The sequence below is a fragment of the Candoia aspera genome, chromosome 13, assembly GCF_035149785.1.
Source record: "Candoia aspera isolate rCanAsp1 chromosome 13, rCanAsp1.hap2, whole genome shotgun sequence".
NCBI classification, from domain to species: domain Eukaryota; kingdom Metazoa; phylum Chordata; class Lepidosauria; order Squamata; family Boidae; genus Candoia; species Candoia aspera.
The window spans coordinates 5624318-5695209 of NC_086165.1; the positions used below are offsets into that span (position 1 = coordinate 5624318).

At 46.6% G+C, this 70892-nt stretch overlaps 2 protein-coding genes across 2 annotated transcripts in view; both read left to right on the top strand.

The window, feature by feature from the left end:
- The first annotated feature begins 3181 nt into the window (after positions 1-3181).
- Positions 3182-50564, top strand: CSK (C-terminal Src kinase). The gene is made up of 13 exons (XM_063313910.1): positions 3182-3569; positions 32002-32079; positions 34584-34697; positions 36914-37026; positions 37741-37960; positions 41713-41806; positions 41903-41968; positions 43967-44066; positions 44597-44687; positions 46019-46092; positions 47321-47516; positions 47992-48078; positions 48982-50564. The coding sequence occupies exons 2-13, from the start codon at positions 32065-32067 to the stop codon at positions 49162-49164; spliced, it is 1353 nt and encodes a 450-aa protein (XP_063169980.1). The 5' UTR covers positions 3182-3569; positions 32002-32064; the 3' UTR covers positions 49165-50564.
- A 15918-nt stretch (positions 50565-66482) lies between these two features.
- CPLX3 (complexin 3) overlaps positions 66483-70892 on the top strand; it is a 9509-nt gene continuing 5099 nt past the window's right edge. The window contains exon 1 of the mRNA XM_063314044.1: positions 66483-67071. Coding sequence (XP_063170114.1) covers positions 66911-67071 — 161 coding nt within the window. The 5' untranslated portion in view covers positions 66483-66910. The remainder of the gene's footprint in view (positions 67072-70892) is intronic.

A 70892-nucleotide genomic window follows, 5' to 3' on the forward strand; every position in this document is an offset into this window, starting at 1 on the left:
GTACAGTATCTACTCAGAAGCAAGCCTGGCTCAGCTCAACGAGATTTACCTGTTTTTATTTATTATTAGGTCTATATCCCATCTTTGTTGCACAATTCAGGTGCAACATATAATGTTCCTTTTTTCTATTTTCCCAGAACGACCACCCTATGAAGTGGGCTGGGCCAAGAGTGAGCCACTGGCCCCAGATCACAAGTTCTGGCAGGAAGAACTCAATCCAGCATCTTCTCCCCTACCCCATGCTAGCTCTTGGTGAAAGTATTTATAGCAAATGCCCACAGATATCCCCAGCCGTATTTGTGCCCCCCCACGCCGGGCTCCCCGAGTCCTCCAGAATGTGCTGCTGAGAATTGATGGCAAAATAGTTGCTTTTCAACAGCGGATTTCCCCCCCACTCCCCTTCAACTGCAAAATAGGTGCAACTGTTCTAAGTAAACTTTGCAAGCCTCCTCCCCAAATACGTTCCCTGGAGAAAAAATGATGCACCCCCCACCCCACCTGATAAGCAACCTACTTCTCTCCCATCAGCAAGCGGAAGAAAAAGAGGCTTTGCTGCTTAAAAGGCTCTTGCATTAAATGACTGAGCTAAGTGAACTGAGTTTTCCAAAATGGCCAAGCATCTCGATAAAAATAAGCAGGTTTGCAGCAGTGAGAAATGAAATCTTAGCTTTGGGCTTGTGGAAATGCAGCAGTGAGAAAATCAGAGCTCTGTTGCATTGGTCACTGTTGGGCAAGGCTGTTAATAAAGGTAGCCTTTTCTATTAATACATCTAGAACAAAAAAATCCTGCAGCTAAAAATATTAATAGGAAGGAAATGGCCTTGCAATAGCTCAACGGCAGGCAGGTGCTGAGGGCTTGACTCAACAGCTAGCCAGAGAGAGAGATGGACAGGACAGGCCTGGGGGAACTCCATGGCAGCTCCCAAGGCAGAATGAACAGGCTGGCTTCAGTGTTTTCCTTTTGAGGAAATGAAAATTATAGGAAGAGAAAAGTCTGGTAGACTGCTTCTGCAGTAGGAGCTTGATTCAGGAGTGCCTTCTGGGTAAATTCCATAAAGTCTTCCTCCTTGTTTGCACTCAGATATTCCAGAGGGAGGCTACTTCTGGATGTAATTTGACTTCAAACCTAGCCGAACTGGCACTCAACCATCATGGAATGCTGTAGAGCAGCATTTCCCAACCTGAGTAACTTTAAAGCTGGACTTCAACTCCCTGAATTACCCGCCAGCATGTGTGGACTTCAACTCCCAGAATTCCCCAGCCAGTGTGGCCATTGCTAAGAATTCTAGGAGTTGATGATCACAGGTTGGGAAGCACTGTTCAGAGTGTGTTTCTCAACCTCAGCAACTTGAAGATGTGTGGACTTCAACTCCCAGAATTCTTAGCAATGGCCATGCTGGCTGGGGAATCCTGGGAGTTGAAGTCCACGCATCTTAAAAGTTGCTGAGGTTGGGAAACACAGCTCTAACCAAAGTTAAAATAATTCAGTGCAGAGAAAAAACCAAAGGCCCATGTAACACATTCACAAAACAGGTAGGGTATATACTGGATTTCCCTAACATCCAGTCCTAATCCCTAGGGAGAAAGCCAGATCTTCAAGGCCAAGAGGGTCAGGCCTGTCCAAATCTCAGAGGGGAGGCTGTTCCATAGGGCAGGCCCCATGGAGAGGATGGACAGAAAGAATGCTGTGTATGCCACATTTAGCCCTTTTAAAAAAAGGAGAGATGTGAATCAAATAAATAATAAAAATACAAATTAATGAGATTATTGGTACTATTACCTGTTCTTTTTTTTTTTAACTTAGTGGGCTGCTGTTTGCTCCCCCACCCCACCCGAGTTCTCCTTTGATATAGGTGCCAAAGCTGGCTTTTATTGATCCTGGATAGAAACTAGCAAGTTCCAGATAGAAATGCAACTTATTTGGCTTTTGTTCCGTTTGTGCCCCATTGCTAAAATGGGCTCTTTAGCCCCAAACAAAGGAGGATCCAACTTCCTGCTTGCTCTCCGTTCCTTTCAAAGTTGGTCCAAGGCCGTCTAGAGGTAGTTCGGCCCCTCAAGAGTTTTTCTTGCATGAAATGGGGCAGGAAGACAGAAAAGGCGTTCAAGAAGTCCCTATCTTGATTGTATCTTTTTCTAAAATGAGTCAACACACCTGCTGCAGCGCAAGAAAAGCCACTTGCCTAAAAAGGAAGTACTCAGCCTTGCTGTTTTGAGGTGACTTTAGATCAGTGTAAATCAGACTTGGCAACTTTAAGATGGGTGGACTTCCACTCCCAGAATTCCCCAGCCAGCAAGGCTGGCTGGGGAATTCTGGGAGTGGAAGTCCACCCATCTTAAAGTTGCCAAGTCTGAATAATGCTGCTTTAGGTGAACCCATTCCAAATTCACGCTCCCTAGAGTGGTTCTACTAGGATCCCCATAATCCCCAGCCACCTCCTGTTAATTAAGAGACGGCATCTACTTGCTTACTAGATCCCAGAAGGTTTTGATGCGAAATTACTTTGTCCAATTTGCAGGGCCCAATAGGTAGCCGATGCGGAAAAGCGCTCCATAAAGATTGCGCTACAGTTAGCAGATTTCCCCACCGCGCCCAGCAATCCCCCTCCAGCCCACGCTGGCTGGGACTGCTGGGCGTTGTAGTCCACCTCCATCCGCTCCGCTCCTTTGCAGGGAAGGTCCTTTTTGTCCGTGCCCCCCCCACCCCCCACCTTCGAACTAGCTTCCAGAAGTACCTCTGCCCTGGCGAACTCTTGCAACCCGCCGCCCCACTCGCGTTTCCGGATTGTGCCCGGCAGCCCCACCTTCCTCACCCCGCCCGCGTGCGCATATTACGGTACGCCCCGTACACGGATCGCCCCTCCGCCGTGAGAACGGGGCCCAGCGCGGGCGGCTGCTCGCGCAATCCACGGGCTCCCCGGAAGGTGGCGCGATCGCTTCGCCCAGCTCGCCGCCGCCGCCGCCGCTGGGAGGGGAACGGGGAAAAGGCGGTGGAAGGTAAGCGAGGAAGAAAGATCAGGCCGAGGTTCGGCGGCGCAGGCGCCGTGGGGCTGCGGGCGGGCGGGCGGCTGAGTGCTTCGTTTCCCCGCAGCCAGCAGAAGGCCCGGCGAGCTGCCGAGCGGCGGGGCTGGGTCGCGAGAGAGACGGGAGGACAAGAGAGGCCGCCGCCGCCGCCTCGGGCCACCTCGGCTCGCGGCCCCCCCCGCCCGAAAGGCGCCTGGAACGCGGGCGGCGCCAGCGTTCCAAGGGAAAGCCGGCAACGTTCGAAATTGGAACCTCCGCGGCGGCCGCGGCGGCTACATTGTTTCCTTTCCTCCGCCCCCCCCGCCTCCCCCTGCCCCGCCTCGGGTCCCGCGCCCGCCCGTTGGCCCCCTGCTCGCTCGCCTCCCTGATCCCACCCCTTTCGGACCTCCTCGGCCCTCGGAGCCTCGATCGTCGGCCCTGCGGCTCCGGGACCCGGGGGTCGCCCCCCCGCTGCATGGAGTAACCCCCGCAGCCCGCCCGGATCCGGACAATCCGGCGACTCCCTCCCCGCTGCCCACGTCCCCGGGTCGGAAAGCGGAGGCAGAGCGGTGAGTAACGGAGACTCCACGTCCCTTTCTGCCGTCCCCCCCCGCCCCCATCGAGCGCACTTTAGGGCGAATTTCCCCCTTTCCTCCGAAGTTGGGGGAGAAAGCGTAGCTCGGAGGGGCGCCCCTTTCTCCTCCCCCCCCCACCCCGCCGCCTTTTCTCCGAAGTGGAAGCTCTGGGGAGAATCCCTTTAAGCGGCTAGTCCCTGGGGAGTAACCGTGGAGAGGGAGGGATACATTTCGTCTATCAGTCGGGCAGGCCTGTCAAAAGACCTTCCAATGCCCAGCTTATACCCCCCCCGCCCCGTCCCAGTCCCCGCCCCCGTCTCGGAGGTCGCGTAGGTTCAGAGGGAGCCCGGCCGGCCGCATCTTCGGCGCGACCAGGAAACAGGGCGCTCCGCCGTTCATTTACATCTTCGGGGAATCCGCTGGTGCCCGGGAGAGGCCTGTCACTTCCCTTCTGAGCGCGTCCTTCCGCCTGCATGTGTGGATCCGAGGGACGGGGAGATCCGGCGGGTGCGAAAGAAAGAGATGTGGCAGGGGAGGATGGCGAAGCCCCCGGCTTGGTTTGTGATCTTTGCTGCTCCCCTCTTCCCCCTGTGAAGCCCTGTTGGCGGGGTTTAAAAGTGGAAACCTGCTGGTAGCTGAGGATGGGACAGGAGGAGAGACCCTCCAGGGGGCAGAGAATTGGCCCCCAAAAGGCCTGACGGAGATCGTTCCAGGGCACGGGACCCTTGCCTTGTGCATGGGCAGCTGTGATAAAGCAGGGGTGCCTTAGGAGGTCCCCCTCCCCTTCTTTCCCAGAAGAAGTGAAACTTCAGTTAAGCTGCTCCAGAGGATGGCAGGTACCGGGGGAAGGCACCCTGCAGTCTGCTGGTTCTCCTGGGTTGAGGCTTGGGGCAAAGTTCTCAGATGCTGCCCTTTCGGGGTTTAACGCCCCTTTGCATTCAGTGGGCAAGCTTGCTTGCTTTCGTAGAGAGAGCCCCCCCCCCCCCCGGCATTTGCCCTCCCCAGTTCCTTTTTTGAGCTGGAGCAAGTTTGGAGGAGAGGTGGAATAACTGGGCTGGATGGTGGTGCAAGTCAAGGCCGTGGGGACGGCATGCCAGCAGGCCCTTTGGCCTCTGTGTGAATGGGGAGCTCCGCTCTCCCTGTCCCCAGTGTGGGCGGACAGCCGCACCACTGTGCTCCTCAGCTGGGCAGGATTTCTTTGGATTCACAGGGCAGGAAGACGACAAAGCTATTGATGGCCGCTGGTTGCGATCTTTCCTTTCTCCTCTGGCCACAATCCGTGAGTCATATTGCAGGCGACCAGACGGGGGTCTGTGGGCTCATTCAGCGCCTTGGCACCCAGGCCGTCCAGATGGATGGCAAACGCAAGGACAGAGTGAGGCTTCTTGGGGGAGCTGATGGATCGTGAGAACTAATCTGAAAATAGCCAAAGATGGAGCGTCAAAGCTGGTCGAAATGTCTGGGGGCAGCTAGTTAAACCAGTTGCGGTAAATCGGGAATCTGGTGGCGCCTTTTCCAACAAACGCATTTTATTGGAAGGCGGAAGCTTTCGTGAGAAGCTCACCCTTAATAAAATGTGTTCGTCGGAAAAGGCGCCACCAGATTTCTTTTGATTTTTTGCTACTGGAGACGAACACGGCTCCCTCCCACAGTGTCTACAGCCGGGCTAAGTATTCAGTGTAAAGCATCCCCCTGAATCAGGATGCTTAGCCTTTCCTATTGCTGAAAACCCGAGGAGAACATGCTTCTTGTGTCAGGCATCACGTCCTTTTTTCTTTTTGCAGGAAATCAAAAAGGGCATGTTGGAATTAATATACAATATAGAAGGAAAATAGATTGTCCTTGCCAGTTCATTGTGGAATTTGTCCCCAGAGATCTATTGACTTTGGACTGGTGAATTTGTAGCCCTCCAATTCTTGTGAACTACAACTCCCAGCATCCCTCACTGTTGCATAGGCGGGTTTAGAGAGCTGGATGGGCATTTAGAAATGAAAGTAGTTAGCAGGGGAGGCTTGGATTGTCTGGGAGACAGACCCTTCTGTGACATCACAGCAGCTAAGCAAATAGCTGGCTGGGGAATGCTGGGAGTTGAAGTCCATGCATCTGAAAGCTGCCAAGGTTGGGAAATGCTGGACTAGACTACCATCACAATGAGATGGCTGTATTTTTGACACTGAATGTTGTTTTATACTGGTTGATGGACCCCAGTAAAGTTACCATGACATCCACAGACATCCACAGTATTTTAAGTCATATTTTTCTACCACTCAGAAAAGACTTTTAAGAAGGAAGAACAGATCTTTCCGAGCCCTAAAAGGAAATGACAAATAAGAGGTTTGAGATGCTTTATGTCTCTAACAGCCTATTGTAGAGAAGCAGCCAGGCTTAGTTTATTTATTTATTAAATTTATGTGGCCACCCATCTCACATATGTGATTGTCTTCGAATGGTATTTGTGGCCTGTTGATATAAGGCAAACTCTTGTCCCCAACATCAGGCCACCAGAAATTTATTGGAGTAAAAATATCCCAAGCCTGCAAAAACTCAGAGTTTCTCGGGAAAGTACAAGGAGAGAGAATTTCAGATTTGAGTGTCAGGGATCCTTGTGCCCTGAGTTCTGTGCATCATTTGTGTAAGAGTAAGATCCATCCAATGCTTTTCTGGATCTTAATTTGCAGTGGAAAAGGCATATTGGCTATTCGGAGATCTCTGGGATTTTTGGTGAAAGCCTGTGATGGATCCACAGACCTGACACTTGCAGAGCGCAAAAGCAAATTGCCTTGCTTATCTAGTGGAGGGAAGATGGTTTTCTTAGACCACAGAGTCTAGATTTCTTAGGATGCTGAACAGAGTGCTTTGCATTCTTTTTTTCCTCTTCTCTGTCACTCCTTATTTTGTGCCCAGGCTAAAGCCTAACGCGGTGCGTTAATTCATTGCTTTGTAAACCCTACCGTTTGTGGCATGTCACAATGGGTTAGGGCCGGGTTTCCCAACCAGGGTTCCGTGGCATCCTAGGGTTCTGTGTGAGGTCACTAGGGGTTCCCTGGGAGATTACGATTTATTTAAAAAATTGTTTCAAATTCGGGCAACTTCACCTTAAAGAGGTAAGTTTCACTCTTTATTTTCAGTTCAAGAACACTATGAATGCATCCATACAGGCCTACCCATGAAACAAATACAATCATTGTGTAACTTGTGGCCTGTATTTGAGCCTGAACGTGCAGGGGTTCCCCGAGGCCTGAAAAAATATTTCAAGGGTTCCTCCAGGGTCAGAAGCTTGAGAAAGGCTGGCTTAGGGTGACGCAAAATCCAGGCAGAGGATCAGTCTTATGGCCCATTTAGCAGAGGGCCATCTCCATCTGTGGAGTCTTTGGGATGTTAGAGATTCAGCCTGTGAGGCATTCTGCTCTGCTATGAGCAGGGGCCATTGGCTGAGCATCACTTTGTGTTCCTTCGAAGAAAAGTGGGATATAAATTTAATCACATCATTAAGGAATAAGCACAAATGGCCCTGGGTCTACCTTGCAGAATCTCTCTCTCACTCTTAGATGCACACATCTGCTGCTGTTTCCTTTTTTTTTTTTTAATGAGGCTTGCTTCCTGTTTCACACAAGCATTAGCAGGATGGCTTTTGAGATCTTCAAACCGTGGCTTTTTAGACTGTGTTCATTTGGCTGGGCTGGCCTCTCTGAATAATTTATCTCGGTGGTTCTCAGGCTCAGTGGCTGTAAGTGGGGTGGACTTCAACTCCCAGAATTCCCCAGCCGGGTGGAAGAGAAACACTGATTTATATGAAGGAGGAAAAAAGGAAGGTTGTACGCTGAAAGGAAATCGGCAGAAATGTGATTCTCTCTCTCTCTTTCCCTCCCTCTGTTAAAGCCCTGCAGTTCCCCAACGTGTTTCTTTTTTTTTTTTTTTAAGAATAAATCAAAATTGGTAATAGCCATCAGGAGCAGCTTCCCCTGGTTGGGCACTCTCTAACTGTGATGGACCCCAGTGCTCACAATTAGCCATGTTGGTTGGGAATTGGGTAAGTTGCTTGCTAAGGCAGTGTTTCTCAAACTGGGAACTTTAAGATGTGTGGACTTCAACTCCCAGAATTCCCCAGCCAGCTAAAGTTCCCAAGGTTGATAAACACTGATCTAAGGTATCTGTAGATTCTAAGGTGAAAAATGCTGAGCTAATGATATCTGGCAAGTAGAGAGCCAATTTGGTGTGGTGGTTAAGGCACCGGGCTAGAAACTGGGAGGCCGTGAATTCTAGTCCCGCCTTGGGCACGAAGCCAGCTGGGTGACCTTGGGCCAGTCCTTCTCTCTCAGCCCTAGGAAGCAGACAATGGCCAACCACTTCTGCAAAACTTTGCCAAGAAAACTGCAGGGACTTGTCCAGGCAGTCACCGGGAGTCGACACTGACTTGAAGGCACCCCACCCCCACAAAAAACAGGCATTAAGAGATGTTGGCAAAGACCTAGATAGGGGGATCTGATCAAGCAAGGATAGGACTAGCGGGGGCAGCCCTGCCAACCAAGGTCATGGCACTGTTGCTCCGGGAAAGCTTTTGGAAGAAAGACGGGGAGGTCCAGGTCGAGTGCTCAAGGCTGGTGCAGCATCCTTCACCTTCATTCTTCAACATGCAAGTTAGATAAATTATGATGGTTATTTAAGATGGATTCCCAGCGCAGCAGCACAAGTTTTCATCACTTGGCCTCGCCAAGCAGCATTAAGAGTCTCAAAGCAGGCCATCTCCGGTTTCTGCATGGGGGGTTGGCCGCTGAATGGCAAGCGTTTCTTTCCTTCTACCCCACAGAACCCTCTCTGCTAGCTAGTCGGTTTAAACGAGGTTTCCCTGTCCTTCCGAACCCCCTGGCTGAATTTGGTTGTCCGCGGCATATCCCTTTAAAGAGCCTTCTTCCTTTCGGATGACGGATTTCCTTGTCTAACGCCAGAGGAGATCTTGGCTGTGCTTTGCGATGCTCCAGATGAAAGCTGGGCCTTGCCTGCATCCCCTGAATGCCTTTTGCAAGGTCGTGATTTTTTTGCCTAGCTAAGAGTTCCTTTGGGCATAACGCTGACCTCCCCCTTTGGGATTTATCGCATCCTGGCCTATCCCTCAGGATAAAGCTCGGATATATAATTTTTCTCCCCGGTGGCCAGCTGCTACAATTGCCCGTGATGTCATCCAAGCCCAATCAAATTCATTGCAAGCAGTGGATTCCAGCAGGCGCTCTGCAGCTCGGCACCCAGCCGGCCCAGCCTTTTCTGTGAAAGCAGCACATTTTGCAGCTTCACACTTGTGGTGTTTGTTTTGCACTGTTGGTGGGAAGCTTTTGTTTGCATCCTGCTGAGATACTGGCGCAGGGCAGGTCTTTGTTCTCGTGTTTGCATGGCAAGCAGCCCGATGAAGCAGCAGTGGCCCCTTCCCAAGTTAGCTAGCTCCACCTTGGTTTAGCTGGCGTGGCTAGCGCAATCATGGCGCAACAGTGCCATCAGACAGGATCTTAGAGGAGTGTGGCATTATGATCCAAAGTGAGCAAGGGAGCTTTGGATCCAAACGTTGCTCCTGTAGCGATCCTTTGTTGGTTGACACTGGCTTCACATGTTGTACTCACCCTTCACATACAGATAGTCCTCGCTTAATGTCCACAATTGGGACCAGAATTTTGGTTGCTAAGCAAAGCGGTCATTAAGCGAATCCAACCTGATTTTACAGCTTTTTTTGTGGCAGCTGTTAAGCAAATCAGCTTGGGCATTAAGTGAACACATGGTCATCAAGGGAATCATGCAGCTCCCCATTGATTTTGCTTGCCAGAAGTCGGCCGGGAAGGTCGAAAATGGCGATCATGTGACCACAGGACGCTGCAATGGTCATAAATGCGAACCGGTTGCCAAGCGCCCAAATTGTGATCATGTGACCATGGGGATGCTGTGACAGTCGTAAGCGTGAGGACCAGCTGTAAGTCGGTTTTTCCCAGCACCGTCGTAAGTCCGAATTGTCACTAAATGAATGGTTGTTAAGCGAGGACTACCTGTAGTTCTTTTTGGTTCAGGTCACAGTGTGTGAATCCAGCCACTGCAGTTCGTCATCTAGGGTCTGCGGTGTAGTGTGAACCCAGCCAGTGAGGCTTGTTTAACCACTGTTGGTTAAACAGTGGCTTAGCAAGAGGCATGAAGTCTGCCCTTGTCTTTGCGATGACCCAATATTTTTGTTCAAAAAGGATAAATCTATTTCATGCTGGATAGAGTCTCTGAATCATTCTGGGAATCAGATGCCGGGCTCCGTAAGCCTTTCGTCTCACCCGGCTGAGCTCCTCTGATGTTCTTATTTGGAGAATGTGAATTATAACATGGGAAGCTTAATTTAAACCAGTTTCCCAAGTGGTAGCTGTTTTGGTCTTTTATAGCAAAAAACAACAAGGAATTTTGTGAGCTCTTAAGAGACTAACGGATTGATGATTTCATTTATTTCTTAAAGAGTCTGTATGCCACCCACTTCCTTAGCGGCTCCGGGAGGTTCACAAAACTACAGTTACGATAAAAGTGCCATGTAAGACGCTATTAAATCATTAATTATTAATTCCCTTTGAAACAATTAAAACAGTTAGAAGGCCTTGGTAAACAAATAATTTAGAGTTCTCCCCTCAGCTGTAAGAAGGAGGGGCATCTTTATTCCCAGCAGCAGTTCATCCCATAACATGGAGCAGGGATGTTACTAATTTGGATTGTTTCTATATATGGCAGCATTCCCAGTGAAGCCGGCCCATGGTGGTTAGTGATTCTAATATATAAAAATCAAGTAGGTTTTTGAAGATCACAGTCCACCTCAGCAGATCAGCCATTTTAACTGGGTCTTTTCTGTGATGATTTCAATTAATCCACCTTAATTCCCAGGACAGCCTTGGATTCTCCTTGCTTAATCCCATACTTGTCCTCCTATCCCCATAGTAGGAAGAATAACGTTGGCCAGGGAAGCTTTCATTAACTTTCAGTTACCCAGGAAGACACTGCAGTCCAGGAATACAGGGATAAGCCATTTCCAGATGACATCAATAGTTTTCTTCCCAATACAAACAAGTTCAGTGGCTGAGAATCTAGACATGGTTTGAAAGCTTCCTTGAATTCTGGTTGGATGTATACCTGAAAACATGATAGATAAACCCCAAAATGGTTGCTTGCAGCCCATGGTTCCCATGGACTCATGGACTCATGTTCACATTCTCAAGTCATGTCAATAACCAGCAAAAACTGTTCCTGTTGTAACAATGGAAGTTGCCCATAAGGTCAATGGTGAAGTGTGTGGGGAGAAGATGTCAATGAGTTTCCCCCCTGCACACTTCCCAACTTTCTTGAAGGCACCTTCCCTTGTTTATCATGGAAATCTGTCCAATTAAAGCAGTAGCTCTTCTTGTGGAGTGCATTTGGGTGACCAAATGGGGCAAAACATTCTGTTATCTCTTCTCCCTATCGTGTTATTGTAGGTCATCCCGCATTTTTGGGGGAATAGCTCATTATTCCCTGGTGTCTCCAATTAAGATTGAATAGTGGGTCATGGGAAGAAAACCCACACAGGACCCTGGTCTCCAATGGTGCTCCATAGATTTCTGTGTTGGCAGGGCAACTGTTTGTCAATACTGAAGAGCAGGGTTTCTCAACCTTAGCAACTTGAAGATGTGTGGACTGGCTGGGGAATTCTGGGAGTTGAAGTCCACACATCTTCAAGTTGCTAAGGTTGAGAAACCCTGCTGTAAAGAGTTTCTGCCTTTGCTCTTGGATATTTTCTGGCTGCTAGTCTAGGGTCAAAGATATCCTCATGTGGCGTTTAGAAAACCAACCCAAGAGCAGAACTGAGGATGATCTAAAAGTGACCCTTGAAAAGAGGAAGTAACTGTATATTAAGCAACTACGATCTGGTTGCGGAGAACAAGAAAAGTAGGTTTGGCCATTGCTCAGCATCAGGCTGTTGTGATCTGTAGATACTAACCCTGTGGGAGGCACACTCATTCAGAATCAGTCCCTTTCTGTTAGGAAGGAAGTACGTATGCATACTAAAAATGGGTACGGTTTAAATCAAACATTGGAGAACCTGCAGCGGTGACGTGTTAAGGGTTCAGAACGAGCAAACGCCAACGCTGATAAAAAAGAAAAAAAACACGTGGCTGCTGGGAAGGGAACGCTCACTGGTAAATAGTTCAGGGCAGAGGACCAGGATTAGGCCCACAGCTAATGTAGATCCCCTTCCTGTTTCTTACACATGCGTCCCTCAGCATTTTGTTCCATGTAGGGCAAGGATAGGCTTGTGACTGGTAGCCTTTGGTGAACGTCATTGTCCATAAATGTGTTACTTGCTGCAGTTGGGAAGTTTGTACAGAAATATTATAGCTATATTACAGCATTCGTAATAGCTGGAGGAGAGACAGGAATCCAGAAAGAATATGAGAGAGAAAGAGAGAAGGTACAGGGACCGACTTATGAAAAATTAAAAATACTGAGATTCCCAATTGTGAAAGTGCAGAAAGTTTGGGACGATTAAAGAAGGCGAATGGCAGGGATGTAGGAGCACACAGGGAGGACCAGTAAAGGTTACAGCAGTACCAAAAATAAAAAATAAAGACCAGTAACAATTCAGAAGTACAGGTAGTCCTCGCTTAACGACCACAATTGGGACTGGAATTTTGGTTGCTAGGCGAAGCAGTCATTAAGACCTGATGTTACGACCTTTTTTGCAGCGGTTGTTAAGCGAATCATGCCGTTCCCCATTGATTTTTCTTGCTGGAAGCTGGCTGGGAAGGTCAACAATGGCGATCGTGTGACCGTGGGATGCTGCGATGGTCCTGAGTGCGAGGACTGGCCGCAAGAGCACTGTTGTAAGTCCAAGCCATTGCTGAACGAATGGTCATTAAGTGAGGACTACCTGTACAGTACCAAAAATAAAATAAAAAAATTAAATTAAATTAAATTTTAAAAAACACCTTCAGCCAAAATCCTTCCAAGCCCTCACCCCCTCCAAGGCAGAGATCCTTAAACAGCTGAAAGACAGTTGCTCATTGCAGATGGATGGGCATGGGGGAAAGAGTTGAAAATACTGGGGTGGAATGGAGTCTCCTTGGGAAGGACATGGCCACATTTAAGACTGCAGTGCTGGTGTTGCATACCTCAAATGAGCAACGACCTTGGGAGTGATCTGCTGGCTCCATTGGGGAAGCTGGGGTTCTAACTGGAAGGCCCTTTAGGCATCAGGGCAATCTATACTGTCTTTTTCACCATGTGGGTGGTAAGGCAAGCCATTGCAAAAATATGGAACTGGACAATCCAGGCGGCTTAACACCCCATCCCATTTTTGACTCATGCTCCAGCACGTCCAAAAATGTTAAAAGTGGGTGTTTGAGGTTTTTGTTCTGCTCTGTTGTTGTTGCAGTTGTTGCTGCTTCTATGGTGATCCATGCAGGCAGAATGAAGAAATTCTTGTTGGATTCTTAGGATATTTCTGCAGATCTTCCTCAAAGGCTGGTCTTTACCCGTTGTGGCGGTTGAATTCTCTTTTCTCCCTGCGGCTTCGTCGCTAAGTTTTTTGGACAGGTTCAGGAGGGCTTCCGTCCTACCATCAAGGAAATGGGACATGAAATGATGCCACCATGTTGATCTTTCGTGGCATTTTGGGAGCTAAAAATCCTTTCGGTAAAACGGACCAAAATGAAACTGGAAAGCCATAGATGATAGATGGCTGCATTCAAATGGTAGATTAGATTATAGATGGCTGCAATTCAGGGGACAGATTAGATCACAGATGGCTGGAATTCAGATTCATATCTATACCAACAGTCTAGAGTAGGCTTCTCCAACCTCAATGCTCAGAAAATATTTGGATTTCAGTTCCCAGTATCCCCCATCAGTGTGGTCCTTGCCCAGAAGTTTTGGGAACGAAATTTGTGCCACTAGGCTATGGCAGAGTTGGGGCAGCTGCACAGCATGTTTTGGACTACAATTTAGATAAGGCTAGCTTGACCTGGAATATTGAAGTATTCCTTTAAAGAAAGCATGAATATTATTCCACAGAATAACTATGAGGAAGGAGGGCAGATTTGATGTTAGGGTGGTCTATATCACATGGGGAAGTTGGCAGTGGTTTTGAATGGGCAGATTTTAGATGCTGGAAGCTTCATAATGAAAACAGTCTATACATATTGAAGTCTTTCTTTTATGCAAAAGGATGATGCATTTTCTGGTCAGTATTGCAGTTTTCTACTCTTTGGCTAGACAGTAAATTTTCTGGGCTTTGTATCCAGGTATACGCCTTCTTTTCTAATCTGTTTATGAGCTATTAGATTATTTCCCAATTAGATGGAGGCTAAATGTAATTAGGAAACATCTCTGAGACATGAGGATCCTAAATGCCCAGCTCTTTTACTTCCTTGTAGGGCTCCCAAGGGCAGGTATAAAAGAAGCTCATCCACCAGAGATTGAATGGAAGCCACCAGGTGCTAACTGGGCTCTTTAAAAGTGATTTTTTTTTTCCTTGAAAAATAATTTCTTCCATTCTAATACTGAATTTAATTTGCTGTATGTGAATCATGGTAGAGCCAGCTGCAGAAGAGGGAGGTGTTGGCTAGGTGGTGGGAATTTCACATTTGCAGAAATCTGACAGCCCTCCCCCTTTGTTGGCTTAAATCAGTGTTTTTTAATCTTTTTGTTCTTGGGACCCCTTTCCACTTTTAAAATTATGGAGGACCCCAAAAAAGCTTTTGTGTGCATGGGCTGCATTGATTGATATTGACCGTATTAAGAATTAAAATGGACACGTGTAGAGTATTTATTTATTGAATCATGTAAAAATAGCAATATTAAACCCATTAGATACTAATATAAATAAAGTATTTTTCATGAAAAAACCCTATATTTTTAACAAATAAAAAAATAGTAACGAGAAGAGGGGTATTGTGTTATATGTTTGCAAATATCTCCAATATCTGGCATATAATTTTGATTTCACAGACCCCTGAGAGGGTCTTGGGGGACCCCCACCAGGAGTCCTCAGTCCTCGCCTTAAGAAACACTGACTTAGATAAACAGAAAAGTAAAAAAATGATTGCAAACCCTTTTTTCTTTGCATTAGATTTTGAGCCAAGCTCTGTCCAGCGCCCAAATATTTAAGAATCTTTTTTTTCCCAGCATGGCCTCTTACTTTTTCCTTAAATTGGAAAGTTTGATAGAGCTCAGATCATCCCCAGGAAGGGAGCATCTTCAAAATGCTTCAGCAGTGATAAATTCTTATTTTTCTCCTCTCCAAAGGGTGGTTTTATCTCTCCAGCCTCAACATCATGGGATAGAATTTGAGGTCCCCTCTTGAACCGAGACGGCCTGTCCAGAGGGGGCGGGCAGACCACCACCTTGTCCAGCTTGGCACCAGCATTTGCACACGGAGCAGGCAGCTGCCTGGCTTTGCAACTGCAATGCACCCTTTTGCTGCAGAAGTGCCCTGTGAATGTGGCAGGGACTCGGTGCTGAGCTGAGGATCCGCTGGGGTGAGATTCCTGGCTGGGTTAATGCAGCTTCACTTTCCTTGCTGCAAAAGCCACAGATCCTGCAGATCTCTCTCTCTCTCTCGATCTCTCTCTGTGCTCCCCGCCCCTGCCCAATTTCCCCTAAGAACCGCAGGAGACTATGAATGCTGGTTATCCGGCTGCGTGATGGCGGGGTGTCTTCGAAATGCGTTCAGTGCGCTCCTGGTTATACAATCAAGATGCATCTTAGCCTCTGCTCTAGTCTTGTAAGTCTGGGTTTTGTCCTTTTAAAAATCTCTCTTGCATTTGGCGTTGACTGACAAGGCCGGGCCTGAAAGCACAGAGCTTGGGCCCCCACGGAGATGAATCCTTGGACCTGAAGCCTCGTCCTTCTTAGCAGACCTACGGAGGAGATTCACGTGGCAGAGAGGGGGGTGTCTCTCTCTCTCCAGGAAGCCCTGTGCTCTTGGGGCTGGCATCTGTGGTGGGGAGGAGGGGGGGAGAAACACAGAAACCTTGATGCCTAACAATTATGCATCTGCTGAAAAGATGAAGAGGCAGTGGATGTTTGGGAGAAACCTGATGTTTTATCTCGTACAGGATGATGCTTTTGAGGGCCACCGGCTCTGGAATGCAGAATATACAACATTTGTGGGGGGGGGCGTCTTGGCATGTGTAGGGCTGGCCTGGAAGGGGAGGGGGTAGGTTGGCAAGCTTCCCCATGCCAGTTCTCTTCTGCTTTGCATGGCTCTTGGGAGTGAGTGAGTGCACCAATCATAGGTGAATGTTGTCTGAATGGACTGGTTTATATCAATAAAGGAGCAGAGAAGCCCTGTTGCTCAGCAGTAGGGCTGAGACATCTAAGCAGAGAATGTGGGGTTCGGTTTAGAGCACTGAGCTCTTATTTTTTAATTTTTAAAACCTTGCCTTGGGAAGCGGGGCTGACAATTCTGGCTTAAACGGGCAAATTTGGAACAAGGTGCTGCTTTTTAATGTTCCGCATCTCAGCTTGCTGGGTGTTCTTTATCGTTGGTTAAGGCTAAAATGAACGATCATGTGTGTGTCTGTAAGCTGGGAACACTTAACACTTTTCTGGAACAGTTTCTTTCTCATGGTGAGCGCACAAGAGCCGGATCCATTAGCAGGCTGGCGGGAGAAAGAGAGTCTCTCTATTAAGCTCTATTAACCATGATTTTTTGAAGACATCGCCGTTGTCTGGGCTCATGCTGCAGACTAAGCCACACACCTCAAGATGGCTTATGACCAGGGTGGGCATCCTGCAGGTTGATACATCCCTGTTGCACCTGGAGAGTGCACCACCCAAATTCAAGGGGCAAAAATTTCAGCTGAACAGTTTTAATTTGGACTTTTTTGATTTGTGGAAATGGAGGTGGGAGGCGTCCGGGAGGCAAATCTCCCCTATTTCCACCCTTTTAAAAAAAAAAGGTACCTCGCTCAAAAAGGCTTAGAACTGTTCTGCTGAAATTTGGCCATTACATGATTGAATTTGGCCACACAGCTGGACCATTTTCGGGAGTGAAGGAATTGGGTATCCGGACCAGTTTGCCTTCTAGAACTTCTTGCTTTGGTTCCTGCCATTAAAAACCCAGACCCAAATAGGGCCTCCCCTCTTTCCTATGACATCATCACTCTTCCAATGACATCACCACCAGCCTTCCGGCTGATTGGAAGAGAGGACTTGGCTCTTGCCCCCGCGATAATTCCTTAGCCTGGTGGCGATCCACCATGATGTCAAAATGATGGTGCATGCATCATGCATGACATCATAGTGCAGATGATGCATTTCTGTTCCTGTCTCGGGCTGTCTGATGCAAATCTGCAAATGGGGTCATTTGCATGATAATACATTTTCCCCCTCCCCAAAACTTCTGCGCTGTGTTGTATGCTCAGACATCCAAGCCTGGGAATTAATTGGAATCGTTTCATTCCAGGGAGTGACCTTGGGAGACGGGTTGCTGCCGAGGGAATGATCAGATAAGAGGGATCCTATCCCACAGTGGCATAATGGACAGGGCAAGAGGCTCAGGAGGGACCCTCCCTAGTTTCTCGGGCTGTAAAGGAGACGGCGGGAGAATTGTACTTTCAGACTTGCAAGATTCTGTTAATGTAGCCTTACAATAAATCAGAATTAGCTCATCTGGCCGTGTCTCCTGTCTGGTCTACCTGGGAAGGCCGACATTCCAGTCGTGCTTCCTTTAGGGCTTTCTCCCCAGAATTCAGAATCTGTACAACAGCCCTGCCAGTTCGGTCAACAACCGGAGAGGCTGAAAGGGTTAACCTGTGGCCTAGCCCAATTGCCCCACTGCCCCGTTGGCCCCTCCTGAGGCTGCCCGCAGGTCAGACCTTCAGCAGGGAGGCTAAGCAGGGCAAGATTTACAGCAGCTCCCGGCCTGCCCCGTTGCCACGTTCTCTTGAGGCCTGCGTGGGGGAAAGAGAGGTGGAGATGCTGATGGGCAGAGAAGCGGGCCATTCACTTCTCCTTTGGGTTTTCCCAGCCGGCATCTTGACTGGCATCTTGACTTCCTCTTGCAGCAGGCACTGCTGAAGCTGTTGCCTCCCCGATATTCCAGGAAGGGCTTCTTGCCAGCACTGGCTCTGTAGCTTTCACATTGTTATTGTTCCTTCTCCTCAGCAGGACACCTCTGTTTTTATTTCTTTATCAAAACACATTGCTGTAGCCCCCCATCTCCCAAAAAGGACTCTTACCTTGGGCTGTCCCGTGTCTTGCTCTAGGCCAGTGCTCCTCAACCTTGGCAACTTTAAGCTGTGTGGCCTTCAACTCCCAGAATTCCCCAGCCAGCATTCTCCACCCAGAATTCCCCATTGCTGGCTGGGGAATTCTGGGAGTTGAAGGCCACACAGCTTAAAGTTGCCAAGGTTGAGGAGCACTGCTCTAGGGTAGACACACCTTTCGGACCCCACCACTGCTAATCCTGTCTGTGGGGAGCCAGAAAGCACATCATGGGTGTTCCCCTTGCCTGTTCTGATCCTCTTCCAAAGCGGTTTGCTTCCTTCGTCCTTTTGCCTTCTCCCCCGGTAAAAGGGACTAGAAACTTGTTTTTAAAGGGAAGCGAAAAATTCAAGGACAAGGCTGCTGAGATTGGTTGACTGCATGCTGTCTTCTGTGATTTTGGTTTTCTCTCAAAGGAGATCCCCCTGTCCCAAGTTGCTGGATTCACAAGTACATTAGAGCATAAATAGGGCGCATCCCTGGATCAGGACGTTGTTGGTCAAACATGTTCCCTTTGCACAGCATTGTGTTGCTTATGGTTGGCTCAGTCTCTTCTTTGGGAGCTTTAATTGAGGGGAAGAAGGAAAAATAAATATGGAATGCGGGGGAGAAAAGGAAAAATTAGTGCCAGAAGCAGTGTGGCCAGTGTGTGAGGAACTGAACATTTTCCATGTTTCCTGAGCATGGCCAGAGTTGGAAGAAACATAGAGGTGGTGGTAGGCCCGGTCATTGATTCCCATGGCTTTCCATGGGTCTGTCCTGAGCATGAGTAGATCTAACCCATTGGAGGTATGGAAATGTGTTTGTTTTACTGTGCTGTCTAGGTTACGTCATCCGAGCTCTTTTTATTTCAGTGCAGAATTTGGTTTATGTGGCCAGCTTTTTTTGTTATTGCCCCCAAGGCTGTGCCACAGTTGTTATTGCCCAGGTAAATGCCCCCAAGGGTAGGGTTCTTGGCATTTGTCCTCTTTTTAGTCTCTTTAAATGACATTTTGAGAGTCAAGCATCCAGTGGCTGCCCATGTCTGTGTTTTTAATGAGCTTGGAAAAGCCAACATCCCTTTGGAAATTGACTTTCCCCAGCCTTGTTTATCAACTTTTCCTCTCGGTTGGCATTGTCACGGGCCCAAACGTCAGATGGGAGGCAAGCGAATCACGTTCCCTTAGAAGAGCATGTTCCAAAACCTAACAGATGGAGAACAGCTTTTAATTCTGACGCAGAAAGTTGAACTTCTCTTATTCCAGCCACCCCCAAAGCAAAGAGCACCAGGGGAAAATCAGAACCCTATTTCATGGATCTGCCTCTTCTTCCACTGCTTTTCCTCCTCAGAAGAAGCTGCTTAAGGGCGAAGTTGGGAGTGGGCTTGATTGATTGATTGATTGATTGAATTTGTATAGCCGCCCAGCATCACAGCAATTAAAACATCGAAATATAAATAACAACAAAACATGTAAAACCACTTTAAACCCCTATTGAAAACCATAACGTAATTCACCATGCTCTTTCTTCCAATACGCAGCCTGTGATTATAGCTGATCTGTAGGCAGGACGCTCTTGAGGAGGCCCAAAAAGCAGGGGGTGTGCCTGAAGTATTTATTTATTTATTTGATTTACTTGATTTATATAGCTGTCCATCTCACGTTCGTGACTCTGGGCGGCTTGCAATTAAAACATAAACAATACCAAAAAAATCAAAAACAGCCATATAAACAATACAAGCGGTAAAAACAATTTAAAGCCATACAACGCAATCACCAGCAGAACCCCGGGAGAGGAAGTTTTGGGGAACGTTATTCAATAGACCCTGAAGCAGGTGACAGAATCCCAGGTTTGTCATTCCTTCCCCTGCACAGCCCCCCGTCCCCCAAAATGCATGAAATCAAAGATTTCTCTGGGGCATCGTTCTGTTCCGGCATTGACTTGATAGAAATCAGGGTAAAGGCCGCTCCAACAGCAAGTGAAATTCCTCTGCTTCACTTCCCCTTCTGAGTCTACCACATCTGGTGGCAGTGAGTCCCCCAGTTTAGCTGTGTGACTAATTACTTCCTTCCCTCGATCTTGAACCTCCCCCACTCTGCCCATGCCATGTCATTGAAAAACCCAGGTTCAGTATGATGAGTTTGTTGTTGTTTATTCATTTAGTCGCTTCCGACTCTTCGTGACTTCATGGACCAGCCCACGCCAGCGCTTCCTGTCGGTCGTCAACACCCCCAGCTCCCCCAGGGACGAGTCCGTCACCTCTAGAGTATCATCCATCCACCTTGCCCTTGGTCGGCCCCTCTTCCTTTTGCAGTATGATGAGAAAGGGAGAAAATGACCAGAATTTTGGTTGCTGAGCGAAGTGGTCATTAAGTGAATCCAACCCGATTTTATGACCTTTTTTGTGGCGGCTGTTAAGCAAATCACTGTGGGCATTAAGTGAGCCATGTGGCTGTTAAGTGAATCATGCAGTTCTCCATTGTTTTTGCTTGCCAGAAGCCGGCTGGGAAGGTTAAAACTGGTGATCTCGTGACCATGGGTCTCTGTGATTGTCATAAATGTGAACTGATTGCCAAGTGCCCAAATCTTGATTACGTGGCCGGGGTGGGGGATGCTGCGACAGTCATAAGCGTGAGAAACGGTTACAAGTCGGTTTTTCCAGCACCATTGTAAGTCCGAACCGTCACTAAAGAAATGGTTGTTAAGCAAGGACTACCTGTACTTGTCTTTTTTTTTTTCTCCTTAAACTAAAAGGCCTCAAATGTGAGTTTTTTTGCCTTGTCTTAATTTTGGCTGCCCTCCTTGGTACCTTTCCTAGCTCCATAATAATCTTTTTGTGATGCATCAACCAGAATTGTACACAATACTCCATGAGTCGGTTCGTCGTTTGTACAAGGATTCTGCAGCATGGGTGCACTGAGTCCCCTCACCCCATCTGAGGTCCCCAGAGCATGTGGGGCAGATACTATCAGCCCCTTTTCTGCCTTGTTGAGAGGTCTGGAGATTAAAGATCTTGAAGAGGCACACTCTTTGCCCATTAGAAGCCCCAAGCCCTCCTTCCAGCAATTGGGCTGATTTTTCTATTGGGGTTGGGGTCTTCTAAGAGGCAAAATCAACTCTTAACCCCCCCCAAGAAAGCCAAAAACAGCTGAAGAAGAAAAAGCAGTGGGGCTTTTCGGGGTCCTTGGGGTGTGAGAGAAAAGCCCCCTGTGGCCTGGAGCTCAGAAGAAAGGTGACGTTAGAAGAAAGAGCGAGGTCTGTGAAATTCAATCCTGTTGTGGTCAAGAAGCAGGCAGAAGCTCCAGGGATCTCCTCTGGGGATTGTCTTCCCAGTCAGCCTGACTGGTTTGTGTGTGTGTGTGTGTGTGTGCGTGCCTAAGTGAGGAGAATGCCTCCAAGCTTGATGCCCAGAGAACAGAGAGACCATTGTACCAAGTGAGGATGTAGCATGAATGGAAAGACATGTTGGCTGTCCTTCATCTTCCTGGAGTACAGAGGAGAAGATCCTGCATGATACTAAGCCAAGAAGATAGACCTATCTTCTGTCTCCACCAGGGGTGGACCTCCTGCTTGGTTTCCTCCTGACCTTTTGGACAACAGCTCCCACGGTCCCTTGCTGCTGGCCATGCTGGCTGAGGGTGTTGGGAACTGAAGTCTAGCCCATCCCTGGAGAGCTCCAGGCAGAAGAAGGCCTCTTTACTCCTGTCTGGGGCTCCTAAATGATGCATGGATTTCCACCACTGCTTGGTATAATGCAACTTCCTAGCCATCTGAGAGCTGGCCATGGTGTTTGGTTTTGGCCTAGCGGGTGGTATTTCTAAGCCGTGGGGTATGGCTCTGCGAGCCTAACCATTATGGCTTTCGTCCACAAACCATGGGTGAGAGAACTTAGTGTAGCTGTCAAACTCAGCCTTATGGACTGGGAGTGGCCCTCCTGGAATTCAGATTAAAACCTTCCTGAGACCTCTGGCAAGTCACCTATGGAAGACTTGCCTCTTACCTGCAGATGGGGTTGCTTGGCTTAACCAACCCCAGTGCACCATCCGGTTGCGCATCTCCTCTCCCTTCTGGAAGTATGGTTTGATGCTGCAACTCTCTATCACGAGCCATGGCAAAGGGTGCTCCTAAGCCCAGGTTAGAAACCATATTTGAAAACCAAGCCCTACCCCCACAGGGGTGAACCGTGGTTCGTGTGACAGATGCCTTCCAGTCTTGTTGGCACGTGCCAAGAAGACCCCGTCTGGGTCCACCCAGGCTTCAAGAGCTCCGCCCAGATTATTGGCAGAAGCCCCAGGTCCAATTCCAGAAGTCGATGCTCCCAACACACTGAACCACAACATGCCCGACTCCATTTGCATGTTGCGTCCGCTGAGCCAAAGCATCAAATTCTTTCAAGGGAGAAAAAGAATCCCTCTGCTTTTTGATGGTTGCGTTTAATTGCTAAAATGGAAGTGCCGTTCCTGATGCAAGTTGAGTAAAATGCAAATCACGCATTTGTTCTGCACATGCAGAGTCAGGAGCGAATGGGCCTTTTGGTACAGCTGCCATGTTTTGCATTTCCTGGGTCTTGGGGTGAGGCTTATAACCACATTCAAAAGCGTGGTGGAAACACACGGGCCGGATGCACTTTTCTCGAGTCAACAAAGGTCTGGTTCTTTTCCTGGAAAAAGAAAAAAGAAAGAAAAAACTCCCTGGCTGAAAAATCCTCACCAGATTGGCAGTTTTACAGCCCCGCATCTCTGTCCCTCTCTCTCTTTTCAACTTGCGGTTTGCAAAAACAGACTGGGTTACGCTTTTTGCAAGCACCTGCTGGCTTGCAACAAAATCTGGCTTGACTGATGTTGCAGCCTCGGTCTGACTTGTTGTCCTGGAGCCGAAGATGCGGGGAGCATACATTGGCCGTGAATGTGGGCAACATCTGTCTAGCTGCAGTTGTGCAGAGAAGGGTATGAAGCAGCCAGTGGAGGGTGGCACTTTATTCAGAAGGAGCGTGAAAATGGCTTTGAGTGTTTTTGGCTCTCCAGGAGCTCCATTCTGGAGGGTTGGCAGGGCCAGTCAAAATAGAGGGCAAAGCCCAGCCTGCCGCTGCTAATATGGTACAGTTGCTCCTGTGTATTTAATAATTCGGCCTTGTAAAAATGTGCAGTTTGGTAATCACAGGGCTGAGTCCCTGGAGGCTGAGGTCCACGGTTTTGGACCACTCTAAAGGCTCATAGCCACGGATTCCCACAACTTCCCACTGAAAAATAACTGAGCATTGGGAAGGGTAGGGAAGGGGCACAGAAGGAATGGGAGATCCTGGGGTGGGGGCAGCTGGGATCCTGAAGGGCAGTTTTTTTTGCTTTTGCCACCCCTTCTCCCCGTCCCACTTCCAATTCAAACCCAAACCAGCTTTTCTCCAAGGATTGTTACAAGTGTTCAAATGTATTAGCAGCAGGAAGATCATTGAAGTCTTTTCTTGATATGTGGTGAAGACAAAGGGCTGGAATGGAGGGTTTTTCTAGGGCAGGGTGCTCGAGGGGTTAAATTTGGGGCATGTGCAGCTAAGCGGAAGGCCGGCTGAGCACCAGTGGGCGTGAAGCAGCAGCCAAACTTCTGTACTGTTTCTGTGTGAGCCGCTTGGCCGGGCAGTGAGTGGGTGAGGACTTTCTTTCATAGCCGTATTAGCATCTTGGGGGTTCCTTGTCTCTGGGGAGCTGTGTGGGTGCAGGGCTTGGCCGGGGCAGAACAGCAAAAGCCAGTTGTTGCTGAATCCCAAAGGGTCTGCACTCCTTCTTAAAAATGCATCTTTAATACTCAGATTGTGCCAGGGGAAAAGGTGCACTCGTTGATTCTTTGCACGTATCCTGCAGACGGTTAAGCACATCCATTCCCTTCTCCCCTTTCTCCTATTTTCCTTCCTTTTTCCCCCTCCCACCTTCCTCCCTCCCTTCTCTTTCTCTCCTTCCTTCCTTCCTTCCTCCCTCCCTCCCTTTTTCCCTCCTTCCCTCCCTCCCTCCCTCCTTCCCTCCCTTCCTTTCGTCTTCCCCCTCCCACCTTCCTCCCTCCCTTTTTCTCTCCTCCCCTCTCCCCTCTCCTCCCTCCCCCTCCCCCCCTGAATTTGGTGAATTCTCAACCCCTATCCTGTGCAGAAAACCCATCCCGGGTGCCTTACAAAATAGAACCATTGATTAGCAATTTTAAATAGCAATGTCAAAATATCAAGGCACCACCATGTTGGGATGCTATTTTGGCCATGGAACCCTCTCTTGTATGCGTGTGCAGGTACATCTTTGAACGGTCATACATCTACACACCAGAGATGGAGAGGAGAATCTCATTTGGGCAACAGAGAGGGGAGAGAGGAAATGATGTCTTAAAACCAGGAAAGCAAGTTTTTTTTTTTTAGATATGATTGTTCTCACGTTTCCAGTATTTCGTATGGCTGCAGATTATCTTGCTTAGTGTATTTTCAGAACTCTGCCTTTTAGTAATTTCAAAAAAACCTACAAAAGTAATGAGTCACTTTATTTCTTTTTCCTAGGAATGTAAAATTGCACTTTTAAAATATCAAGAACGCTTAGTTTGAAATTTCTAGCTAAACTAGGCATGTATGGGGTTTTGTTTGTTTGTTTCTCCTTGGCTGCTGCTACATCCTTAGTCCTGTAATGCTACCTTATATGCATCATTCTTTCTTTGGAATTTTTACTCTGCTTGGTCAGGAAACCTAGGCGAGCTGATTGGTCTGTGTGGCTGTGACTCTGGGCTATAAATGAGCAGAGACCTTTTTCTTTTTAAGGTCAGTTAAGCAATTGGTCCTCTACTTTGCAGTTTGATATAGTGGTTAAGGTATCAGGCTAGAAACCAGGAGGTCATGAGTTCTAGTCCCGCCTTAGGCACGAAGCCAGCTGGGTGACCTTGGGCCAGTCATTCTCTCTCAGCCCCAGGAAGGATGCAATGGCAAAACACTTCTGAAAAACTTGCCAAGAAAATTGCAGGGACTTGTCCAGGCAGGCTCCAAGAATCGGCACAATTGAATGGGGGTGGGTGGGTGGGTGGGAGCAACCGCTCCTATACTTTGCTGCCTTCCTCAAAATTGTGATCCGGAATTGCGTTTCTACAGAGAAGACGCCTGTTGTGTTCTCTTCTGTTATTTCAAAATGTCCAGCACAAAGCAGGTGGCCAGGTTTCAGAGCAATGCAACAGATAAGCACCAAAACATTAATTTGCTTAACGATTTAACGTTGGCTTTTCTTTCTCCTGGGGTTTTGAATGAGTCATAGTTTCTCCGACTACTTTAACCTGGCAGAGGGATTCATAAAGACAAAATGGCATTGTGCCATGCTGAGAATGCTGGGAATTGCTGTTCCAAAGCATCTGGAGGGCAACCAGCGAAGGACGGCGACTCCAGTCTGTGATGAAAGACACTCAATATGATCATGGAAAGGCTCTACAGCAGTGTTTCTCAATCTTGGCCACTTGAAGACTTCAACTCCCAGAATTCCCCAGCCAGCCAACACTGCTCTACAGCATGACCTTTTTCAGAAGGGTTTGGGAAGGAAGGACAGTTGTCTCCCAAGGGAGTGAATTAAGCCTGCCCCCCACCCCAGGCCCACTGCAAACACTTGCTAGCATTTTTGCTGAGCTTTGCCATGACCACCCACGCCTTTTTGCTCCCAAGCTGAGATGGATGCCACTTCTGAGTGACCTCATACATCTGGACGGCTCCCGGCCGAAGGGACAAAGGCATGCTTGTTCATGGACCGATGCAGGAGAGCCTGCGGTCCTTGCAAGTGGGCTTGACAGGAGCCCTGCAGCCTTGCACAGGGACTCCTCTGCTGGTTTAAGACAAGCTGCAATGTTCCAAATGACCACTAGGTGACAGCAAGGAGACCCAGAAAATGCCAATGCTTTGTTCCCATCGCCATCTAGTGGCAGTTGAGATATTTGCAGCCTAAATATAATAGCCCCAGCTCATTATTCCCCTTGCAAGGTTTATGCCCCTCTGAATTTAAATGACCAGGTGGCTGTTTGGTCAGTCTTCCAGTCAATCAGAGGTGACCTTGCGACCCTTTGCAGTGTTTCCAGAGGGGGAAATCTTCCAGGAACCAAAACAGTATCATATTTGATGGAGAAGGTAGTGCTTGAGAAATCCTAAGGTCTGAGATGTGCAATCCACCCACCTCCCAAAAAGTCAACAAAACCAAAATGCTGCAAATGGTGATGAAGAATTAGAATTAGAGGAGGAGGAGGGTTATATTAATGCCAGTGAGGGCTGAACATTGAAGAGCTATCTAGGAGGGCCAGGAGAAAGAATGGAAAACCAGCGGAGAAGAACTGAATTAATATCCAGAGAAATGACTTATTAGCTGGTTGTCTCGGGATGATTAAACCTACATGTAAAGTATGCCTTAGTATATTACTGTTTGCAAACTTAGGCACACTTTCAGAGGGGTGGACTTCAACTCCCAGAAGTCTCAGTGATCCTCCTGCTGTGTGGGGGATTCTGGGAATTGAAGTCCACCCTTCTAGAACGTGCCCAGTTTGGAAAGCATTGCTCTATAAATCGTTTATAAATATTTGTCCACCTGTGAAATAAGTTGGGCTTGTATGTTGGAAAAGGCGGCTTACGACTGGTCCTCGCACTTAACGACCATCGCGGCGTTCCCCCACGGTCACATGATCAGAATGCGGTTGCTTGGCAACCAGCATGTATTTACAATGATTGCAGTGACCTGGGGTCACGTGATCACCATTTGCAACCTTCCCAGTCAGCTTCCGACAAGCAAAGTCAGTGGGAAAACTGCGTGATTCACTTAACAACTGTAGTGATTCACTTAACGACCATGGCAAAAAGGGTCTTACAATCAGGTGAGGTCACATGATGCCTCGCTTAATGACTGCACTGCCTAACGACAAATAAATTTCCAGAGATCTTCAGTAATGCACGCTTTTAAAATCTGGTTCGGCCCAGGATAATCTCTTGGAAAGTTGACCAGGGTGTAGCTTCAGAGCCCCAGTGGTCTTCCGTGATGGGCATCATCCTTTCTCCCTCACTGCTGTCCCATAACAGGGCATCTCTGCCAACTGCTCCTGTGTTTAGCTCAGCCGAGGGCTGTGCCACGAGCCTGTCGGAGCAGAAGCCGCCGAGCTCTCGCTCCTATTAATAGCAGCTGCTGGAGCTTCACTGTGAGATCGGAATTGGGAGTTGCTAAAGTTAGCTTGTTCAGGGGCAAAAGTTTGATCTCTGGGGAGGGGAAGGGAAAGAGGGGAGGCCAGCTGACTTCCTGGTTCTGTCATTCGGGGCAGCCAAGGGTTGAGCACGGGAGGGAGGGACCAAGGCTGGGTCGCTGATGCCTTTCCCAGCTCTGGCATCCCTCTAGAGCTGTGTTTCTCAGACTGGGCAACTTTAAGACACATGGACTTCAAATCCCAGAATTCCCCAGCCAGAATTGCCTGATTGGGGCCGTCTTGTGGACGGATAAATAACGTTTGGGGACAGGTTTTGGAGAGGACTGTGGGATAGAGATGAAGGGGTGGGTCTGGGGTCCTTGGGTGACTTGGCCCGGTCTCTCTCTCTGCAGCCCACCTTGCAGGGTCATTGTGCAGAGAAATGGGAGCAGCCTACCTCGCAGGGGTGTTGTGCAGAAAAAATCGGGAGCGGGGTGCTGCGTTCAGCTCTTCCTTTCGGCTCCTGGAGGAAGAATGCGATAGAAATCTATGTAATCACAAATACATCCAAGGTTTTTGTGCGGGAGGTGCTTAGCTGCTGTGTTCCTTTTGTTGACCAGTTCTAGGCTGTAAGAAGAGAAAACTTTTCCTTGCAGGAGATGCTATTGCTATATTATTCATGGGAAGAGGGAGGTAAAAAAGGAGGCATTTATCATACACCTCTGCCCAATAAAAGACCTTTTATTTTACTTGGTTCCAATCCGGCCACAAACTCATTCAAACCAGACTTACTGTAACTCAGTGTTTCTCAACCTGGGGAACTTGAAGATGTGTGGACTTCAACTCCCAGAATTCCCCAGCCAGCTGGCTGGGGAATTCTGGGAGTTGAAGTCCACACATCTTCAAGTTGCCCAGGTTGAGAAATACTGCTGTAACTAAACTTCCAGGGTAAAAGTCCCCCAAAATGGAAGAGGGGAATCAGGTACGATGCAGCTGGGCTTTGAGGCAGCAAAACAGAAAGAATGAACTCACTTGTGGTGTGGTTGTGAATGGAACATGGAAATGGAGGCGCCCTGCTTCAATCTCTTTGCTCAAGAACTTCGGGCAAATGCTCAGCTGGCGAAAATGACGGCCTGTCCCATGAATCTTTTACAAGCTGTTCAGTTGGCATCGGGAGCAGCCAACGACGGGGAAGGAGCATGAGGTTCTGCCAGGAAGATGTGGCTTGTACAGTTCAACAGGTTTTCTGGGATTGATTGGCTTAGGTTCAATGGCTCCTTCCTTCTTCCCACCCCTTTCATAGCCACCTTGCAGCTAGACCCTTGCAATTGGTTGTCCGTGGGGCTGCCCTTGGAGACCATCAGAAGCTTCAGCTGCTGCAGCATGTAGTTTTGGGCATTCCTAGATGCAGGTAGCAACAAGGTCAAGTATCAATGTAAAGGCCCACAAATTATACTATTCAATATTGTTTACTAGTGTTAGATACAGAATTGCAAAAAACATACATAAAGTACAATTATAACATAAGCAGGCCCCAAACCGCCAACATATATGGATAAATGCATAGACAAGGATAATCAAGCAGCCTGACTAACTAACATCCAAAAACCTGACTAAACGCGTTTCGGCTTATAAGCCTTCATCAGGAGTCACAAATGTAGGGTTATAATAATGTTGAGTAGTATAATTGAAACATGGTTTGTTATAAACTCCTATAAAATAGCCCGCTCCACACACACAAGCAAAGTGCAGAAGCTGGGTTTAAGATGCCATCTACGAATTGAACCATATTTCAGTTATACAGGCGTGGGGTCTGCTGTGCAAATGAACGGCGGCTGATGCCTGCCTAAAGAAGGGCAGAAAATCACCACCAGAGACTTTATTTGGGGAAGACTTGTGTTTGCATTTGTTCTGTCTTGACCATGGTCCTCTGAATGACCGTTCTGTTTCCACTTCGCCACGTGGCGAAACTGCCTAAGGGGAGGGTGTGGACCCAAAGTGGCTTTTCAGGCCTCCGAGCCCCATGAGAAAAATCTGTAAAGAGAAAAATTCTGTGTTTGACTGTCTGGCACGTTACGCCTCTCTCAAGGACGTCAGAAAAAGTGGGAGGATTAAGCCGAAGCCACATTTTCATAGCATCTTGATCTCCCTGGACTGTATCCATGTGAACCATTTAGCCTGTCTGTGCGTGCGCGTGTTTTAAATTACACCTTATTAAAATTTTGAGAAAAAAAGATAAAAGCTAACAAGAAATGGGAAAAAGAAAGTCAGAAAGCAAAGTTTAAAAAAAAGGGGGCAGAAAAAGAAAAGGAGAGAGAGAAAATACAGGAGAAGAATGACACCCAACTTCCTCTGTAAAAAGTGTACATTGACGTTAAATTCTTGCTCTAGGCTACAACAGACCTTTCATTAATTCTGTTCTCCATTGTTATTTCTAACGATCAAATCCAGATATCACGATGTCATTTTTTTTTCTGTTTCGTGCAAAAAGTCCAAGAGGGGTTTCCAGGTAACATTAAAATTAGTCAGGGCCTGTTCTCGAATAACAGTTTAGCCTGTGTTTGAATTTAGGTTGGTAAACATTTTAGTAACCCTTTAAAAAAAATCGTTTGCAAATGGGGGATTACTAGCATCCTCGGCAGAACACCTGTACCATGGCATGTTTGCTGAATAGCATCATTCTATCCTGTTTTTTGACCCCGCAATCAATGGCGCACTAATGGAACCGCTGGCGTTTCCCAAAGGTGTCCATCCATCCATCAGTCGCTCTGGATGCTTTAAAATCAAAAAGGGGTTGAGGGATGCTCGGAAATGGATCTTAGAAAGAAAAGAGAGAGAGAAATTGTGAGGCCTTTGGTTGTTCTTTGGTTCTGCTTTTCAAAAGGGGAAAAAAAAATGTTGGGGCGGTCCGTGGTCCACAAAAATTGGAGCAAAAAGTGAGCATGGTTCTATTTTTATTTTTTGTATTTTGGAGGAGTTGTAGAGATGCACTGTTGGTTTCATCTTGCTGGGTTGCGACTTGGTGCATAAGTGTAGCATGTTGGCAGAGTGCTAGGAAAGCATTTGGCCCAGGAGAGATCAGAAAAGTCACACACCAGGCATTTCTATAAAAATAATTTTATTTACAGAAAGCAAACTTATTTAAAAGGCTGTTTGCTGAGAGGAGAGATTTCTCTCAGCTGCATACTCTCTGCAAGCCTACACAGAAGGGAAACTGAAACTAAAACTAGTCCAGGCAAGTTCTTCCCCTTAGGCAATGCAACCATTAACACGTGAAAAGGGACAATTAAATTCAACCTCTTCACCCAGCCAAAAATGATTAGTTACCACAGTAACCTTAATCTGTAGTAGAAAACATATTAACATAGCAAACTTCCCTTGTCACGACACTCGTTCTGCTAAAGTTGGCCTCTTTTAATGTATAAAGTAGGGTTTCTCAACCTGGGCCACGTTAAGATGAGTTTGCTGGCTGGGGAATTCTGGGAGTTGTAGTCCACACACTTTAACGTGGCCCAGGTTGAGAAACCCTGGTGCAGAGACTGTCATGCTTGGGGTCCATTGTTTTTGATGGAATATGTAAGGGGAAGAAAGTTAGGCAGGAAGGTAGCTTGCAGATGCACACTTGAGATTGCGCTTGTATCTTTAATACAGGACACTGTATAGAGAGCCCCTGTATCAGCAAACAGAAATAATCTGTATTTTGGAAAACCCTATATCTTATTGATGTAAAAACCTCTCTGTTCTCCGAAAAGATGTCCCATCCAGTTGTTTGCTGGTGCTTTTTTTTAAAAAAACTTATGTTTTAACACAAGCTGCAATCATCTAAGTTTTTGTGTAGAAAAAAACGGCTGATTTTGTTCTAAACTGGGATTTCTTAGGTTCTAACCTGCAACTGGCCCTCCCTCTATTCTTGTTTCGCCCCTGTTTTAATTGCCACAATTTCCCAAAGAAACATAAAATTGTACTGTAATTTTCTGGAGGTCCTCAGAAGTCTTGTAGCATGTATTTCAATTGCTGCATTTTACTGCAGTCACCTTATTCATTTTCTCTTTCTGGAAACTTTTAACGTGGCAGCTATTTAATACATCGCCAGAATCTTGCATTTTGGGCAGGTCAGAAGTAAATTCAACAGGCAAATCAATAAAAAAGCTGACTTCCTGTTCAGGACTTCCATTGCAAACAGAGAGATGCCCAGTAAGGATTGACCTGAAGGAGCCTCACTCCTGAATAAACAGATTTAGGTTTTCTGTCTGAAATTCCCAGATTGACCATTAATACTCCTCGTTAAGAAGAATCTCAGCAAAGAGAATTACGCCATCCGGCCCAAATTCCCAGCTGATTCCAGCCCAGTTTGAGGATGTATTTTTTAGCCATCAGTCAGTAGCCAAAGCTTACTTGGAGTGGAGATGAACACAAATGTCTGCTTTCAGGCTACGCTGCTGAAAAAATTCTCCCATGCCAGAATGCAAAGTAAAATAAAACAAATATTGTGCTGGCGGGGGCAAATGGGGACCTCACAGAGAGCCAGTTTGGTCTAGTTGGTGAAGGCTCCAGGCTAGAAACCAGGAGGCTGTGAGTTCTAGTCCCGCCTTAGGCCTGAAAGCCGGCTGGGTGACCTTGGGCCAGTCACCCTCCCTCTCAGCCCAAGAGCCAATCAGGCGTGGTATGAGAGTTCTACTCCCGCCTTAGGCACGAAAGCCAGCTGGGTGACCTTGGGCCAGTCGCTCTCTCTCAGCCCAACTCACCTCACAGGGTTGTTGTTGTGGGGAAAAGAGCAGGAAGAAGGAGTAATAGGTATGTTCGCCGCCTTGAGTTATTTATAAAAATAGTAAAGGCAGGATAAAAAAAAATTAAAAAATGGGGACCTCACACTGTGTCACCGTAAGCTAAAAAGAGTGCGGTGTTGCAGAAATTGGAGAGGAAACAGGAACACATCTACTCTTTGATGTTGCATGTTGTTGGTGAGAAAGGAGGCAAGCGGCACTTGGGTGGACCCAATACTCAAAAATACCTTAAATACCCAATACCTTAAAAAATCTTTCTCGCATAGGTCTCATGGTACCAAGTGACGTGTCCGTCTTGTGAGATCCAGTCCCCGGAACCCCCCAAGAAAATGTCAGGAATGCAGGTAAGGGCCCAAGATGGGGAGCAGAAAAGTCATGACTTTTCTCTCGATTTCGATTTGACACCTTCACACAATTTGGGGGGGCAGGGACAGTGGCTTGCTGCTGCCTTTTTCTGGGAGATTTTTTTAAAACTTCCCAGTCGTCTCCCATCCAAGTTCTCTGGGATCCTGACTGGTTGACTGATTGACGATGGTTGGTTGGAACCTGACTAATATACTTTCCCCAATTTCGGTGTTGGGTTCTGTAGTTGCATGCGCATGCACACACACGCACACACACACGCACACACACACACACACACACACATATATCCCGCCTTTATTATTTTTGTAATAAATTATGATGGGTTTAACTAGTAATCAGCCGTCAGATAACTGCTTTTTGTCTTTATAGGGCATTATTATTATTTTTATATAAAAGCTTTATTGATTTTCAAAGTATAAGTAACATACAAAATGTGGCGTGCATAGGCTCTTCAATGCCAATAGGCAATTTTTATGCATGGGCGCTGGCGTCTCCAAAGCTTTTACATGATAGTTGCTGTTGTTATTTTTTAAAGACGTGCTATTTTAATAAAGCAAAAAAGGGAAGGAACTATAGCTCAGTGACAGATCACGTGGTTCCCTTGCAAGATGGGGATTCAGCTTTGAGTCCCCCGGTTTAAAAATACAGGTGATTGAGTGGCTAGAGCAGAGTTTCTCAACCTTGACAGCTTTTAAGATGTGTGGACTTCAACTCCCAGAGTTCATGCATGCTGGCTGGGGAATTCTGGGAGCTGAAGTCGCCACATGCTGGCTGGGGAATTCTGGGCATTGAAGTCCGCACATCTTAAAGTTGCCAAGGTTGAGAAGGACGGCTGGAGGCAGACCAGCTGTCTGTATTGGTTTGGTTCCTTTCCCTTCTTCATTTTAGGAAGATTATTCAGAGGATAAAAAGCTTTTGACAAGCCAAAAGCTAACAAACAAAGCCTTTTGCAGACAGCTGACCTTTGGGGGTGGGTACCCTGAACCTGTATCGGTAGCTCTCTTTGCAGGCACCATATCTGATTCTCAGCCCCCCCCCCCACACATTTAGAAGCTTTTTTGCGGGGTGCAGAGACTCTAGTAATCTTGCAGGATATTTCATTGCTGGCCCAATAGACCTCAGAAGATTGAGGGGATCCAGAATGGGCTCCCAAGATTTGGGGCACCCTCCGCAGTTGGAAAACAGATGCTCTGCAAAGAGTGAGTTGAGGGGTTCCAGCTTTTTCATCAAATCCTGAACCAACCGACCAGCTTTGCAGACGAGCTTTGCAGATGCGCCCGTTCCAAAGCAGGGTGTGGTTTGCTGAGCATCCTGCATCAGGAGCAGAAGATACCCTTTGTTCTGCTGCCTCCCCGCCCCCCCAAGAAGCCAAGCTGCATCATCTAACTGAAGCAATCTTCTTCAAGGGGATTCAACTTGAGAATGATGGAAATGGTAGCCCACAAATTTGGAGGAACATCATGTTAGGGAAGGCTGAGTTTTGATGCATCAGGACCTCCCCAGTTATAAGGCACTCACGAGACCTCAGAAGATTACGCCCAGACTTGCATCCAAGTTTTCGGGTTTTTAAAATACATGCAGAGCTTTAAAAGCCTGACACAAAACCCCTTCGAAGTCCCTCGCTCCTTCACATGCATCTTAAAAATACTTGCTTTCTGCTCGCTGCCAGTTAGCAACTCTGCTCAGATGGCAAAGTCACAGATCGATTTGTTCAAAACTGACCTGATTAATTGTCCTGTGATTTCTTGAAACAGGGCAACAGCCTTCCTCTGCAAAGTCCATTCAAGATGCAGTTCTAGGCAAAATAATTCCTGGATTACAGGAAACTCATCTTTCCAGGGCTGGGCTGGATGGTTAGTGAATAACCTCAATGGTTACCAACTAATGATGATTGCTGTTGGATGGGGAATTCCGGGAGTTGAAGTCCACACATCTTCAAGTTGCCAGTGTTGAGAAACATTGCTATACAGGTAGTGCTTGCTTAACGACCACAATTGGGACCAGAATTTTGGTTGCTAAGTGAAGTGACCATTAAGCGAATCCAACCCAATTTTACAACCTTTTTTGCAGCAGTCGTTAAGTGAACCACTGTGCCCATTAAGCAAACCACGTGGTTGTTAAGCGAATCATGAGGTTCGCCGTTGATTTTGCTTGCCAGAAGCTGGCTGGGAAGGTTGAAAATGGTGATTACGTGACCGCAGGATGCTGCGACGGTCACAAATGTGAACCGGTTGCCAAGTGCCCAGATCATGATCATGTGACAGGGGGATGCTGTGATGGTTGTAAGTGCAAGGACTGGTCACAAGTCGGTTTCTCAGCACCGTCGTAAGTCCAAACTGTCACTAAACGAATGGTCGTTAAGCGAGAACTACCTGTATAGAAAGATCTTTGCATGCTTCCTCTTACAGCTTTTGCTCCTGCCCCTTTATGACGCAAGGAAGCAGGATTCAAATGTTAACAATGTCTTTGTCCTCTCCTAAAGGCGGTCTGGCCCTCTGGCACAGAATGCATTGCCAAGTACAACTTCCATGGCACAGCTGATCAGGACCTACCCTTCAGCAAAGGAGACGTTCTCACCATCATCAGTGTCACCAAGGTAACTCTCCTGTCTGCAGCGCCTGGCCCAGCCGAGTGCTCATCGACGTCTGCAGCTAGCCCCGGTGATGGAAAAACAGATGGTGCATGCAGAGTGGTAGCATGATGAGCACAAAGCCCATGCTTCGTGCTTGACACCTGATGCTGAGCTCATCCGCCTATGTCTTGGGGTTTGCATCGTGCTGTCGTGACAGGTGTTGCTTGCTTGCCCCCAACGACCACAGGTGCATTGTGGTATCATCGGGCAAATGACATCACTCTCCTTTGTACAATGAGGTCACAATGTGCGTAGCTGCATTCGGATGCCATCCTGGCTTGTAACAGGCTGCTAACCAGGGCAGATAGGGCTTCGCTGCAGTCTGCAACCATAGAATCATAGGAGGACTTCTGGTCCGACCCCTTGCCCAGTGCACGATCCTCCTATCGTTCTGGACAAATGGTGGTCCAGTCGTTTCTTGAACACCTTCCGTGATGGAGCCCCCGCCCACCTTCCGTCGCTTAACAGCAACTCTCTGAAAATATTTTTTTAATTAAAATGCTCACGTCACCCCCGGCTGTATCTTCCCAGACAGCCTTCCTCTCCACGACGTCGCTCTTTATGCATTACAATTAAACCATGATGGAGACAGGAGATATTAAAGAGAGACAACACAGCTGAACCCATCACAATTAGATTTTGCCCAATACTAATGTATGACAAGCTTTTAATGACTCACATTTCTGTTGAGTTCATCATAGTCCATAGAAAATGCTCTACCCTTTAGCTACCTTGCATATCTCCCTGGATAGGGCATCAGGAGTCTGGCACTGCGGCGAAATTACCATCTCGAGATGTTCAGGGTGATATCCTGGCTCCAGTTTTTCCCTCTTTATGCATTGCCTAATGGTTGTCTCAATTGTCGCATGGATGTCTCCCTCCTAGACAAAGCTGGAGGGTAGGGTATGTCCCCCCCAACTTGTTGCTGGCAGAGGGGAGGTGCTGGGTCAGAGGTCACACCTTCTGCAAGATGCCTTGTTGGTAACAACATAGAAGCAGAAGTGAAGTTGAAAAGTATCCCTCGATGGCAGCACGGCCTCTCTCCCTTCAGAGATAGGGAAGCAGTAGGTTTTAATTAACAGTAAACATTATTCAACCTTCTTTGTAAAAGTAAGCCACTGGGTCAAATCCAGTGCCAGTTTTGTAATCTGTATCTGCTAGGAATAGCTAAGCGACTGTCTGCTTTCTCTGTGGCCAGGCGTTGAGAAAATACTCATCAGTATATAGGTAGTCCTTGACTTATGACCACAATTGGGAATGGAACTTCCATCACTAAGGAAGGCAGTCATTAAGTGAGTCACACCCAATTTTATGACCTTTTTTGCCACGGTCATTAAACAAATCACTGACATTGCTAAGTGAATCACGTGGTCGTTAAGTGAATCTGGCTTCCCCCATTGATTTTGCTTGTTGGAAGCCAGTTGGGAAGGTCGCAGATGGCGATCATGGGACTCTGGGATGGTGCAACTGTCGTACATATGTGCTGGTTGCCTGAATTTTGATCACAGGACTGCAGGGATGCTACGACAGTCGTAAGTGCGAGGACCAGTCGTAGGTCACTTTTTTCAGTGCCTTCGTAACTTTGAATGGTTGCTAAAGAAATGGTTGTAAGTTGAGGACTACCTGTATCTGGGTTTACCATGCACTGGGGAATTCTGGAAGTTCACATATCTTAAAGTTGCCAAGTTTGAAAAACGCTGCTTTAATGCTTCACAGAGGACATTTTTTAAAAAAGCCTTTATCCTTGGGAGGGGAACAGCTAACTTTCCCCTCCCAGTGCTTCCCCTGCCCAAAAAATTCATCCTCCGTAGTTCTACAATATGCCCCGTTGTTGTCAATAGGGACTAATTCAGGGGTATTTCCAGGGAGGGAGGATATGATGAAGTAGCCCATTGAAGGCAACAGGGCTGGATTTGTGCCTTGATTCGGGCTTTGCATTCATTCACTGCTGGACGAGGTTTGTCCCACCGCATCGGGGCCATTGGCTGAGTTGTCCTGTTCCTCCTTTCAAGGCCACGGGATGAGAAGGGCATTGTGGTGGCAAGAGTGTGGCATCTGCCTCAGAGAAATGGGAAGTTAAATGGAGGCAGGCTGATGATCTCTGGCTTGGCTTACTTGGGGACGCACGAAGCCTTCACAGGACAATGTGGTTCCTGCTAACGATGGCTTCCTTTTTCCAGGATCCCAACTGGTACAAAGCAAAAAACAAAGTGGGCCGTGAAGGTATCATCCCAGCCAACTATGTTCAGAAACGAGAAGGGGTGAAAGCTGGAATCAAACTTAGCCTGATGCCGTAAGTATAGATAGAAAACACTGGCCCGCTTTGCCAACATCTGCTGTGATGTGTGAATTGTGGGACTTTTGTAAAGAAACAAGTTTCTAGTTCTCATTGTTCTTTTTTTTTCCCCCTTCCTCTTTTTTTTTTTTTTAAATCCATTAGCCCTACTTGGATTTATTTTCCAGGCCCAAGCTGGGGAGCCATCTGCTCATTCTATTTCACAATAAATGAATAGCTGTTCATTTATAGATTACATTTTTATTTATTTACCTAATGCATATTCATTTACATATTACATTTTAAATATTTTATGAAGGTAAGTTCCCACATAGTAGATGCTGCAGGAAGTCCCAGATCCTGGGCCACCTTTGCAGATGAGGAAGGGAAGAAAAACCTTCTCACTGCATTTATACCTTCTGCTAAAGCCTAGTTAGCTTTGGACTCAGCCTCTTGCATGAGCTATTAAGATGTGTGGACTTCAACTCCCAGAATTCATGTGTGCTGGCTGGAGAATTCTGGGAGTTGAAGTCCGCATGTCTTAAAGTTGCCAAGGTTGAAAAACGCTGCTTTGGATGGACACAGCCACAACCTCATTGAGCAGACGGGCCCCCATTCTAAGAAATCTGTGTCCTGCCCATGGGAAGTGCTAGAATCCCAGTCCGGCGGGTAAGAGTGCAGATGCCCTGCTTCGGAATGTTCTCACCTCTTGGTCTCTCTTCCTCTTCTCAGCTGGTTTCACGGGAAGATCACACGTGAGCAAGCAGAGCGGCTGCTGTACCCGCCAGAGACGGGCCTCTTCCTTGTGCGCGAGAGCACCAACTACCCGGGGGATTACACCCTCTGTGTCAGCTGTGAAGGCAAGGTGGAACATTACCGCATCATCTACTCCTCCAGCAAGCTGAGCATCGACGAAGAGGTCTACTTTGAAAACCTCATGCAACTTGTGGAGGTGAGGCTGGGCCGAGGATGGCAGGGCGAACTGGGGTGAGGAACAGCACCCCGGGTCTCTCCTCGCCCCGTCATTTGTCCCCTAGTGGCTCAGCGGACCAGGCTGGATGTTCTCCGTTGCTGGGCTCATCCGATTACATTACCACTTTGGGCTGAGTCAGGGCACCTCCAGAAGGGTCCAAATCGGCAAGGTGGGAAGCGCAGCATTGCAATCAAAGCCCCCTCCCTTTGCATGAGTGGCTTTGACCCGATGCCACCCCCACACTTTGCCTGTTTTGACCCTCCCATCCCCCACAGATGCCCCTAAGTTTCCTTGGTTTGGAGCCTAGTGGGACAGTGGTCCTGGCCTTATGGCTTGGAAATTGACATTGAGAGCCCATCACTGGCTTGGCTACAGAAAGTTAACTCCATTGTGGGGGAGGCTGTATTGCCATAAGCCTGTGGTCTGCAGTGAGCTTATGGCAACCTGAATTAGGTAACGTTCTTGGACGTGTTACTTGCTATTCGAGGTCTTTTGTACTGAAGATTGAACCTGTACAAAATATTTCATGCATCTGCTTGACAGAGAGTCAGGGCATCCATCATTTTAGGGTAACCCTGACCAATATGACTACAAGTAGCTCTTTGCGGCCTTGCGGAGTCAACCCTGCTTTGTAAAATAATAGTGCAGAGCACTGTTTCTCAACCTTGGCCACTTTAAGATGGGTGGTCTTCAACTCCCAGAACTATGTCTAGTTGGCTCCAAGCTGGCACGTGACCCAACTCTACTTTTTCCAACCGAGTGCCCAGCAAAGGGGTTGGGAAGCCATTTCTCAGAATTTGCTGGGAGGATTCTTGCCCCCATGGAGGTCATAATGCCCTGCCTGGAGCCAACTCTCCAGCGGTGAGGCAGTAGGAAATATTAGCAACCCGTAGACCACTTCTGGAAAGACCCCTCCCTTCTCCAGGGTCTGACAGCGAGCTGGCTCAGCTGGCATCTGAACATTTGGATCCTGCTGCGCTGAGATCTAAGCAAAGAAGGGCCCATCGGTGTCCAGGATCCAGAGACCGCCTGCTCCAAAGTGACCTGTGTACTCCTTTCAGAGAAGGTCATATTGGTGCCTTCTCTAGAGAGGGACATGGCTGAGGACGAGAAGAGAGAGGACCTTCCAATGTGGTGGAGCAACTTGGTGCAGACAGTCTCTTTGTGACCAGAGGCAGTTCAACTCCAGCAGCCTTAGTGATTTTGTTCTACCATGGGCTCCCCTGAGTAGCGATGTGAGCATTAGAAGCTCAGGGGCGTATACTGTGACGTGCATGGAATGAGCACATCACCGAGGGGCCCTTGATGGCTAAGAGAACCCACAGCGATGGCTAAGGGCTTGTGATATCCCAGGCAGGGAGCAACACACCATGTTTTAAAGAGCGGGTGGCGGGGAGGAAATACTGCCACTGATGCAAATGAGCAGCTGGGAAAATTCAAAAGACAGATTTTTTTTTTCATACGAATGCAGGGCTACATTGCTAGGGAAGGAGCTTAACCCTAAGAGCCATTGAATATGTGCAGAGAGACTTCTGTAGTTTGGTCAGTAATTAATTCACCCCTCCCCCTGCTTTTTCCCCCCATGGCTGGGGATTTACAATGAGCTTTGATCAAGACAAACACAGCTGAGATAGTGCTAGTGTATCTGGAGCAGGACTTCCAACCTTGGCAACTTGAAGATGGGTGGACGTCAGCTCCCAGAATTCCCCAGCCAGCATGTGTGGACTTCAACTCCCAGACTTCATGCATACTGGCTGGAGAATTCTGGGAACTGAAGTCTACCCATCTTCAAGTTGCTGAGGTTGCAAAACACTGATCTAGCAGAAGGCAATTCTCTAGCGGGAAAGAGAGACCAAGTGCACAGGGGATGTAGATTCCCATGGGATGCAGGAACCCTCCAACATTTCTCAGCCTTGGCCACTTGAAGATGTGTGGACTTCAACTCCCAGAAGCGAAGATAACATGCCAGCTTGGAGCCAACTCCCAGACATAGTTCCCTTACCCCACCCTATGTGGTCACGGGCTGCGCAGCTCAAGCATGCTCAGGGCTTCCTGCCTCTCGCATCACTCAGCAGAGACAGGAAGAAGCTTCTGTGCAATTCTGAAAGTACCTCCATGCAAAGCAAGTGATGTGGAGCTGCATCCTGGGTGCCAGCTCTGCACTCAACAGCTCAGCTCGGGCAGGGGTTAGCGGAAGCATCTTCTGCTGGTGACAGACAAGCAATTCCCTTGGGGATAATACTTGTAAAACCTGGGCAAGTGAGTTCCCCATTTCTCTTCTGGCCCCCCAGCAGAACTGGGCTTGGCCTCATACTGCCCCCTGGTGGGCTGCAGCATCATTGGGACTCAGCAGGCTGCAAGCTGCCTTGGGGCATCGTTCTTCTTCCAGAGGTGCGCTAGCAAAACACAAAGTAGGAACTAGCAAAGATGCCAGAAGCTGCTTCATCACGAGTCAAACATGTGTTTGTGTGCACGTGTGCGTCCTTTTTAACAGGTCACTAGTGGCACTGATGGCATTTGCACAATTTATATATTATTTATTGGCATATAGTATCCACACACACACATCCCGGAGCCCCTGGGAGCAGGTTGGTTTATAGTAGCCAACAATAGACAAGGCAATCTCAGCAGGTCAAAGAAAAATAGAAACTGCATCTCTCTAGCCAAATGACCAGGCTGGATTTTAAAAAATGGTAGCCTGATCACAGTAAAGTCTTATATGAGCAGTACTCAAAATTATACTTGTTTTAACTCAAGATGGTCACTTAAATAAAGCATTTTCATGGACCTATGAAAGGACCACAGGGAGGTGGCCAGGCATGACTGGGGGCAGGATGTCCATGTTGGGGGTGGGCTCAAAAAAGTCAAGATCGTGGCCGCAGCTATGCAATCAAAGCTCCACCCCTTTTTTCTGACTTCAGTAAACATTCCATCAAGGTACATACATTTATCAACTTGTTCTGTTTTTCCATTTGTCTATAATTTGCAATGGGACCCTCCATTTCCCTGTCAAACACAACAGCCTTAGTTTTTGACAGATTAATTTCTAGGTCCATGCACCTTGTTGCATGATACAATTTGTCTAACATTTGCTGCAAATCATCCCGGTTCTCAGCCAACAACTTGGCCCCATCTACATTCAAAAGCACGTGCACGTTCCTGTCCCCAGCCAATATACCTTGAATGCCATCACAAGCCTCCTTCCTACATTTATTGATCAAACAACCAAGGGGATATCCCACATCCCTGCTCAACATTGAACCCTGTACTAAACAATTTCTTTATTCTCACACGTGTTTTATTTCTATCCTACGCTGCTCTTTCTGCATTCAGAGACCTAACCTTCAACTCCATATTTTGCAAAACATCCATAATTGAAGCCTATTCACTTTCCTGTTTGTTTTTTATAAATCAGCAAAAATCCACTAAACTTCGCACGTTCATACTGCTCTCATCAGCCTGCTGGAGAGCCGAGATCTGGTCTGTACACCCTCTGCCATGCCACACTTCCCACTGTCATCTCTTGTACCCCTTCAGTCTCATAATTCCTGTGTCTTTTCCTTAATCGCAATGCATGAGAAGTGACGGGCTAATTGATGAACCTGTAGCTTCACTGCATACCACAGCTGCATGCACGAACCCCCCCTTGTCCCAAGCAGTTGGTGGGGACAGACGCATCCAGAGAAGTGGCTTTTCAAAAGGTAAATCTATAAACATTCCCTCCTTGGCAGCACTACACCTCGGATGCTGACGGTCTTTGCACTCGACTCATGAAGCCGAAGGTCATGGAGGGCACCGTGGCAGCGCAAGATGAATTCTCGCGGAGTAAGTACCGCACAGGGGCTGAGCGGGCGGCACGGCTGGCACGTGCTCCTGTCCCCCCCCCCTCTTGCTTCTGGCTTCATCTGCTTGTCCTTCCAGGCGGATGGTCCCTCAACATGAAAGACTTGAAGCTGCTACAGATCATCGGGAAGGGAGAGTTTGGAGGTGAGTCGGGCCAGGAAGGTGTCCCCTCAGTTTCTTCTGGTGGGGTTTCAGACTTGGAGGACGTCTTGGCTGCTGGATGTGGCTGATAAGAATTCTCCTTGGGATAGGGAGGGCGAGATGTTGGGGACCGGTGGAAGCCCATTTGGAAGGGAGGGTGCGCTGTAATGCTGGTCTGCTCCATGAACAGCTGTGATCCCGCTTTCTTTCAAGGCAGAGCTAGCTTAGACCAAGAGCCATGTTCAGCCTTTAAACGCATTTCGAAAAGAGTCTGGAGCCAGGACTTGATAGGAATTTAAAACAGAATTAAAATTAAATTCTTTCAACCTAGCTTGAGTACAGGTAGTCCTCAACTTATGACCGTTCAAAGTTACGATGGTGCCGAAATAAGTTACTTACTGCTGGTCCTCGCACTTTTTGTTCATGTGATTCCCCATGGTCACATGATCAAAATTCAGGCACTTGGCAACTGGCATGTATTTGCGATGGTTGCAGCATCACAGGGTCACGTGATCACGATTTGCAACCTTCCCAGTGGGCTTCCGACAAGCAAAGTCAATGGGGGAAGCCAAATTCGCTTAACAATCATGTGATTTGCTTAATGACCATGGCAAAAAAGGTCGTAAAATCAGGTGTGACTCACTTAACAACCACATCGCTTAGTGATGGAGGTTCCAGTCCCGATTGTGGTCATAAGTCGAGGACTACCTGTATTTATCTTTTCTAACATCTGGGCTACTTCAACCAAAGTGATGCTTAGCAGCTGACAAAGTCAAGTAGAAAAAGTGACAAAGCAGCAGATAACACAGAATGAAATTCAGTTGGCATGTGTTCTCCGCCAACCGAGTGCCACCTCTGACCTTTGGGAGAGAGACTGATTCCATCATGCTCCAAAGGTTCTTTGAAACAGCCAGGTCTTTGTACGATTAACTCCCCCTCTACACAGTATTGGTCAAATTAGGAATTAGCACAGTGTTCTTCAAAAGGCCATGTGGCATCAGTCAAAACACCCTTTTGGTGCAAAGGCACCATGGGGCTGAATGGCCTTTTCAGCTTTGTTTGGAAATCCCAGTGACTCCTGCAAAACACAGGCGTGTAAACCATGGTTAGTGGCCCAGTTGCTGGGAACAAAGTGAGACATCTCCCTGCAGGATGCTAATTTGGGTCAAGGCAGAGTGGGACATGGTGGCGCTGCGGGTTAAACCGCTGAGCTGCTGAGCTTGCCGATCGGAAGGTTGGCGGTTCGAATCAGCGTGACGGGGTGAGCTCCCGTTGCTAGTCCCAGCTCCTGCTGACCTAGCAGTTCGAAAACGTGCAGATGTGAGTAGATTAATAGGTACCACTTTGGCAGGCAGGTAATGGCGTTCCGTTTAGTCATGCCGGCCACATGACCACGGAGGAAGTGTCTACGGACAAACGCCGGCTCTTCGGCTTTGAAACGGAGATGAGCACCGCCCCCTAGAGTCGGACACGACTGGACTTAATGTCAAGGGAAACCTTTACCTTTTACTTAGAGTGGTGCATCTTCTTCAGACAGATCACTAGCCATCTCCCTGCCCCAGGAAACTAGTTAATTGGTAAGCAATGACTCCAAAAACTTGGTTTTAAGAAGGGCATCCCAATCTTTAAAAGAAATTAAATTAATGCAAGGGCTTTCCAGAAACACAGGCCACTCTGGGTCCTCCAGTTATGCATTGTCCTACAAGAAAGGAATTGGTTATAGTAGTGGATTCTTGCATGGGTCAAGGGGTTGATCCAAGGTCCTTCCATCCCCTTAAATTCGGTGACTTGCGTTCTTTCTTGCCAAGCAAGATTAATGGGGCAAAGTGAGGGCTGGTTGGTTGGGCATAACTTTATCAGGGTCCTTTGACTTAGTGCTTTTCAAACTAGGATGCATTTGGAGTAGATGTTTTTCCTGTTCCAGAAGGAAGATCTTGAGTTTGTTTGTGGTGAACCACCAGATCCCATCCCCTTCCTTCAGCCTGTCACTCTCTTCTGCAGATGTGATGCTGGGCGATTACCACGGGAACAAGGTTGCTGTGAAGTGCATCAAAAATGACGCTACAGCGCAAGCCTTCTTGGCTGAAGCTTCGGTGATGACGTGAGTCTGTGGCTTCTTGACGAGAACTTAATCTGGTGGCAGAGAAAAATGGCAGAGGGCGAAGATGTATCTGTTGTTCAGCCTGTGCTAACCTGGCTTCTAACAAAAGCATTGGCCTAGAAACCTTAGCAGTGGGGAAATATTTTTACTTCCTCCTGAAATAGCATTCAGGAGGAGATAAGATCAAGAGTCCATAGAAGAGACTTTCAAAACTCTGGGGCTACTTCCAAAAAGGTCCTGCTTCTTCTAGAGTTCCATATAAACTAGAACCCAAGCAGGGCTTTGTGAGCTGCTCTTAAACTCCAGGGGAGATTAGGAGAAACAATCCTCAAAGCATTTGGGGCACAGACTCTTTGAGGCATCCCAAACAAGGGAGAGGTGGGTCTCCAAAGCCATGTGGTGTGAAAGTAGGGTTTTCTTTTGAGGCCAGGGGTGCGCCTGGGCCCCTTGCATGAAGTCCAAAACTTACAAAGGGAGACTCTGACTGAGCCTTCTTTAATCTTCTCCCCACCCGACCCATCTCATTGCAGACAGCTCCGGCACAGCAATTTGGTCCAGATGTTGGGCGTGATCGTGGAGGAAAAAGGGGGCCTCTACATTGTCACAGAATATATGGCAAAGGTAGGGACTTGCTGTCCTTTCAAAGGAAGCTTGGTTTGGAAGCTGGACGTTGCCGAAGATCATAGCAGTGGCAGCCTTGCGTACCGCAGGGAAGTTGCCTCCTTACAACTCCGTTCCCAGTTTCTGATGGTCTTCTGATTGGTTGATTGATTACGGGGCTTCAAGTCAGTGTTGACTCTTAGTGATCACATAGATAGATTTTCTCCACGATACTCTGTCCCCAATCTGGTCCTTCAGGCCTTCCAACGGTGCACCCATCTCCACTGTAACTGAGTCCCCCCACCTTGCTGCTGGTTGTCCTCTTCTCTTGCCTTCCATCTTCCCCAGCATTCTAGACTTTTCAAGAGAGCTGGGTCTTCGCGTAATGTACCTGAAGTAGGATCATTTGAGCCTGGCCATCTGTGTGTCAAGTGAGAACTCTGGATCGTTTTTTGATGATCCACTGGTTTGTTTTCTTGGCTGCCCATGGCATTCTCAGGAGCCTTCTCTAACACCAAAGTTCAAAAGCATCAATGCTCTTCCTGTCCTGCTTCTTTAAAGTCTACTCTGATGATCTAAGAGTAGCCAAAAGATCCCCTGGCTGTTAACTCTTCAGCCTTTAAGGTCTTTGGAATCAAATTCTCTTGGCCTCAGAAATGGAGAAGAAAGGGTCGATAAGCATCTTTCTCTTCTTCTTCCACTCTTGTCTGCTTGTCTGAGTTAGTTCCACTTCGCTCTCCCACATACAGTGCTGCAACCAGTGTTGCTTCACTAGAGTTCTTTTACTTCTTGTAACGCTTCCAAGCAACACTTAGGATTGACCCCTCCCTCCCTTCCCCATTCATCTCCTTGAACTGCCCCAGCCATTAATGTCCACAGTTAAATGCTATTTACTGCTGGAATAAGCTTCTGTTTTGAAAGCGTATTGTTTTCTCTTTGCTTCCGTGCATGGGTGTGCATGCCAGCACATACGCATGCGTGCGTGCGTGCAACTGCTTCCTACGCAAAGAAGGGAGCCCCATCTACTGGGGAGTGCCACTAACTGCATTTTTTTCAGACTTCTGTCCTGTCCAACCACTCCTTTTCGCCAAGTTGCAGATCTAATAGGGGTGTAATTGTGGGGTGGGTTTGATTCAGAATTCAATGGGATTTGAAGTCAGATGGTTTTCTTGGACTGCCGGGGATAATTTTGGAGGAAGTCTTTGAACAGAGCTCAGGATATTGCCTCTAATCACTGTTAGAACAGGAAGAAATGTTGCCTGTCACTTTCTTAAAGCCTCATTCCTTTGTGTTTCAGACAAGCTCCCCATCACTTCCTGCAACCTTAACCTTTTCTCTCAATCTTCTGGCAGGGAAGCTTAGTTGATTACCTTCGTTCCCGAGGAAGATCTGTGCTGGGAGGTGACTGCTTGTTGAAATTCTCCTTGTAAGTATGGAGGCTTGGCAGCTTCCGTGTTCAGATCCCACGTTTCATCTTTCTAACCTGAGGTCTAGCTTCAGTGCTGCCAATACACTTTCTTAAAACTACGTTGAGATGGCTAAGTTGCTGTCTAGGGATGGAAGAAAAATTCCATTTGGCTTATGTTTAATAAGAGCCACCTCCTTTGCAATTTGCTGACTAATAAGCGGACACAAATGCAGCACGTTCTCAAGTTTTGGGCCTCTCTGAATTGTGCCACCCTGTTCTCCGATTTTTAAAAATGTATCTGTTTAAGAAAACTGCCCGCAAAAATGCAGACCTTAGGAAAAGTGGTTTTCAGAAGTGCGTGCACATTATGCAGAGGTTTTACGCCAACATTTGAATAGTGATGCAGAAACTGATTGAAGCAAGCTCATCTTCAAACTGGTAAACTGCCCCGAATCCTTGGAAATAAGACCATATAGAGACAGACAGACAGGTACATATACATATGCATTCACGCACGCATAAAATGAAAATAAAATGTTCATCCATGTTGCGGATAAAATGCAGTCTGAGATTTATTCACCTGCAGCAAAATCTGCTTGGCTTGAAAATAAGGGAACCTGTTGTGTGGAAATTTGCCAAAAGGAATGGAAAATGGGGAGGTTGGCAACTGTAAAGGTTGAAGCTGGCAAGCAGAGAACTAGCAATTCTCAGGCCCTACAGAATTGTTATGTCAACGTGGAGCAGATGCCTCCCACTCTCAAAGCTAGGAAATGAACAGCCAAATATCTGTTGACTCAGAAGGATGGGAGGACAAGAATTTAAACTCTGAGATAGATGTATATATCGGTCAGAATTCCTGTTTTGTGTATATTAGTCCCTGTGTAGGCTAGACGTTTGTGTAGATTGGTCTTGCCTTCAGTAAAACAGCTCATCTAGCTATGTCAAGCCCACAAAGCTTCTGGGGTTGGCTAGTTACTCAACTTGGAGCTGAGTTGAGAGCAGAGATTTATTGCCATGCCTGGTGTGAAGTCTGAGAGCAAATGAGTCCTTGCTGGCAAGTCAGATTGTGATCCCTTTATCCTTCTACCGCCTTTTCATAAAGAAAATGCTTGGGTGGGGGTGTTTCTGCACAAATGGCTCGTCGAAGTCCACGGTTGAAAGATGATGGTTCCTCGGTGGCCTTGTGGGGTGGAGGCGTGCTCCCCTCTTCCTGAACCTTGCCTCCTCGCTTGCTCTTTGCCCATAGAGATGTCTGCGAAGCCATGGCATACCTGGAAGCCAACAACTTTGTCCATCGGGACTTGGCAGCAAGGAATGTGTTGGTCTCGGAGGACAATATTGCTAAAGTCAGTGACTTTGGGCTGACAAAGGAAGCTTCTTCCACCCAAGACACCGGCAAGCTCCCGGTGAAATGGACAGCACCAGAAGCACTTAGAGAAAAGGTGAGTGGGTGATGACTAAGCCATGGCTGACCCAGGTAGGATTTGATAAGGCCTACAAGGACCGATGTTTGGTCCTCCCCTTGGCTGAAATCCTCTTCCTCCTGCAGCTTGGTCAAGTTCATCCCATTTTTCATCCCATGTCTGAATGCTGTAGGGTCTGTAACTCCAAAGCTGGGTTTGTCCAACTCACATAGCCCAGTAAGTTGACCCCAGTTCCTTGTTTTGGCCCTATCTGCAAAGGGTTCTATCTGGGCCACCGTTCTAGGAAATACAGAGCCCTCTCCCATATCACAAGTATGGGGCTGGATGCCCAGGATCTAGTGAATCTGGTGGCTTCAAGCCCAAGCGAACCTCCGTCCTCTACAAAGGCTGAGCATTGTCCTCTTACTCAGTGGGTAGAACATCTCACCAGTGCTTGACCCAGGTCTTCTGATGATGATGCCTCTGTGCGTGTGTTTTCTTTTAACCTCGGCAGAAATTTTCTACCAAATCAGACGTCTGGAGCTTCGGGATTCTTCTCTGGGAAATCTATTCCTTTGGGCGAGTGCCTTATCCGAGAATTGTAAGTGAAGGCTCAACGGCCCCCCTCGTTTTGACCCCAACCCCCACAGTGTTCCTTGTGCTTGGCCGGACGTTCTTCTTCAGCCAGGTTCTCTCTTTGGGGGAAAGGCAACCCCAAAGGGCGGAGCAGAAGAGCTGCTCAGCATTTTGGATTCTGCTGCAAAAAAGGGGCTTCTGAGCACGCAGGAGAAGGAACATAGTGCTTTTCCAGGGAAAGGCTCAGTTCCTTTTGGGAGTGCGGAGAATGCCTTCACTGGCCTGCAGTGCCGTGAAGCCATTTTTTTTTTTTTTTGCAGTTGAATTTCAAACATTGCCCGGTCCTCCTGGGTAGTGATGGCAGAGATGGGCAAGGAGGGGCAGTGACAGCAGAGGTGGCTAGCTTAGAAACCAGAGCGACCCCTGTGCCAGAAACTTTAAGAAATGATCTTTAAAGCATCATTAGCCAAACTGGGAATACCTTCCAACTAATTTCTCAGAGTGGGGAAGATTCTGGGGTTAAGCCCAGATCATGAGAACCGGCAGAGAGCCAGTTTGGTTAAGGTGCTGGGCTAGAAACCAGGAGTCTGGGAGTTCTAGTCCTGACTTAGGCATGAAAGCCGGCTGGGTGACCTTGGGCCTGTCGCTCTCTCTCAGCCCAACTTGGTACAATGTAGACTAGCCTCCTCATGGTGCACCCCAGGCAGCGTGACTTGTCATGGCTAAATAGTCTGCGCATCTGGCTGCTGGACCTCACAAGGATTTCCCAGCAAGAAAAAAAGCAGCACGAACATCAAACTGCTAAGCCATACAATAAAAAAAAAAGATAACTGGCATCTTCCGTTATTCACAAATGCACCCCATCCATCCATTTCTACCCAAGTGACGCTGTCCTTAAAAATGTTACTTTTCCCCTCTCCGCCCACAGCCTCTGAAGGACGTGGTTCCTCGCGTGGAAAAGGGGTACAAGATGGATGTGCCTGATGGTTGCCCCCAGATTGTCTACGAAGTGATGAAAAAATGCTGGACTTTGGACCCTGCCCACCGGCCGTCCTTCCACCAATTACGGGAACAGCTAGAGCATATCAAAGCCAGTGAGCTCTACCTGTGAAGTAGACGGGAGGGTGGGGCTTCCTTCGGACACGCCCTCCCCTCCATCTCCCCTGTGCACAGACCTCAGGGGTGGGGCTGGGCGAGGCCCTGAGCGAAGCGGTTTTTTTTTTTCCCCAGGAACCCAAATTTCTCCATCAAGGGACTGTACTTAGAGAAACAGATTGGACCTTGTACCTATCCCCACATGCCCCGTGGGTGGGTGGGGGGGTGCAGCGCCTTTCTCCCCAGGAAAAGGATTCATATCTTTTTCAGCTGAGCCCCCTGAAGATGCACAAATAAGAACAAACACGGAGATGCGCATCCTCCCTCCCCGTCCTTTAAAAATCCGCTTCCCTCCCCGGGAATCGTACAATATTTTAGTTGCATGTTCTTCAACGTTTTTTGATTCCTCTTTCTTCTGATGGAAGACCGCCTTCCTTTATTTACCCCCGCCTCCTTCCTCCCACCCTTTTCAGCTTCCCTCTGGAACCAAACAAGTGCATTTTCTTGTCTCGTAGGGAGGGATAAGAAGGGCGTACCACGCCAAAACCGTGGTAGGACAGATAGCAAAGGGGCACATTTTCTTGGGGAAAGGGAGAGACTTTCTTAACTTTCTCAAAACGCCTGTGAGTGCTGGAATTCACAGTCCAGTGTCCTCTTCCTTCTGAATATGCTTTTTTTTAAATGGTTTTTGTTCTTTTTTAATTTTCAGGTTTTTTTAAAAAACTATTATAATTTCAAACTGCACCAGAAATCAGCGGTTGGGCTGGGTTTTACTCGAGTTACAAATCTTATTTTTTAATGTCATGAATGAAATGGTTTTTTTAAAAAAAGAAGAAGAAGAAATCGGACGTCTGTGCGTGCATGGAACCACGCTGACCTTTCCCAGGTCTCGACGAAACCAAGGCAGAGTTTGTTCTCAAAACCGGAGAGCCACCAAGGAGAGGGGTTGGATGGTTTTCGTTTAGTTCTTGCTTAAAACGGTGTTTGCATGCTGCCTCCAGAGCCCCTTCCAGTCATGTCTTTATGCTCATATTATCCTGCCAACTGTGAGATTAAACTGTATTAAAAGAAAAGAAAACCGTTCCGTATGAAGATGTAACTTCGTTGTCTCGGCTCTGAAACTTTTTTCCGGGTCCGTAAAAAGTACGGAGGCTTTTTCTGTTCGGTGTCGTTTGAGCCGCAGCCTGGATGGGTGTGGAAATGGGAGAGACTAAATGTGGCCCTAAGGAATGCCATTGTGCATGTCCGTGGGCCTTCTCCCAGGCCCATTGGTCTTCTTCCTGTGGGATTCATTTTCTATACATAAAACCGTCTCTGTGGTCCTCCTGTTAATCCTGTTTCGTTGAAGCCTAGCAGCTAGAACTGGAGCTCCCACAAAATTTGACAATCTGGAATAAAATGGAATGATTCTTGTGACCTCACAATCACATTTGTCTTTTTTAGAGCTGCGTCGCACTGCCGGCTCACGCTTGCTTTTTGAATCATTGTAGATTATTCAATTATGTATGTATGCTAGTAGTTATTCTTTTTTTTTTAAAATCTGCCTGACTGAGTGAACCTTTTTAATCCTCTAGAAATCTCCTGAAATACATGGTGAGTTCTGTTCTTAAAGCCTCAGCTTCTTCATGTGTCTTAGAACCCATGCAGGTTTGAGATGGTGGGGAGTTAACAGAGAAGGAAAAAGCTGGTTATACCTAACATTCAAGGATAAAAGTTCTCTCTCCAGCTAAGAAAACACTGTGAACCTGAGTCCTAAGCCACCTTCCTCCTTGGGCAACTCACACAAGCACTTTGGCCTGTAAGAGAGTCATGTGAATGGACATGGAGGAGGACAGCCGTGATAGTTGAGCGTGGCTAAAAATCAGGAGTCCAGTAGCCCTTTTTCTGACTAACAACTTGTGTAAAAAGGCACCAGCTTTCATAAGCTGCAGTTCACTTCATCAGGTGCATGGAAGGGCTTTAGCAGATCCATCTGATGGAAGCGAGATGTAGTTCACAAAGCTTACAACACCTTTTAATAAAATTTGTTAGTCGGAGAAGGGGCTATCAATTTCCTGGTTAACGACCAAGTTCACTACCTGTAATTCAACTTAGCACCATTAGATGGCACTCTGCCCAAAGACTACTGGACCTGCTGCTGCTATTTGGGTCTCTTTTTTTGCAGCAATCTTTCCTAATTGTGTCTCCCCAATGAGTGGGACTACAGCCCACATAAGCCCCAGCCAGCCTGCTGGAAATGATTGATAGCTCTAAGTCCAATGTGTCCAGAGGGTGGCAGGTGAGGAAAGGCTGTGAGATAAAAAAGCTAAGAGACCAATAGTTTGATTTGGTGCAAGAACATTTGGGGAAGAGTCTATAAAAGTGAAACATTTCTGTGTCTTGCAGAAGATTACAAACCCAAGTCCAGCTATTTCTAGATACAAAGGGTCAAGCCACAGATACTAGAAAAAAGGTTCACATTTCTGCCTGAAGCCCTACAGGGCTTCTGTATCTACTGAACAAGTAGATAAGGTCAACATTTAAGCTTTTCAAGAAACCTGTGAGTTGTGTCCCGACAAAGGGAAAATAAAGAGGAATATGAATACATGTTTCTTAAATACTTGTTAATACATGGGGTATAAATGGGATGTATGAATTTGCATAGGCCAGCCTACTCAGCATTTGGAATGCAGTGGGTTCAAAAAAGGCTTTTGAGTTGGCTGAATGGTCATCTATCCTAATATTTCGATATTTAGACTTGCTTGAGCTGAAGCTCCACTTTTCCCAAGGATAATGTAGAAGGAAAATTTAGGAGGACCTTCAGGGCCTTTGAAGGTACTTGCATGGAATAGTTAAGGGCATCTGTGAGGAGAGTCAAAAAACCAAGATGGCAGTTGCAACTACACGATTGAGGCCCCACCCTGTCAACCCTTCAAGGTAGACCAGTCTAGGAAACCAAAGTTACGAATGCTAATACTACTTTTCTTATAAAGTTACAGTAACAGAATCTTGCAAGTCTGAATGCATTTCCCCCCCCCCCCACCTCCCTTTATCTTCAAGAGAATTAGCGAGGGTCATGTCTGAGACGCTTTCTCAAATTACATTTCTGCCCTGGGCTCAAATTTATTTTATGTGACCATTGTTTTGGTTGAGGCTGTTCCTCCTGTTCCTCAGGGTTATTCTTACAGCCCGTTACACACTCCTTTTGTACGTGTATAGATGTTTTGCACATGTACAAAGGGATGGGGCTTCAGTCACAATTGTGACTGCCATTTTGGCTTTTTTGAGCCCCCCCCCCGACTGCTTCTTTTAAAGGATCTCAAGTAGCATTTTATGAGACAAATCACCTGCCAAAAGCTTTGCTTATCAAACAGACATTAAATCAGCCTTCCCCATCCTGCCCCTCAGGAAAGAATGAAATTAATAGTCCGCAGTATGGACGTTTTTATTAACTCCCCAGGAACTGAGCACAGCATGAGGGAGCTGCCCTTATTTATTTATTACTACTAATATTTTATGTGTTGTCATTAGCTAGCATATATTTTGCAACTGTTTTTTCCCCAATGGCTGAGTTAGATCATACTCAGGTGAGACCAACGAACTAAATCAACTTTAATTTCCCATAGTGCGTATTTATTTTAAAAAAAAAAAATTTTTTTAAAAGGAGACAGAAATCCAGACTTACCCTTTTGATTTTCAATAAAATGAAACACAATTTTACCACTACTTAATAGCTCCCACGAACTGAATCTTCCTCAGGCAATTGAAAAGGAGGCCACTGGTGAAATCTCTGCAATTTTACAGGGCAACGGGAAGGAGGAAAGTCAAACTGCATAGCAAATACCTGGGATAAACTTTACTGGGTATCCTCCAGGTGATTCACATGTTAGGTGTTCGTGGCAGGGAATCAGCTGATCATCAGTCTTCAATCCTTGGATGTCCTTGTTGCTCCATTATCTTCTGGGGATTGGGGAAATTTTTCAGTTTTGCTTGTGAAAGCTACAGTGCAATCCTTTCTCTCCTGTTGGAGAAAGAAATCACAGACAGGTTGAGGCTTTCTCTAGGGCACTGTTTCGTCCAGTCAATTCATCCAATCAATTCATCCAATTCAATCAAATTGAATCAATGAATTGAATTCATTCGATCCCATGCTGGATGGGGAGTGCTGGGAGCTGGAGTCCACGCAGCTTAAAGTGGCCGAGGTTGAGAAACTTTGCTCTAGAGCAAGTGGTTATAGGATTGCAGGCTCAAATCGTTTGTTGGGCTGACTGAAAGAGGAGAGAAGAGCAGAAGGGGGAGGCTGAATGCCAGCACTGGGTGCCTTTTTTCTAAAGATACCGTAATGTGCCTCTGCAAAAGGATGTCTCTCACAAGCCACCCGAGAAGATTAAAATAGCTCCCTTTTCACTGGAGAGAATTATTCAGCGTTAATCAAATAGTCAGTGACCTAAAGCTTTCTTCTCTCTGCTTTTTTGCTTCTTCCTCCCCCAGGGAGTCCAGGACCTGGCAGGGGGACTGGGCTCTTTGTATGGGGACCATGCAGACCGAGGTATGGGTGGGAACCTGTGGAGCATCAGGGCATTTTGAGAGGCGAAAAAGCAGCCAGTATGCGCTTGGCTTCTTCCAGAAAGGAGAGCCAGACCCACTGGCTGGAGGGAGATGGTTGGGCTGAAGGGCCAAGGCTCGCTCCCTGCGGGGAGTAAGTCTGCCTGTGTGATGCTCTGAACCATAAATCTGTGCAGCCCCATCTCTTTGATGAGTTTATGGTTCAGTGTGCTGGCTGATCCCAGAAAACAGGGATAATTGAGTGAATTGTTGTTCTGTTAATGATGGGCAAGCAGTCACATGAACACAGCCTAGGGAACCAGCACGCTGTTCGTCTTATTTATTCTTCAAATTTCTATCACTGCCCATCTCTCCCAAAAAGGCGACTCTGGGCAGTTTACAATAACATCGGAATTGAAAACATATAAATTACAATATAAATAGACCACTAATAAATCTTGGAAGTTTTCCTTGGCTGAAAATAAGCCAATACATTGTTGGGTAGATGTTCCTGTTCGGCATAGTGGTGAAAGGCACCAGGCTAGAAACCGGGTGAGTCCTAGCCCTGTCTTAGGCACGAAACCAGTGGGTTACCTTGGGCCAGACTCTCAGCCCTAGGAAGAAGGCAGCGATGGCAAACAACACTGAATAAGTTGCCAAGAAAACTGCACAGACGTGTCCAGGGTGTCGCCAAGAATCTGGAATGACTTGAAAGTCCCAAATAATAAGTATCTTGGGCTCCATAAGTCTGGAGGAGTGGAGTTTTCCAAATGTCTTTGCTGCATCTAGATTTTTGCAGATATGGTTATGCCCACCTTTCAGCAGCCCACCAGCCAGTGGGGTTGAAACATCTGCCCACCAGAGCACTGTAGCAGGAGTGGAGAAGGCCTGCCTTCAGGACTCTGCCTGATCTTGTCTAGACTGGTCTATTGGAATTTCAACAATTCTTTGGGCCTCTCCCAACTTAACATTATGCAGAATGAGGAAGTATATGGGAAGACTAGATGCAGAAATAGGCTCAGAGAAGAGGGAAGCAGGGCCTGGCATGCTTGTGCGATTAGCTTGGTCCACTTGAGCGGAGTTAGCTGTCCAAAGGGGAAGTGGATTGAAACTGATAAGTGCAGGGAACCTGGCAGATATGCAGCAAAAGCCTAGTTCAACATTCCTCATTATATTCTGGACCTTGCCTGCTGAACTCATAACGGTGCAGCAGCTTAAAGTAAAAATACATTTCAAAATACTGTGGAAGCAGATTAACACATGCACATATAAACACACCCTCTTCTTCCCTAAACAGAGTAATGAAGATTTCAGGATTGTATTAAAGAGAGAGCCCTCCCACGGTCCCTCTTCTTCCCTAAATAAAATAGTAGAGATTTGTGGTCCTCTTCTCTACTTCGTAGGATGCTTGGAGAGAAGGTGGTGTCAAAGCTAGGGAGGAAGGTGGTGGGTAAGAAAGCCACCAGGGTACTAAGTGCTTGCTAAGAAGGCCAATAATGTTGAAGAAATGGCCTGGCTAGCTACCAGGGGTGGAGTGTTGCCTCTGTCACCCAACACTCTCAAAATGCACCTCCAATCACTTGCACAACAGGTCAGCTGACCTCACCTCTGAGATCATAGGTGGCACAGCATTTTAGATTTCTCACACCTCAGAGCTGTGGTGGGGTAGCGTTGGCTTAAAGGGGGAAATACCATTTTAAAACAAACTCATGGTGACTTAATGTGGTTTCACTCATGGGCCCAGGTTCCTAACATCATAGGATCAAGGGGGACGATGGATATTGTCAGGACATAACTGTGCCATGGTCAAGGGGAAGTGTGGACAAGACCTGTAGCTTAACTGCATAGTAACACAAATAAGCAGGAGATTTACAGATTTTTAGCATTCAAGGTGGTTTTCAATAAAGAGAACAGGAATATGTCCATATTTTCACCAGGAGCTGACACCACAAAGGTGACACCCTTCATATATATATACATGTGACGGGTGTCACCTTAGTGGTGTCAGCTCTTGGTGTATGTATGTATGTGTATATATATATATATATATATATATATTGACACCCCCCTTTCTTAAAACACAGCATCAACCCTGTGTCCAGGGCCTGTAGGGATCCCATTTAAACACATTTAAACACTTTTCCTGTAATTTTTGCTCAGAAGAGGATTTAGCAGCCTTCATTTAGCAGATTAGGAAGATTTTCCAAAATTGCAGTCAATAGCACACAAGCAAGGATTTAAATATTTAAGAAGCAAAATATCTGGCTGACATTTTGCTGTGGGGGGGGGGGAGGAATTAAAAATAAGACAAGCAGCATTCTTGGTTCCCACCCACCCCCAGGCTTCTCCACTGCTGTCTACTTTTTTTTTTCTGTATCTCTCTAATGCTTTTTGCATCTGTTCTAATCTGTGCTAATCATCTCATTAACTGGAAGGAAGTTTGGGAAATATTTCAAAAACTGGAATAAATCCACATCCATGATCACGGACTTGTATTTAAATCCGTCACCTTATTTGTGCCCTTAGTATGTTTCCTGGGCTATATCTCCAGTATTTGGAATCTATCAAGATGTCAGGAAATGTGGATTTTTTGTGCAATGGAAGAGAGATAAAGAGGCCACATTGAGAAAGAAATCCATTCCTGATTTGCAGCAAAGGATGGTTGATAGATGTGCTCTGACAACATTTGAAGATGTGTTTTCAATCCAGGGGCAAGAAAGAAGATTTTCAAGCAACCCAACCAAATTTCTTGGAGTTTTCTGGCCATTGGTCTTTCTCTCTTCCTATCTGTCTCTCCAGCTTTTGCAATCAATTTTGAAGTTACATATTTTCGTATCGTTATATGAATATATGTTTTATTTTCTGTTAATCACTTTGATGCAACATAAAGTTATAACAAGAGGGATGAAGCCAAGGAAAAGGAGATTGAATGGCTTTTTCTAATTTAATGCTAAACTTGGGGTTGTCGCAAAAACCCTGCTGGATCAGGCACAATGCCCACTCATTCTAGTACCATTGGGCTAAACTAGGTTGCAAATACAGGTGGAGCATATTCAACCTGGGTTTCTCAGCAAATGACAGGACAAAATTTGGGACTGTTGAGGAGGAGCAATTGAATCAAGACTTTCTTGTCCCATCATGAAGATGGGACCACCATTCTGGTTCTTCCTTATTATTTTTCTGTTCTTGGTCAACAGATAAGCCACACCTCATTCTGCAGCCCCCAAATGGGTTCTCCAAGCCCAATCCTGCCTCCCAGCCATCACTGGAATTTTTGGAAACAATTGTCAACAGCCGCCGAGTCAGATGCAATAGCTTCTGCCCCCTGATTAGGCAAATCCCAGGACACTCCAGATGGCCTTGAGTGATCACATCAGGGATGCTCTGTTTTCCCACTTACCTCTACAAGAAGAAGGCAAAATAGGGCAAGCATTGGATCAAACCAGGGAGAAGGATGACATTCAAACCCACTGAGTTTCATTTGCAAAGGAGTTTGAGGGTGGAACTGCCTCCTCAAATGCTTCCAAAGACGGTAAGAAAGCACAGATCTGTGTAGAGCTGCTTCTTTTTATTAAGGCTGAATCCCATATTGCCAGTTAATGGATGCAGTTTCCCTTATATAATGCAAATCCTCTTTTGGCCCAATGTAACTGCCCTTAATATTTCTGAAAAATTGAAAATTCCAAACCTGATTTGGGGGTGGGGGAAGGTTGAGCATATCTTTGAGAAACTCATGTGTCCTTTTGGGTTTTTGATGGGAGATGATGAATGCTAGAGTGGTCCATTCCATTATTCCTTTATTCCATTGGTGCCATAGCTGAGACCTTTTGACAGATCATAGGAACCTGCAGTGGGTTTTCCCAGTATAGAATTGAAGGTTAGGGTTACATATCTAAGGCTGCCCAGTAAGACTTTTCCCACTGCTGAGTTGAATGCTGTCTTCCATCCTTGAGTCAGCAAAAACTCTACCAGCCACTGTGGATTCCAGCCCTGCTTTTTTGCCCTTCTTCCCAATCTGCTCACTTAACTCCAAAGGTATAAAACCCTACAGATTTTACAGACCTTGAAAATGCCTTGGATGGTATCAGAAGAAGGGGGGAAACACCATCACGCTCCTATAGCTAAAGACAACTTAAGCCCATCTCATTCATGAGCTAGAAACAAGATGAAGATGATCCCATGGAAATAAGGAGGAAAATAGGTGTTGCCTTGATTATTCTGTGGTTAAATGGAATAGGGTGGGGTGGAGTGTCCAACTCAGCTATCAAATAATAGGCTTTTAAAAAAAATGTAGTATAGCAGATAACCAAAATGAAGTTCCAGTCCTTTTTAGTGCTAATTGGAAAGTTTGGGGACCCAAATGAAACCAGGGAGTCTCCATCATCTGCATGTGCTTTATCAAATTGGTGCTTGCAGGAGTCAGGACATCACTTGGTTTGAAGCCTCACGCAGAATGGTGGCTTCACCTCAAGGCTGGGCTGCCTCCTCCAGAGAACCTCCAAAGGTCATACCTGCAGTGGGGACAGGGCTTGAGTTCAAGATGGTTTGAAGCCAAGATTTTGAAGATCTTCAAGGACTTCAACCCTTTGGCTTTGGGACAGAGAATATCAACAGGAGCACTACAACCCTGTGTGGAAGGTAGGCATCTCTTCTTTTTCTCTCTCAAGCTGCCAGAGCCTACAATTCAAGGATTGCTAAAAATGTTTCATGAATTCATAAGCATGTGACATCTTCAATGTTCAACTGAGCTTTGGCTTCAGGAGCTGCAGAAATTAAAGGCAAGGCAGCGGTGAGTCTAATGCATAAAAACAGACCAGAATGACCCTTCTTCTGATTGGTCAACCTTTGCTCTTTTGTTCTTTCTTGGAGGGTGGGGGGAGTGTCAAAGCAGATCCAAGTGTACTCAACACTAGTTCAATCTGCAAACATTTCACCCAAGCCAACCAAGGTCTATTTAGAAACTTGCATATATCAAGACCAGGCACTTGCATACAGCTGGATTGCATCCTGCCTGGGGCTGCTCTTGAAGACACTTTGGAAGTTGCAATGGGTTCCAAAGATGGATGGATGGTTGAAGGAGCAAGTCTGGATGGTTAATAGAGCAAGTCAGTTGAGGCATATTGTAGGATGGTCTTGAAGAACGCGGGCTAGGCATGCTGTGAAGTGCACATTTTGCAAAGTGGCCCATGACCCTCCATAAAAATTGTTTCTGAAGAACTGTAATGATGCTTCTTTGGAATGAACATCTCTCTCTGCATTTGCTGTGGCACCCCCATAACACCTGCTCCACCTGGATCTTTTATAAATAAACTACTGTAATCATTCCTGAAACAGCCGTCACTTCTGTGGGCCCCCTTTCTCCTGTACGGCTCGGTGTGTAAATGCAGCGTTCTTCTGGCAGAAGGAAAATGGAAAACCCAAGCTGGGGGTGTGCTGATTTTTCCATGAGCCTCGTTCAAAATCCTCTATGCCTCTACAGCCAAAACGCAGGGCTGTATTTATAGCTCTCCGATCAATGTCTTCCACCGCATCCCTTCCCTTTCCATGAATGCACCCTCCCATTATTTTTCTCAAAATCTCTCTCAGTTTTCTCCTTTCCCTTCCTCCTCCCCTTGGACTGCATATGTCCTCTGGGTCTCAGTTCAAAATCCTCACAACCATCATTACTACACACACACACACAAATTCAAGTACTCGCACACAGAATGGCAGGAGGGGGACATTATCTGATTATTTCCACTCATAGAACCTAATTGTTCAGATACAGAATTGACCGTGGTCTGCTGTTTAAGCTCTCCCTTGGATCTGCCAACTTGCAGGGAGCCCCTTGTCTGAATTGGGCTATCAAACTCAGACGTTTGACCTGCTTTCAAATGCCCACAGAACGATGGCACTCACTGCTCTGCAGCCGGTGGCTATCTCTTCGCTAAACTGCCTTGCAGATTTGTTGGGAAGGCATGGGTGTGCAGCCCCCCCCTCCCATTTTTCTCTCTCCAGGTAACTGCATTCTCATGTCATGCTGCTCCGAAGGCTATGACCTCAGAGGCGGGGAGGATGATGTCATGGCAGGCCCAGCAGGGGAAGCATTAACCAATGAACAAATCAAATGTGCACCCAGGCTTCAGAAAAGCAAAACAAAATAAAACAAATCTACCAAATGCTCCCTCCTCCTATTTTCCCCACAACAAAAACCCTGTGAGGTGGATCGGACTGAGCAAGAGGGACTGGCTCAAAGTCACCCAGCCGGCTTCAGTACCTAAGTGAGATCTAGAATTCCCAGTCTCCCAGTTTCTAGTCCAGTGGCTTCACCACTACATCAGACCGACTGATGGGCTTCGGTACTGAACTTCAGTTCCAGGATGAAAAAGAGGCTCTGATCAGCACTGCCCGCTTACAAGAGGACGTCTAGGGCAGGGGGCGTGATGGTGGAGGAAAAAAAAATGTCTGAAACTCTTTGGAGGAAGGTAAGGATTAAAATGCAAGAAGGAAATACCGTTGTCAACAGGGATAATCTAAAATAAGATACCGACAGGTTGTGCCCAAGCCTTGGGCTAAGATAGCAAAAACTCTGTAAAAATAACTGGTGCTGCGTTCTCTGAGACTGAGTGGCAAAAGCTATATTAATTCTTCCGCTACAACAAAGTCATGGGGATTGTTTGTCAAGGAGGAAATGGGAATTTAATCCTCAGGGAAGGGCAAGGGAAAATCGAGGCTCCGGAACAGACACAGCTCAGCCAGTACATTGACCTCGGCTGGGAAATCAAGCCCTGCTGCATGGCGGGATTGGTCTGCGGCATCATGGTTTGTGTAGTCTTGGGGCTGCCTGCTTATCTGAGATCATTGCAAGAACAAGAACCCCAGATACCTCCTTGGCCTGGCTTAGGCAGCTATGAGAACTGAAGATGACTGAAGCAAAGGCGGTGGGAAAGTTTTATTTTGGAAATCTGAAAGGCCCCAGCAGATGAGAAGGCCTGTCACCTTTGGGGCTATCCTAGCAAATCCAAAGCAGGAGGAAGAAGTTGGAAGAAATGGCTGGGGAGGAGAAATTATTTCTCTTCCCTCTTCCCACAATTGCAGCCAGGAGAGATCTGGTCTCCTGGGCGTGATGGTGCTGCCCACTGTGACTCTCCGACGTCTGTGTTAACAACATTCCTTCCCATCCCTATTTAGATCCTGGATGCCCAAGTCCCAGCCTGCCTTGTGACACCTGAAGGCAGAGCAAGACCTGTCTTGCCTTCTGCAAAGATGACGGCTAAGCCCAGGGACGTGACGAGCACCAGGCACAATGGGTGTGCAGGAGCTCAGCCAGAGGAGTGCCACAAATCCTCTTTGTTTTAGACAGGGATACATTCTTATGACACCCAAAAGCACAGAGGAGCACTTCGCCAGGTGGCATTGCATCCAGGTTCAACAACGACCATCCTTGTTAGAAGCAAGGGGCAATGGTCAACCTCTGTTTTCTCTCCTTTGGCAATTGGGCTTCCTAATGATTTGTGTTCACTGAGGCCAATCTGCCTGACGGTTGTGAACTTTGTGCCCGGATCCTGGTGCCAAGCACTTGAGTCCTCTAAGGCTATGCCTGCCCTTTCCTGCCTCCTCCTGCTGTTTTTTGGTGGCACGGTGATGGGCAAAGGCATCAAGATTCTCCAGATTATCGTATCCACCTTCCTTTCCTAAATTTCTAGGAAAACAAGTACCAAACCACCCTCTGAAGGGGGACGAGGCCTTGGGAATGGATGTAGAAGCGTTGGTGAGTTTGTTTACACACATGGGCCTCTGTTCCAGAGTTGTTCCCGGCCATAGGCAATGGAAAGGCACATGTCCCCTCCATGTGCTTCTTAACATGACTTGTTCTGCAGTGCTGTGGGTCTGTCCATGCGTGTTTGTGTCACAGTAGGGACCTGCATTTCCTCTCTGCTCCATGTGTTGGGGGATGAAGCGTGCGCATTCCTAAGCTTATGACAAGAGGCAGCGGTGACTTCATCCATGCCCGCTTAGAGGGATTTATGCTTTCCTCCCTCCACTGCCCCACCCCCCATGACAGCTTGTCTAGTGCACTTGAAAAGATCCCTGAAGGCTGAGTGTTCACAGAGAGGCAAGCCTGGCACATGGCAAGCGGCCACAGTGAGCAGAGGAGCACCTTTCAAAGCATAATTAGCTGCTCCGATTAACAGATTCCTTCTTGAGGAGGGGCTGAAATTCCTGGCATGGGGATTAGCCGGGGATCAGGGCAGCTGATTGACAAGGGACCTTTTGTAAACAGAAATGTGGGATGTGGAAATAGCCTTGATGCTCTGGGCTAAGTGAAGGGTGGAGGAGAACACCAGACCAGGGAAAGGTGATGAGATACATTGGCCTGGATACTTACTCCGAGGAGAAGAACATTTCTAGCCTAGAATCCCAACCGATTCTGTGTAAGTCAAGGCAGGGGTTGCATCAAGACCAAGCTGGAAGGATCACTTAGGCAGTGCCCAAGGAGGCGAGAAAGGAGGAGAGTGCACTGCAATTCATTTGTGTATGTCCATGGCAATGGAAATGTAGAAAGAAGGACTGGTTTTGACAGAAACACAGGAGATCTTGCAAGAGTGGTTTATCAAGGAGGCTTCCTGGTTTCAGGATTTGAACTCAAGTCTTCTCTATGCCAAAACACAGCACCCTGGGGGAAAGGTGTGCTCTCCCTCCTCTTAGGTGGCTAAAATTTGGCTTGTTCTTGAGGAACTGTGAGTTAAGCTCAGAAACCTAGAAAAACTGGGCTTCTAAAAGAGGCCTGATGATGATGATGATGATGATGATAGGAGGAGGGGGAGGAGGAGGAGGAGGAGGAGGAGGAGGAAGAGGAAGAGGAAGAGGAAGAGGAAGAGGAAGAAATGGTTTTCATGTGTAGGGAGGTAAAAAGCCAGTTTGGTCTAGTGGTTAAGGCGCTGGGCTAGAAACCAGGAGACTGTGAGTTCTAGTCCTGCCTTAGGCATGAAAGCCGGCTGGCTGACTTTGGGCCAGCCATTCTCTCTCAGCCCAACCCACCTCACAAGGTTGTTGTGGGGAAAATAGGAGGAGGAAGGAGTATTAGGTATGTTCCAAGAGCATGCAGAGGTTCTGCGGTAGTTCAGACACTGGACTAACCCACGTTTCATTCAGTCAAGCCAGGTCAAAGTCTGGCTTAGTCCAAAGTATGCAACTAATCTTCCTATTTCAGGGAAGGAAGCAAAATTGTAATAAGATGACAAAAAGTAAAGAATGACCCTGGGATATATTACCAAGGGTTAGGGATGTTCAGATTCATTCACTTTCTCCAACTCAGTACTGTCTTTTTCACTATCCCATCTTCCTCTTCACTGAATGTCAAATAAATTTCGATATACTGAGGCCTATCACCAACTGGACTTTGCTAACTCAGCAAAATATTTCCACAACGCATGCATGCGAAGCTCCTTTTTTTTTTTACTGTATGTGCCTTGCAATTGCATGGTTCGGGTGGCCATCTTGACTTTTTTGACCTCCCCCTGCAGACACCCCTGTGAAAAAAAAGTCTGCCTTCCAAAGGAGACTAAATTTGGAGAGTTTGGCATGCACGTGATGGAGTGTGGGAGAAGTGAAGAAATACTAGTGCTAAACTGTGCTAAAATTCGTAAGAAGTCCTCGTTTAGATGAAAATCAGGCAGATTCAGCTGAAGCAGCCAAGAGGCATCCTTCTTGAGAGGAATCACCTTTCAGACCCAACCATTTCCCAAGCAAACAGATGCTTATTGTTGATATGAAAAGTAGTTTCCTGTTGCTAACAGGTGCAAACCACAATTATTTTGTATGCTAGCTTGTGCGTCAGCTCTGTAGATTTTTTATCTCTTTGGAGTCTCATCATCTTGAAAGACCAAAACAGACAGAAATGGATTCCTCTCAACTGCTGTTATTAAAATAATTGACTGGAAGGGAGCTAGAAGAATGAAAGGTATTAAAGATGACGCCCACTATTGGGGATGTGCTGCCTTTCACTTTTATGATTCTTCCCTAAGGCTTGAATTTTGTCATTGTTGTTATCATGGCCATTCTTAGCCGTCTTCTGAAATAGGTAACTGTTATCTATTTATTTCCTTCTAAACAGAATACATAAACATTACCTCCATTTTACAGATGAATAGATATATTGGGTCAATGACTTCAGACACACTTGAGATTTTATTTGTCTAAGTGGGGATGAGGTGAAGGTGAAAGGTCCCCTGTGCAAGCAGTGAGTCATGTCTGTCCTTTTGGGGCCATGCTGCTTTTGCGACATTTTCTTGGCAGACTATAGAGTGGGGTGGTTTGCCATTGCCTAAGTGGGGATACATGATGTTTTATTTTTATCTACATTAAAAGGCAATTCCTTCAAAATCCTTAGATCATAGATAATTAAAAACCCTTAGTGGTTTTTAATCACACAACAGGCTAAATCCCAGGTAACAACAATGGATGTGCTGTATTCACACAACACGCTATGCCCACTCAAATAAACAGTACTGTGGCTGGACGGGATGGCATGGTTGAACCACCAGTTAAGACCATGGCTAGGTTCCCACAGTGTGCTGAACCACAAATTACCCAACTCTGTTTCAGCCTAATCTAATGTATTGTGTGAACCTAACAATGACTCATGTGGTGCAAAGTGGTAGGCAGCAGTATTGCAACTGAAACTCTCCCCACAACCTGAGTTCGATCCCAGCGGAAGCCGGATTCTCTCTCGGGTGGCCGGCTCAGGTCGACTCAGCCTCCCATCCTCCCGAGGTCGGTAAAAGGAGCACCCAGCTTGCTGGGGAAGGTGATGACTGGGGGAGGCAATGGCAAACCACCCCACTCTATAGTCTGCCAAGAAAAGGTCGTGAAAGCGGCGTCCCCCCAAAGAGTCAGACACAACTCAGTGCTTGCACAGGGGACCTTTCACCTTTCACCAACAATGAGTCCCATCAGAATTAATTTCCCATCAGAATGTAAAGAACTTGCTGTGGTCTCATTTAGGTGGCCAGTAGAAACAGTTTCCATTAACTTCTACATCGAAAAGCAGCATTTACATTATCCACATACAAAATAAGGTTTTTTAATGCATTCATTCATTTGCAATAGCCATGTCTATTACAGTACATTATATTCTTACATTAGGAGCTTAGTGGCTCCTAATGGGCACTATCCATTTAAACCAGAAGCTCAGCTCCTTTGCAGCTGAGCTTCTCCTATGCTCTTTTCGTCTATTTTGCATTTTTCCCACCCACCTCCACCCCTTATTCCCACTGTGATTTTTAGGGGATTCCTCTCCAACATTTAAAAACCCATAAACTGTGTGAATTCGTGGTGATTAAATTCATGGCATAGATGAAATCTCACTTGAGAGAACAAGTTTTGTCAAAAGTGGTTGATTTGATTGAAAGCTGACCTGCCCCCCCCCTTGGGGAAAAAGATCTGGGGTCTCCTTGAGATTACTCTGTTTTAGAAAGCGCACTCTCAAATATGCTTTTCTCTCTTGGTAGATTTGCTTCACCCAAAAGAAGAGACAAAGGCTGAGCTTATACTAGGCCAATTATATGGGATTTCTGTGTCCAGTCTCCCTCCTCCTCCTCCTCTCCTTCTTCTTCCTCTTCTTCTTTTCTCCTTCCTCCTTCTTTCTCCTTGTTCCTGTTCCTGTTCCTTTTTCCCTTCTCTCTCTCCCCTCTCTCTCTCTCCCTTCCTTCGGAATGCCAGAACTTAGAAATTTTAATGGTCCAGCCATTATTACCAAGACCTAAAATAGCTTTGCAATCACAAACTTGCTAATGCTATGGTGTTTGATTTTAATTGCTCTACAAGTCACTTTTGGGAGCGAAACCTTGCTGAAAAGCAGGAGGGTAAATAAAGAATCAGATCCAGTGAGGCTTGGTTTTGGTGGGTGGGTGTGCTTGTATCAGCTGTGAATCTCAAGCTAACAGCTACACGTTGCCCAACCACGTTGGGCAAATCGAACTTGTGAGGTTAGTTTATGGCCCGTGTGCCCATGCAGATCCAGAAATTTGGATTAATTGAGTAAACTCACAGTTAACTATGGGTAAACATGTAGTGCAAACTCATACCTCATTAAAGCAATCTTTAAGATGCCAGAAAACTCTTTATGGTGATTCTTCTAGAAGCTTAATGACTTTAGAAGAAAAATACAAAGATTCCTTAATAGGCAAGAAACAAATGAAATGAAAAGCATGCCGGTCTAAAGAGGTAGAAATTAATCTTTTTGACCTAGTTTTTTTTTTTTGAAAACTCAGCTGAAGTTCAACCATGTGTCATTATCAAATAATGGCTTAGTTTCATGGGCATTTTACCTTATTGCTTCACACTTTTCTTTTTATTAAATCTGTGTTTATCTGCCTACATCAATGGTCTTCTTCGTCCCAAGGTCCTCCAGATGTGTTGGATGACAATTCCCAGCACTCTGAGCCAAGGGAATTATAGGAGCTGCAATCCAGCCCATCGGGTGCCAGGCTGGGCAAGGCTGGTGAAAACACATAGGTTCCTACCCAAAATCTCCTCACACCTGATGAACTCAAGCTGTCACCCAGAACAGCTGTTTCAGAGGTAGATTTGTCTCTTTTGAAGAGCTGAGACAGCGTCCCGGTTACCTTCCTGCCAAAGGCTGGAAGGAGGCGACGAGAGGTGCCCGCTGCATCATGGCACGTCCCTTTTCTGATTTTATTTTATTTTAAAATTTTAAAATAAAAGTAAAGAGGAAGGTGGGGCTGGAAAGCCAGAAGGGCGGGGTCAGGGGGCGGGGTAAACCTGTCATGCTTGTGGAGCCGAGGTTAGACCAACTTAAGAGGGCTGGGGCGGCGAAGGACAGCCCTCCGCTGCGGGGCGGGGGAGTCTTTCTCCCGGATGAGCCCCGTCCGCCACATCGGCTCGCAGCCGCCCATCGACGGCGGTCGCTGTCCGCGCGTCGTGGTGCTGAACCCAGCTCTCCGGCCCGCGAGGCTGCGAGTCGGACTCGGGCGAGCTTCTTCGGAGCTGTCCACGGACACCCGGTGCTGAAGTTTCGCCCGAGCCTGGACTGTTCTCGCCGGAGCCCCGCTTAGCCTCAATGGGAAACAACGAGGAGGCGCATCTGCAGCAAGAGATGATGATGATCTAAACGGAGTCCGCACTGAGCTTAAGAAGATAGCCTGCTCCGGGACCCACCTGAGCTTCTTCCCGTCATCTTCAGCTGGTACGAACTCTGCTCCTGTACCTTCCGCTGCTCTTAGTTTTGCCTAGCCATGGCTTTCATGGTGAAGTCTGTGGTAGGTGGGCAACTGAAGAATCTCACCGGTGGATTGGGAGGAGAAGACAAAGGAGAAGGAGAGAAATCCCCAGCAGAAGCCCAAGGAATGACGAGGGAAGAATATGAAGAATATCAGAAGCAGCTGGTAGAAGAAAAGTAAGTACCTGATATGGGAAGGGTGACCTCCTCCCCCCGCTCCTCCTCCTTCTTTGCTTTTCAGCGTGTATTATCATAAATACAATCCTTGTGGTATGTCACCAGGGTAGACTCCCCCAGTTTGGCGCTTTCCAGGTGTTCTGACCTACACTGTCATCATATGCTGACTGAGAGTGATGACATCATAGCTCAGAACACCTGACTAGCCATCCTGATGTGATTTTGCAATCCAGCACATTAGGAGGCTATCTGGAGGAAGGTTGCCATGTTATATATCTGAGACAGAAATGGGAACATCCTTGAAAAAACTTGATGACCTGACTCAAGTTTCCCCACTATTTTTGCCCTCACTGCTGATGCCTCCAGATGCTCACTTGCTGTGTAGCCTCATATCTTCTTGCAAGACAAAAATAATATGGGAACAGATTTCCATTCTTGCAGTTAAGAGTATATTCAATAATAATAATAATAGTAATATCATAAATATCAATTGCTCAGAAATATACCTTGCATGATGAGGCACAATAATAGTGTCACAAAATATCAATTGCTCAAACATATGCCTTCCATTATAGAGAGTAACAATAATTTTGCAAAACAGCAATGGCTCACAACTGTACTTTGCTACTGCTACCTTCCCAGGATGGAGGATGAAAGTTGAATTCCAGTACATCTGATGGGGACCAGTCTAGAAAAGTTGGCTGCAGGCTGACAGGTGCATTGTAGCGTAAGCATTGTTAGATGAGGGTCCACTTCATTATTTTAACTTGTCGCTGTTAGTCTTCTGAATGTCTCTTTCATAGGCCTATGCCTGAGTGCATCTCTGGAAGATTAATAGGAAGGAGCATGAGAACAAAAACCCTTCACCCCTCTTTTAAACACAATAATCAAACAAACAAGATATGGTGACTTCACTTTACTTAATATGATCTATAGTTCACTGTATAACAATGCTGATTCGGCCTGCTATCAGGAACTCCACTCAGGTGGTTGAGGCACATGACATTCATTGTACAAATGAACATCTCAGGAAAAGGACCAGGTGCTCTGCCCAGTCTGAATATGGATATGGCTGCTGGCCCGAGTCTAACATGTCTTATTGGCTCAGAGCTGACTGAGTCAATGGGATACCCATACAGGTGTAGAGAGTGAAGATCTTTCCCCTGTAATAGTCTATGCTGAATAAAACATTGAACTTGCTCATCCAATCAGAAACAGACTCTGAGATCCATACCTTCTAAGGCAAATGAAGTAAGTAGGAACACAGAGAAAGGAAGCTACTCAGAAGCGTCAGATCGGAATGGTTAGATGGATTCTAGCAAGACATTGGAAAGGGATGAGCCGACCATAAAAACAGAGCAAATTTTGAAGCGAAATTAAAAATAGCTCTCAGGAATATCTGTGCAGAAATAAATCCCTTGCTCTAAGCAGTTTTTATGCAAAGTTCAAGCCCAAATCCTCCTCTCTTTAAATGCAAATGTAAGAATAAGGGCCGTAGAACACAGACTGCAGAAGCTGATACTCCATTTAAACTGTGACTAAGTTAATGTGATCCTGCACCTGTTTCAGTTGTTTCCAACATGCAGAGGAGGAAACAAGGAAACGAACCCAGGATATTCCATTTGTTGCAGAAAGCAGGGAATGTCACTGATGTATTTTCATGAACCCCTAATCTTTTAATCCTCTTTTGCCTTCAAGAGATGGGATTGTTTTCTCAGAAAAAAAACTACCTCTCACTACAGATTTATTTATATTCTGCATTATTTCTAATTTTGGAGGGGAGGTGGAAAAGGAATACAAACATTGTTTAAGGCTGCTTTTGCACATAATACATTGTTCTTCTTTGGAATTACTCACTTTCGGCACTGAACACTCAGAGTTTTATAATTCCTTAACTATTCATTTTCACTCTATATCACTCCCAAGCTCTATAGTGAGCAAATGCCTATGGCTGTCTCGTATTATCCTTGCAGAAAGCATGGAGAAGCTACAGTCTATGAAAATATAGTCACGTAGGCTAAAAGTTGGCAGAAGGTAGATTAAGAATTTTGGATAGATTTCCACATGATTTTTATCATGAACCTGTGTCACAGAGAGAGAACTGGTTACTGAAGAGTTTTGCGTAGAAGCAATTTGGATAAAAACTTATAAATGTAAGAACGTTGCTGGCATTAAGAAATGAGCTCAGATACATAAACATTACAAAATTGGTTAGAAGTGGCCCTTAATCTTACCTTTTTAGCTGAAGAACTAAGAGAGGGCCAAAACCACATTTCTTATCACTTTTTTCTTTGATCTATAACAACAATTTAAGTGAATAAAGTGGACCGGTTCCTGCTTTGCTTGGCAGTGCTTAATTCTTCTCCCCATGAAGTTTATCAGTGCTGTCCTGGCTCTTGGACCTATCTAAGCTAAATCACAGAACTGTAGAACTATACAGTTGAAAGGTAACTTAGAGATCATCTAGCCCAGTGTTCAATGCAGAAACTACAAGGCTGCATTATCTTTGAAAGATAGTGTGAGAGCTAGGCCCAATGAGCTTAGGAACAAACAGCCTGGAACCAAGCTAGTCCATTACAATGACGTGTATCAATGGTTCTATGCACTGGGAGATGTTTCATAGACCTGCGTGAACAGGAGAAGGAAGCATAAGCATTAATTCCTATTTCTATTATAAATAGGGCTTGCATTTTGCACTTGGAAGCTGCTGGACTTCATCTTAGCAGCTTTCTGAGTTTTTGCAATAAACATACCTATCAGAGAGTTGCGTCCTTGAATCACTGCCTGTGAAGCATCTAGTTTTAGCCTTGGCTGGGTGAAGCCTGACAGATGGCTATCCAGCCTCTGCTTAAATACCCTCCAACAAAGAAGAAGCCATTATTTCTTTAGTCAGTCCTGCTGTCTAACAGCTTGTGTCATCAGTGGCTTTTGTTAAATGTTTCCAGAATGGAGAATTAATTGAGCCATAGGACTTGGAATGAGTTATACAACTGAAGGGAGATACAATGGAACCAATTAAGATTACATTGATGGGGGGGGGGAGAGAATACAGGAAATTAAAGCTTTTCTTATACACCACTGGAGGACTAGAGAAAGAATCCTAACTCCAGATCCTGGATGGTTGTGTCCATCTCACTCAACCTGCGTCCTAAATCAAGGCTTTTTCTGGATTTGCCCAGTATTTGTCCAGTAAATTCATCACATCAGCTGGGTGTGTAAACACACACACATACAGATCTAATCAAGGTTAATCAAGGTTACTAGGTTGTATGACTGCAACTGCTAGAGTTTTATCCTGACTAGGTTGAGAATGTTGTGTGAACAAAGCCATTAGTTTCCTAACATCTTGGATCAAAGCCAGCTCAGCCATAGCAGATTCAAGGAAATCAGTAGGATGTAAGTTACAGGGATTCACTTAGACATTGTGAAGGTTAGTTTATGGTGGCAAATAAATCAGGAGTCTGGAAGCAACTTTTCTTACTAACAGAGTTTACTACAATTTCACTTAAGGATTCACTTAATTTCCTCTTTAAATCTGGCTAAGGCTGAGTCTTGTCTTTTCTTTCTTCATTGTTTAGTTCTACAAACTTGGGATTTTGCTCACAATTCCTGTGGAGGTTTATTAGGGATGTGGTCATTGTAACGTATAAGAGCCCAGGGTGATGAATGAGCCTCATCTGAGGTTAGGCTGGCTTATATAACACAGAAACATGAAATAATACTTACAATATCAATAGAGTGGAGATTATGTAGAACAGCGCTTCCCAAACTTTTTCCTTCATTACCCAAAGCCGCATATCAGAAACTCCTTTTTACCCAAC

What these genes read in the sequence shown, in the direction of transcription:
- CSK (XM_063313910.1), top strand. An exon ending in ACCTCATGCAACTTGTGGAG is followed by an intron (nt 37,961 to 41,712) that starts GTGAGGCTGGGC and finishes CCTCCTTGGCAG; the next exon opens with CACTACACCTCGGATGCTGA. An exon ending in GAGTGCCTTATCCGAGAATT is followed by an intron (nt 48,079 to 48,981) that starts GTAAGTGAAGGC and finishes CTCCGCCCACAG; the next exon opens with CCTCTGAAGGACGTGGTTCC.